We start from the raw sequence: 72,089 nt of genomic DNA on the forward strand, positions 1-72,089 counted from the left end.
ATAAGGTATAAACATAAACTTAAATCAAATTCTAAGGAATTAAAAGTAAAGTTAAATAGAAAGAACAGATTGAAATTTGGGTAAAATTGCTGAGGTCTAGTGCTGTTTTTAGCTTTAACCAAACATAAATAGGATTATTTTAATTTCATTTGTGTTCCTTTTAATTCCAACGATGATTTGCCAGATTTTGAAAATATTTTCTGCTTTAATGAAAAAGGAATTAATTTGCTACAACTATTTTTTTATTTTATTTTATGTCCATCGTTAAGCAGCAGACCCAATTTTGAGTTTACGACTACCAATGTCCAATTCTGTAGCCGTGTAATTTTTAACCCAATCCAGAAAAGAGGGGAATTCCTGCATCCAGACTTCAGAGAAATTTGCCTACATTTTTAACAAGCTAACCTGCTTTTGAGTTGCATGGAGAGGAAAACCGCGAAAGCCTCCCATGGTTAGCCTGACATCAAGGGGACTCTAATGATAATGATTGATAATGATCACTGATGATATTTTACGCCTACGTATAGTAGATGGAATTCATTCAGGGTGTGGAATTCCTTTTGAACAGTCGCCGCTGGAATTCAAACTAGGGTCATGGCATTGGGAGACGAGAGCTTTATCCCCTTAATGAACACACCCCTGTTACAGCTAACTGAATATTTGCTCAATTCATTTTTCGAAACATTTAAAATTAACCTATTAAGGGGAGTCTAGCTAAACTCCATATTTCTTGTTACCTTTTTGCAATGGAAACTAATCTAATTTAAAACGCTTTTTCAGAGCAGATAATAAAATACGATAAAAAACGATTTTTTTTCAAAATTTTAAGATGAATACTATAATTTTCTTTTATTGAAGTGTTTTGATACATTTTAAAATACTTGTGTCTATAAACAAAATAATAATTATAATAAAAATAAAAATAAATAATTTATGAATTTATTTTTTGCTTTAGTTTAAAAAATTTTTGAAAATTCATTTAATAAAAAAAAATTATAAAAATAATGATTATGTGTTTCGCTGCGAGAATTTTGATTAAATCTTTTTAAGATTCTAAAATAATTTGTTTACGAGCAATCAATCTTATTTACCACACTTCTTGTCAACCTAATCTATCAACTAGTGCTTGCTCAGCTGTTGCCACCCAATACATTTCAACCCAACAACATCATAAATCTTTTCTCTGGACAGAATTATTTTTTTCGTATGGCAACATTAAACTAAGAAACGAAATCGAACCACAACAGTCCTAAGTGTAAGTAATGAATCGTTAACACATCTGTGGTTGTTTTCTACATTAAAAATAAAAGGGATAATTTCTTACAATTAAAAGATTCGTTATTTTTTTTAAAAAAAATTAACTTTCATTGTTTTTCTCTTTAGCTCTTTTAACATAAAATCAAGATATTTTAATAATAATTTCGGACGATATTATTCACAGGTATCATATAATTGTATTTTTACAGCTCTTTTATATAACATTGTTCTGGTTTTAATTTCTTAAAGTTAAAATCTTGAATAAATAATATAAAGTTGACTTATTTATCTGACATTCTTAACCAATTTATTTAATCGACTTAAATAATATTTAAAATTATTCTCTGTTTTTGCCAAAAGAAAAAAAAAACCTAAATATTNTATATATATATAAACAACCACCCTGAATATTTTATGGTCTAATGAATAGATTTTCAAGTTCTAAGGCTCAATATTAATGACGCGATGATGTGACTCATGATGTGACTGATTAAGTAGTAAGTTACGAAAGTAGAGTTAAGTAAGTTACGAAATCGGAAACAAAAGCGCCCTTTCTGTGAATAAACATTTATTTTCTTCAACGGATTTAGATTTCTGACCCCCAATTAGCAGCAATCTGGGGATTATGGTTTCAATAGTGTTGTCAGGTAAGCAGTTCAAAATTGAGATTCCTAAATGTTAATTTTCTTTTTTTTCGTATTTCGCCGTATGTCGAGATTATTTCTTAGCGATTTGTAAAGATTTTGGGAACAATTACGAAATTAATTTATCCAATGATAATTCCACGCAAAAAATAACTTTCAATAAATATTTATTATTATTTTTTTAATTTCATTTAGTAGAAACAATTTTAAACTGTAAGGTATTCACTTTCTTACATAATTTTAAAGAATGCAATTATACATTGCATAATACAAAATTTTGGAGAAAATGACTGAATATTTCCTGAAAAATAGAATTTTAAAACGTCGTCCTTTTGAAATTTTGATTTCTCAAGAACTATTCGAAGTACACTAAAAGTAAAATTATTATTAAGAGTACCAAATTTTTGAATGCTCACCTGACTAAACTAAGACTTAATTTCCCAGAATACGGCCACCCCTTATATTTTAATGGTCAGAAATCCGAATTCGAAGAAAAAAAAGGTATGTTTATTCAGAGAAAGTACGTTTTTGCGTCTGATTTCATACTTTAAAATATCGTCTGTTCTAATTAATTAGCATAGAAATCACTTCCATAAACGATTGAGTTTGAGTTCTAGAATGTGAAGAACTGATCATTAGATCAAAAGTTATTCAATGTGACATTTTTTGCTCACTGCACGACATCTAATAAGCAAATTAACATATTGCATACTGCTCATCTCGTTTATTTATCTGCTCATTGTTGACTTATCATCGTTTATGCAAAATATACTTTTAGATTAGAATGACTTGTTTAGTCTTAAAATAATAAAAATATACATATCTGGCATTGTTCGCGTTTAGTATTTCCCTAGATCAGTAACGCAACAACTGGTACCTTAAATTTTTGCGATGTTCAACAAAGCGCATTAAACGTTCGTAAAATTCGCAAATTAGAAGGCTATTTCCTAAAATCATATCCAGAAATCGTGATCTTTCCAACTCGTAACAATCAAGAAAACTAACCGAGAGAGAAAAAAAATTCAAAATTAGAGTGAGATGCATTGCCTTATCCAGCGGAGTGGCCCAATATTGAACCATTGGATATTCATTTATTCCAATTGCTACCACATTTTTTATAATTGGCAAGAAACGTTAAAAATTGGATGCCATCAAAATTGCCGCACTGACAAAAAACAGTATCGTCAAAATTAGAAGAATGAGGTATATCTTAACATGTCTCTGCCTCTAAGGGAACTCCAAAAAGCTCGGTAATTTTTACCAAAGTGGATTGTCTATGTTTTTGGTAAAATTAACAATAAAATATTTTTCTTAATACTTGATAAATTTTGGAAAATGTAGTAAAATTTGGTAATTTTATCATGATACTTTAAAGCAGGGCATAAAAAGTATTTGGTTAAATTTACTTTTCAGTTTTGTATTTTCTGACTAAATGGTTGGTAATAAGATATATATTTTTAAAACCATAATTTTTAGTAAATTGTTACCAAAATGAACGAAAAAATTATTAATTTAATGGTTTAAATACCGTGCATTTTAGTTTAATAACACGAATTATGTTGTTGTTTATTTAATCAAAAATGTCAGTACTATATAGTACGGTAAATTAACCTGAATATGCTTTAGTGTGCGTGTTCTAGTTAAGAACCCAATGACTTCTTATTGATGAAGCATGTATTTTTGATTTGTATTTTCCACAGTAGATGGGAAAAAGTTGTTGATAACGAGAATGTTTACTGATTAAAAGGAAAATTTGTGAATGAACATTGGTGAAAAATAAAATCTTTCTAAAGATCCTAAGTTGAAAACAAAAACTTGATAAAAAATATATCTGCTTTTTACTCAAGAAATCGACGTTACTTTTTAGACCTCCTCATTTGAAACATATTGTACTAGTGGGCTGCGCCCCCTGCTCGCTAACGCTCGCCAACCCCCGAAAATTGCTACGCAATCTTATATGGTTTGCTTCGCAAACCAAGCTCGCTTCGCTCGCTACTAACTTAGGTACATTGCAAATGCACAAAATTCTAAGAATTCAAAACAATCATTCAAATCCATATAACAACTTTTTTTTAAAAAAAAATTACATCTTTTTAGTAAATACTAAGTCATTAAAATAAATTTGAATTCAAATAAATGACATGTAATTCGTTAAACCTATTAGAAATGTGCTATAGTATAAAATCTTAAGATAAAATTTCTAAAACTGATATCTCTTTAAAAAGGTTAAAATTTTGGCTATAATTAAGTCTATTAAAAATTGAAATAAGTGAATTGCAATGGAAAAACCTGCATAAACAAATAAATTCTAGTAAAACAAATAAATTCGTGATATAAATCAAAAATCGTCAAATAAATTCGTAATACATAAATTCGTGAAAAAAGCGCTTTCGACAAAATACTAAAATAGAGATCTATCGACAAAAACTACTCACTTCTGCCTAGCTCAATAGTATGAGATTGCCGCAACTGATGCTCTTTGGTTATTTCAGTTTCCGTTTTTAAAAGTGCTACATGTTGAGCCACCTCAGCTAGATTTGGCATGTGACATTATGAGCAGCAATCATTGGTCCATTCACCGTGTAAGAGAAGTAGTAACGTAAACGAAACAAAGCAAACCTTGCCACAGGCGGAAAAGAAATACAGCCAAAATTTGGGAGCCACGTAAGAGATTTATATATAATAGATAATGAATATTGTTATAGGACTAGATCGAAAAATATAAATAAAATTGAAGAAGTTTGTTTAATACAAGAAATAATTTGGGTTCGGTAGAGTAAAAATAATAATTTAAAATATGCTTAAATTTTTAATTTCATAACTAATAAAATGTATCATTTTTAATCGCACTTAATAAGAATGTGAAAGTTATAGTTAATTTTATAATCGAATTTTTGAAAACTACTTTTTCAATTTTTTATGAACTAAACCTAAAATAATAATATTCTAAAAAATCCATGTTAGACACGAAAGTTTTAATCAGATGAAAATAACTTTTGTGTTAAAATAAAATTTTCTTGCGTGTGAGAAAACACTGACAAAAATTAAGATAAAATACTTCCCTAAAATTGGACGAAATATAACATTTCTGTAGAAAAGTAAGTCCTAATCTCATTTCTTGGCCAAACTTTTTTCCTTTTCCCTGAACGTGGAGGAAAATTCAATTTAGTTATGCATCGATTGCGTCTGGAGACTTATACTTTAACTAGCCTAATAAAAGTCATTTCTTTACCAAAACTTATTTCACGGTTTTGTTCAGTTTTTTCTAATATTCTTCTTGGTCTTACAAAAGGCTATTTTTAAGTAGGCAACGCAATTTGAGACCATAATTTATTTAATGAAAGGAAAGATAATTGTTTTGTATGCAGAGTTGAAACATAATGGCATCTCACTTACTTTCAGATATTTCATACTGAAACTCTGCGAAGTAATAAGGAAGCAAAATCATTATATTCGAAACCTGTAGAAAATTTAAATTCATAAATTACACATTGTAATCACATTTTATTCCAAACATTGTGAACTCACAGTGTAGAAAGAATCATGCTCCCGATGATTAATGATGCTTTTTACACTGTGAGTCATGAAGTGTGACAATGTGCCATGACATGGCACGGTGGGGTATGAGTTGTGGTACACAAGGACTTAGTGAGAAAATAAAAAATTATATTAAAAAATAATATTTGGTTTCAAAAACTTGGTCAAAATCCGTAAATCCCTAATACACGAGTACTACACTCATGTCCATAAATTAAGGATAATGAAGTTCAGGCACAGAAAGAGACAGAAAGCCAAGCAAATTTGACTTATTTGTAAAGTCTATATATTAAACAAAAGGTAAGGAGCAAAAAAGATGCTATATATTTGACATAATTAATAAAAATTGCGATTTTTACTGCCTGGAACAAATTTCAAAAAAGAACCTATTTACAAAAAACAGTATAACATGGTTAGTATGATGGTTAATACGGAGTATGTCTCCCGGACGATGCAATACAGGCCGTACAACGCCTAGGCATGCTGAGTATCAAATTATCAATCTGATCTTGGGGAATATTACACCACTCATCAAGCAATGCCCTCCGAAAGTCCGGTAGACAGGTGGGAGGGGGTTGACGGGCTGCAATTCGTCGGCCAAGCATATCCCACACATGCTCTATTGGATTCAAGTCCGGTGAGTATGCTGGCCAATCCATACGGGTGATATCCTCCGATTGAAGGCATTCGTCTACAATGTTTGCACGGTGAGGACGGGCGTTGTCGTCCATAAACAGAAATTCAGCACCCATGGCGCCCCGAAACAAACGTACATGTTGTTCCAGAATGACATCCCTATAGATGTGGCCTGTCATCGTTACACTCTGAACATGCAGGTCAGTTCTGGAACCAAGAATAATTCCTCCCCAAACGAGCCATCCTGCACCACCGTAACGGTGTCGTTCAATGGTGTTGTCTTGGTGGTAACGGGTACCCGGCGCTCTCCATATGAAAGTCCGGCGAGAATCAGACTGCAAACTAAACCTGGACTCGTCGGAAAACATCACACATGACCACTGTTGCGGTGTCCACAATGCATGCTCTCTACTTCAGGCTAATCGCAAGCGACAGTGAGTTGCGGTAAGTGGAACACATCTGACAGGCCTACGAGCATATAGACCAATGTGCCCTAAGCGTCTGGACACGGTCTGCCTTGAAACTGTCGTACCGGTAGCTGAAGAGAGCTGACGAGACAGGTCTGATGCTGTGCTCCGTCTGTTTCTTTTGGCAGTAACTGCCAAATACCGGTCTTCATTCGGCGTTGTAACTCGGGGGTGACCTGTGCTGTAACGTCTACTCACATTACCATCATCTTGGAATTGTTGCCAAAGCCTGGAGATGACACTCTGGGTGATTCCAAGTTCCTCGGATACTTCCAGCTGGGTACGTCCAAATTCCAGTCGTCCGATGATTCTGCCACGTAAAAATCATCCAAATGCTTCCTTTGTGCCATAACTATGCGGTTAATGCACTGAAAGGCTTTTAAAGCGCTTGTGAGCAATTTTATTTTTTTACCACCATTCCTTATATACCCCTCTCTTACACTCTCGTCATTGTGACGTACTATCAGCGTCATCTAGTGATTTCTTATAATTTGAATTTCTCCTTAAGGATGTGTGTGAGAATTCTACAGGGGAAATTTTAATTTTAGAGTTTGATTTCCGTGTGATTCTGAATTATCCTTAATTTTTGGACATGAGTGTAGTTAGTAACACTGATTGACTCTAGTACATCAATACTGTTAGAAAGCATGGTCAGAAGAATGACCCCAATCGTTTGACATTCGATTATGAGCATGAATATATCGTTTAAGATTATCTAATACAGACGTAAAACCGATAGTTTTGTTATCAGCCTCACAAAATAATCTTAATGTAGTTCACTTATGGAGGAACTACATGATAAAACGGTAAGAGCTGAATCGCAGCTCAGGATTATTTGTTTTGATTTCTTATTTTGTACTAAATCTTGTCTAATTGAAACTTAAAAAAATTCATTAACAATAAAAAGCAAGTTCATATACTTATATTTATTATATTATGGATTTAATTCGTGAATTCAGCATGAATTTCTTTTTTCAAAATTGTACTCATAATTAATTAGAACATGAACAACAATATTGTTTACTTTCTTTTACAACTGTTACAGTGTAGAGGGGGCTTGTGTAGAGACGAAACTAGAGAAGATAACTTGAATAACTTTTTTATTTCTTATTTAAATTTCCTCTACGAGGCAACGTTGATTGGTTAGATTGATGTGCAGTGAAATATACGACTCAAATTAAGTAACTTTTGATCTAACGATTGGTTACTTCTCGTTCTAGGACTCAATCTTAATCTTTCGAGGGGTTGACAACAACTATACTAATTAATAAGTGCAGACGATATTTTGAATTATGAAATCACATATAAAAACGTACTTTCTCTGAATAAACATGCCTTTTCTTCGAACGATTAGTATAAAATACAAAACATGGCAAAATACAAAATTTTAGCGAAATCGGTCAAATAGATCCTGAGAAATCGAATTTTAAGTTTCTGACTATTGTAAAATTCAATTTCTCAGAATTTTGTATACACGTAATCCTTAAAATTCATTTCAAAAAATGCGCCTTCTTAAAAAATCTTTACGGTGTTTTTACTGTTGAGGAAATATATTTTGTTGAAACTAACAAAATCAATAATCTCAATGATTTCTTTCTTTTACATCAACAAATTATGCTTTAATAACAAATACTGTTTGAAATATAAAGTGAAAATTGTGTGTATACCATTATTTTTAAAGTAATAATCATTTGAAAACCCTCGTTAACTTCACACTCAAAACTAGAAATATATTTACTCACTATTTCGACGTTAATTGGGAAATACTTCCACAGTAATATAAAAGTCGAGCAATAAATACGTAATTGGCCATTACGAAAAATTACCATTGTGAATGTTAAGAGAAATATGCTAAATTGTTTCCAAATTATCGAGGCTTCTCATAAAGGAAAGTAATTATTCGTATTTATTACGTAGCCACATACTTCCATATTATTACGAGAAAATTTACTTCAGAAGGAAATAATTGTTACTTTAAACACACATCTTCAAATGTTAAATTACCGTAGTTTCCTGCATTTCTGTTATAATTAACTGTTATTTAGAACGGATCACGGTTTGTTGGTTGATAATGGCCTTTAACATAAACAACTAAATACATTTCTTAACTTCTAATTGCCGTTAGGCTAATAAATCTTTTAACAATGATCTTTAAAAAAATGGCTTCGTTTTGATTTTGTTCGATGGTTGTTTTGAGAGATTCATTGTGTGTCTTTTAAGCAGGGAATCCTTAAATTCCTTAAGGAAGAAAAATTTGTCTCGATACTAAATCAGAAGTTGATTTGTCTTCTGAGTTATGTTTAAAAATGTAATTATAAAATATAACATTTACTACCTTAAATCAGTCAGTGAGGCTTAACAAAAGCTTTTTTATATAGACTTTAATTGCTGTCAAAAGTTACCTTTGGGGATAATTAGGGGAAAACAATTAATGGAAATGAATGGAATATGCAGTGATCGTCAAAAAGTATTTAAGTCACTGACCGTAAATGTAAATTTATGCTCATGAATTTTTTTTTAGTTCGGCCTTGAAAGTGTTTGAGAGTTGGGCTACCTGTTTTTCGATTCAATGCTAACCGTGGAATGAGGCGGCATAGAGAAATGCTTCCATTTGCAGGAGTGTGAGAATATAAAGAAAATGTAAATATGCACCAAATGTTAAGAAAATGCAAAAAAAGATGTTCTTTGCCATAGGCTGAGTCAAAACCCGGAATGTTAGTGTCCGTAACTTCATGCAATAGCGACTTTGAGAAATGATGAACATCCGTGGTTAGAGTAAGGAAAGATTATGTAATAATAGTATAAATTAAGTTCCAGTCTACTGAAATCTACTTTTGCTTAAGTTAGTTGCAATTACTAGCTCCGATTTTTTTCTTTATGAATGAAGAGTGTTGATAGACGATAAATTAATGGCCGACTACACAAATTTTATGATAATCTCTTAGAGTGTGCCGTCAGGTGTCTAGTCTGGTCATGAGTCAGGCCTAAAATAGCTGCAACTTTGATAAAGCATGATGCGTGATTAATAAACAAATAAACAATTAAATATCTCTCATCATTATAATTCACTCATTATAAAATAAACGTAAGCTTTTTTTTCTTCAATAAATGTAAAATAAAGTTTAAGTGGAAAAAAAATAACAACAGCAGAGCCCTTTTCGATATAGCAACTAATATTTGTTTATTTTGAACATTAACTGGCACCAAATGCAATTCGTTCGGTGTAGCCCAATGGTTAGAAGATTGCATTTGAGGGGTTGGGGTTCGATCCTTGACTGCATTAAGACCCACCGAGAACATGCGATATACATGCTCTCAAATTTGGGGAATCGAAAGCCCTGAGGTCACTCACTGAACAGTACCATCTACCTGTGGGATTTTGAGCTAAGACGTACTTTCACCTTTATGGTGCTCTCCTGTCAAACGAAAGACGCATCTTCCTGTGTGAATTAGTAAAAGACAAATTGCTGGTGAGCTCGCCATGTCCAAGAGTCATTATAAATAACAACAACAAACAAATACAACTTTTGACAGATATTGAAATCCTACATGAAAAACTTTCATTTTATCTCCCGATGAATAGATTCTGCGACAAAACGGATAGATGAATAATCGTTATTGAGAGTAATTATTGATTTAAATATAAACTGATAATGAAAATACTAAATACATTTAAATTTAGGCTGACATTGGCTTAATAATATTATTATTAAAATATGATCGAAGAAACACAATAAATAAACATTATTCATGCATGAACAGTCATGTTTAAAGTATTTATACTCAAATCATATTTGTAGTACATATTTAGTATGTGTTACAAATGGAGAAATTATTTCGCTTTTGAAATACAAATAAATGTTTAAATATTATTTGAATGGATGTCGTATTGATTCCGATAAAGACAAATAAGGGAATGCAGAAAGAAAATCCCATCTTTCGCTATATAAAAGATGTAATAGGAAATATATAGACAAGACGTGACACAAATACAAGTCTCTTACAATGATATTTATATAAACACTCTGTTTTCATTTTTGTTGCCTTATTTTGTTGTTCTTCTTTTTCCATTTCTGTCTGATTTCCTCTGATTTGATTTGGGATACGAAACATACGGGTTGGTTTAGTGGTCCTACAATTGTATCAGTTAATAGGAAATAGATAGAAAATATAGTATTATATATACATTTTGATATTCTTTATCGAAATGTTACGGGACAGTTTTTCGAATGAAATTTAAGCTATGTTTACACAATATGTTTAGAAACTTTTATATTTCAAAGAGAAAAAAATTAACCGAGGAAATTTGAAATTTTTTTTTTTTGAAAAAATTGTAAACAAAAAAAATATTTTGGTTATAAAGAATATTTAGTGTATGATGTAAAGAAAAATTTCTATTCAAATTGAAAGATAAATGCTCTGTAATTTTTGGTAATCCAGAGGCTTTAATTTTGTGTTTTTAAACATCTTGGTACGAATAACTTTTATAGTACCATATTTTATAATTATTATCTTTTATCTTTATATTATATTTTATTTTTTATATTATCTTCTATCATGGCAAAGTACAAAATTTGCGCAAAATCGAACTAATAGTTCCTGAGATATCAAATTTTAAAATTACGACTTTTTCAAAATTCAATTTCTCACAAACTATGCGACCTACTTCACACAAAATTTGTATTTCGCTGTTTAAAATTTCATTCCTTAAAATGATGAAGCAAATTTTATACTTTACTGTTCAAAAGTGTTGGAATAACAAATTTTATAATTGAGCGTAAAAAATTTCAACTTGCTTTAAAGGGCCTTGAAATATGGCAAATACACAAAAGGTAAAATTAACATTAAGGGATCCGAAATTAGGACCACTCTCCTGACCGAACCAAACTATTAGGATTTTTATTCCTAGATTGCGACTACCCCCTATATTTTATAGAAGAGAAATCTGAATCCGTTAAAAAAAGTATATTCATTCATAGAAAGTACTTTTCTGTGTCTGATTTCGTAACTTAAAACATCGTCTACCCTTATTAGTTAGCATATTTGAGGTATGAGGTATTCTTGAACCTTTAAGATTATGATCTAAAACGTGAAGATCCCATTCTTAGATCAGAAGTTATTCAGGTTGATTCATGTTTTTTTAAATTTTGCGCTTTGTATATACTCGCGAAAATTACGCTTTGTTTTTATACGAGTAAATTACTTTAACATTGGTTTTATTATTATTATTATTATTTTGTATTGAATTGCGAGTGTTAAGTCGAGCACGCTGCTAAGAACAATTATTCTATTTATTCTATGATTATATCGATTCAAATATGGTACTATTATGATGGTTGTTCTAGAGAATTATCATAGTCAAATTTACTACAATCAGATATTACATTTAATTTTTCATGTTAATGGCATTGATAAAATTTTGATTCTGAATCAATCTGTTAAATAGTTAGTCTAACATTCTCTTAAAGGACATGGATAATATCTCCTTAAGGACCCATAATATTAATTAATCACTATGAAACAGGAATTCTTGTTTTTTCCTATGTAACGAGCGTTAATAATTAATTTGATTAATTCAACAAATAATTAAACTATTAAAAACGGCTAATTACACAAATTATAAATTTACAAAAAGATTTCATTCAAACTAGATCATTAAAATTCTGGAAGGGTTATTTGTAAAAATCAAATGAAAAATAAACAAACGAGTGCAGCAGTGATTTCTTTTTTCTCCACTTTTTTCATTTATTTTGTTATCGAAATGCTTTTATTATTATGTGTTATTCAAGCATGCTTTCCTTTTACTTCATTATTGCCAAATCAAGATTGTGATGTTCTGATTTCGAAACACTTTATTATTATCTTTTAGGAGCAAACGCTCAAAAGAATGCAAACCAATGAAGCGAACGAAAACGTTTTACTTGCCGTGAATGCAGATCAATAATGCATTAGGAAGTACATTCAATGTTTGTCTTTGCATTTACTTAAAGATTTATAAGGTTGTTCAGTTCTTTGATTTCTTGTAAACTGAAGAAGAGTGTGTTGAATTTTATTGGTAAAGCAAAAATTTGCATTGGAGAATAATAGTTTAAATACGGGTTAAAGTCTTAAAAGCTTTTTTTCGGATGATGTGTTTTCTAAATTTGTAACAAAAGATGTTTTAATTTAATTTAATCTAAATGTTATCTATTTGAATATACACATGTAAGCGAATATTGTAGGCATTTTAAATTAGCTGTTGGTTTAAAAATTTTATGTTTAAGTGATAATTAATTTTGAGTTTCTTAAATATGTATATATTTGTTTAATATATAAAATATGTATGAATTGGTACGAGATTCATGACCATTAGATCTCAACTTAAATTTGGGTCACGTGACCCATGATGGGGGTCACTCAAAAATATCGGAGACAAGAATTTTCTGATGAAAAATATGCGTTTCAAAATTTTGGAATTGTGTCACCAAATAAAAGAAATCCATTGTTAGTTCGGCAGAACACTCTGCTTATAACCTGTTTCCTTTTCAAAAAAGTAGGATGTTTTTGAGGTTGAAAGATGTAAAAAATACCCCTGAGGTAGAAAATGAGGTTATGTTTTGCACCAAAATAACCTCATTAATTAACTTCACTTACAGCTCCTAAAATCATCCTCATATATAACTCATCAATAACATCTCCGATGGATTCCATCACATGTTAATATTGGTGGCAACGAGATAGCAGATAGATTGGCCAAAGAGGGCAGTGAGAAAGATATGTCCACTGGGTCGTCACTTACTTATCAGGAACTTTATTCCAATGGACAAAAATCAATCTGGCAAAATCCACCTACGCACCAATGGTACACCGCAACTTCTCCTGGCACCCTTCTGGGAATCAATTGCGATCGAAACTACCAGACTGCTTCTCGACTGGTCACCTAAAATGTCTAGCATTCGAGTGTGGCACAAAAATTTACCTGATTTGTAAAAAATGCTGTGTCCATCCAGCCTTACCGAAACATATACTTGACTGTGTCGGACTATCCAGGGCTGATTTAACTTCCGATTCCCTTCTTGCCATCGACTTTCTGGCTGTCAACAACTTTTTGAAGTTAATCTGACTAATGTCAGATCTATGAGGATAAGCAACAGTAACAATACTTTTAGTTAAGTTTGAGTGAAATTATTCACACCTCAAACATACTTATTTCTTAGAAGTGCAGTAGAAAAGGCTTGTACACCTCAAAAATAACCTCTCTAAGCTGGTTGCTTTAAAGTTGATTTCCATCAGCCCTAAAAAAACCACTAATGTGAATAAAACAACTTTATATACCTTGCGAAATTTATGTCTTAAGGTTGTTTTTGAAATTAACTTCAAATTAACATTAAGTTAACCTAGACACCTCAAAACAACCTCAAAAGCACCTTAAATGTTTGTAAGGTTTTTTCGTGCCATTATTTTTCATAACTTTCGACGTGGATTGTCAAGACAAGAGTGCTTCGATGAACTTAATTCTTTATTCAGCGANACCATATAAACTAAGTACGTACTTAGATAATAAGCTTTTATTCTTTCAATTAAATTTTCCTCAATAAACATAATTTAATTGTATTTTATCAAATGATTAGAAATCAAAGTAGTGAACCAATAAAATGCCATTAAATATCAAACATCCCACAAAGGGTATCTGAAATTTTTTTAATTCATATTTAATTTTTATACATCTGCTAATAGGAAAGAAAAGTAATGCGCAAAAAGAACAAGTAAGGTTCAAGCTAACAAAATATGACAAATTTTACCATGTTTCTGGCTCTCTTACTAATGAGAGTTGGTGATGATTTTGGTAAAATTAATAATAAAATATAGTTTTATAATGAGTGATAAATTTTAGTCAATGTGGTAAAATTTAGTAATTTTATCATAATACCTTATAGCATGACACGGAAATGGATTATTAGCTGAACTTATATTTCAGCTTTGAATTTTCTATTCTAAATGTGTAGTAATAAAGAGCTACAAATTTTAAAAACCAGAATTGCCAGTAACCTCCTGTAATATGAACTGGAAAATTATGAGATGAATGGTTTAAATACCCTATATTTCGGTTTCATTAACCTGAATTATGATTATTTTTCATCAGGAATTGCCGTACAGTATAGTGATTAAGACAGATGTTTTTTTCTCCATGCAGAAAGGCGTATTATAACTTTATTACGATAATATTATTAACAATTACTGATAACATAAATGAGAAATTCAATTTTTATATAATTTAACAATGTTGCAGAAAATATAAACACATTCGAGAAATTAATTCTTTTAAAACTATTATTTAATTAAAAGAAAGTTAAGGACAAATATTCATTAACATTTTAATAAATCATGGTTTAATTAAAATTACATAAAAAAGCGATCGTTAAATTTTTTCAAAGTAAAAATATAGCTCATTTTATGCAAAAAAAATTAATCCGAGCTTTAAAGGTATGCAAGCAAAATTAAAACTAAACCTAAGATAGTATATTTAGATCCAGTTTAATTTAAATATAGAATAATATCACTATTCAGAATCATTAAAATCCATTTTGTCTAGAGATTTTTTTTAAACTATAGAAAATTTTAAGAAAATGTATTAATTTAAAAAAGCATTTATTTATTTTTTAAAGTAATTATATTAGTCAAAATTTTATAAAGATCACTTTAATCATGATACTGGTAGAACACAAAAACATGAAATATTTCAAATCAATGCATGCATATTTTGTGTATCCAGAGCATGTATTTGGGCTCCAAAATTTTACTTCTTAGAACATAAAAAGTCAGAAATATTTCGCTGAAAATACAATTTCCATAGTTACGACTGACAACAAGCGAACATAAACAGTTTTGTTATGTATGAATTTTGTAAAAAATCAAAAGATTTCGTTACAAGCATTCATGCAATAAGCACCGGAGAAATCTTATGAATACAGAGGAGATGCTTTTCTTATATTTTCTAAGAAAATATAAAAGAGAAAGAACCATGGAGAAGGGGAAATATTTCATCTGAAAAGAGAAATTTTTATTCATAGCCTCGATTTCTTTTCTTCTCAGAATTATACCTGAAAAATGATATTTAGCTATTTCTGCTCTTTTATGTCTGCACAATGAAAACTATATACAGTTCCTGGCCAAATTATTAGACGAACTAAAAGATTCTATGTAAAATCCTAATTTTTTGGTGATACTATACAGCTTTATTGTTTCTACGTAACTGAAACCGGTTTACACTTGTTTGCGTTCGTGTATCATTTAGTTAAATGAGACGATATATAATAAAAATTCTACGATTGAATAAATTAGACGATATATTATACAAATACAGAATATTTATTACATCAGGTATTATATTAGTATCTAATAATAATTAGACGAAATAATTAGACGCACTGTAGTGTTTTAATAATTGCATGTTTGGCACTAGTTTATATGCCATACTTTTATAGTTAAGCACACATGTAATGGGTTTTTATTCGGGAGATTTTTTATATACTTCCTACTTGTATTTATTTTTAACGTACTGCAATACAATGTTTACCAATTGATACACTAACGTAAACAAGTGCAAACAGGTTTCAGTCTCGTAAAAACACTAAGGCTGTATAGTATCACCTGATAATTAAGAATTTACATAGAATCTTATTGTGCGTCTAATAGTTTGGCCAGGGACTGTAAATACGAGAAGGTATTTGAAAGTTTTACAGCGGCCTAGGCCAATAGGCCCATACGCCAAATACAATGGAATACATTAAAAAAAGGTCAACATACCCTTATATATAAAATACAAAAAATATACCTAGAAAAATCGGGATGGCAACAGTCCATTTACATAAATTGACATAGTAATAAAATGTTTAAAAATATAAGGTCAACAGACCCTTATAGCCTTAAAAAATTGTCCTATTTTACATAGCATTTTGCCTTTGGCAAGGATAGTGACAGTTAGAGGAAAGTATAAAATAATGCATACCCTGAGCACCAGTATAACTGGGGTAAAAGTAACAAAGAGACATTGCTCGACAGGGTTCAACAAATGCGACAACTATCAAGCAAAGGTGACACCAGAGTGATTAAACATTGAAAAAGTTGACGAGCTGGAGACAAAAGTACAACAAGAAAACGCACAGTAGTACAATGTGAAAAAACACCACCAATGTTTAAAATTTGGAATAAAAATCATTCAACTTATCATTATCCAAAAGGGCAAGGGTAAAACCATTAGTTAGGCCAGCTGACATAATATGTTAAAACCAATTTTAAAAAATGGTAAAGCATTTAAAATCTGCAACAGGATAAAAGTAAACACGCTCCGAAGGCAAAAACGCCCAGGTGTGCCGAAGAACAGNGTACAACAAAAAAACTTACAGTAGTGCAATGTAAAAAAACACCACCAATGTTTAAAATTTGGAATTAAAATCATTCAACTTATCATTAGCCAAAAAGGCAAGGGTAAAACCATTAGTCAGGCCAGCTGACATAATATGTAAAACCAATTTTAAAAAATGGTAAAGCATTTAAAATCTGCAACAGGATAAAAGTAAACACGCTCCGAAAGCAAAAACACCCAGGTGTGCCGAAGAACAGTATAAAATCTGAGATACATGACTAAAAAGACATTACAATAAAACAGGAGTAAAAAAAAAAGCAAAAATACAGTTTAAAACAAACGAAACCTGTAAACATCACAAAGCAGACTAAAAACAAGACAGTTATAATAAGATGGTAAAGTAGTAAAATGGAAAAAGAGTAAAATGGTAAAGTTGGTAAAAATGGGCAAGTGGTCCAGATAAAAGGGAGTTTGGCAAGGCGACAATCAATAACAAGATTAAAAGACATTAAAAGTTGTTATTATTATTTTGGACCAACACCTTCAATACGAGAACAATACGAGAATTTTGGAACAATATGAGAAGGTATGAAAACTTCAGGAATTTCAAGAAACTATTTTTAAAATAGCTTCAAGGGAGGAAAAATATTCTGGTAGAATTACCACACTGTATAGTAAAGACATTTCTGGTTGATAAATAAAAGTCATAATTTTGGTAATACGCAAATAATACACCGTATATATACCATTCATTTGGTACTTTTTCCGCTTATATGGTAATGGATAACCGAAAAGTATAATTTCCAGAATTATGGTTATTTCTCCACACACTTAGTGAAAAATACAAAATTGAAAAATAAATGGAACGAACAAATGGTTTTTATGCCACGCTCTAACGTACCATGATTAAATTTTGCAAATTTTACCACATTTATATATTTTTATCACATATAATAAATAGAACCACATTTTATTGTCAATTTTGCCAGAATTCTCATCAAAGCTCAACGGTAAGAATTAGATTTTTTTTGATATTCTGATAAAGCCAGAAACATGGTAAATTTTGTTATGTTCTGGCAGCTTTGACCATATTTTTTTCTTAATGATGAGAAAAATTTTTAAATCAACTTGGTGCTATAGGGATTTAGCTGTTTTCATCAAGGAGACACTGACGCTAAGAATCAATATAATAAAATCAATTTCAGTAGAATAGAATTATGAGAAGTGTCTGCTGAATATTTTGAAGAAAAGAAATAGCTGTTTTGAAGTTATAAGTAAAATAACACTTTTTTATTGTAGACAATGAGACTGAGTTTTCATTTTTTCTCAAATGTTTATCTTAAGACAATGTTCATACGTTTTTTATGGAGTTAAGCGGCATTGTTTACCATATAAACTAAGTACGTACTTAGATAATAAGCTTTTATTCTTTCAATTAAATTTTCCTCAATAAACATAATTTAATTGTATTTTATCAAATGATTAGAAATCAAAGTAGTGAACCAATAAAATGCCATTAAATATCAAACATCCCACAAAGGGTATCTGAAATTTTTTTAATTCATATTTAATTTTTATTCATCTGCTAATAGGAAAGAAAAGTAATGCGCAAAAAGCTTTTCGAAGTTGAAAGATCATCGAAAAACTCTTTTAAAAGAAAAAAAATTAAATAGGTACGGGATATTGATTAATGAATATTTTCAAATTGAAGTTCTTATAATTCATTAACATAAAATCAGATTTAGAAACGGTTTGTGGAATATTAATAATTAACTCTTGATTTATTTAAAATCTTAGTAACAGAAAATTAAACATTAATATGATCGTTTTTTTATTCTAGTTCAGTGTCCCCTTAGTATATATTACATTAAGAATGAGTATATTAGTTGAGAAATTTAAGAAACAACAGAGTTTTGGAAATATTGATACATTTTTATATAAATTTATGTCGAATATTCGTTTTTAGTTTCAAAATCAAGTCTTTGGTTTCAAAACCAGTTTCTCTCGTTGTGGCATAGATTCTTCTAGGTTTCTCAGCTTTTAACACAATTTCTTTATCACTATGAGCAATTTTAGATTTCCCACTATTTGCTTAATTTTTTTTCACACATTATTTTTATGTTCTACTAGTTGCTCTTTATTCTTTCTGTCGGAAAAGGTCCTACAGCCCCAAGACAATTACAAATACCATTGCCATCACCATTGTAATTACAATTTCCATTTTTATTACATTAGTTTATGGCAACACGTTTGAAAAACATTACTACAAGCAAGCACGTGATTTCAGATAGCTTTTAAAATACTAATTCTTTGATATCTTTCTAACATACCGACGCTGAAAGTGCTGAAGTGACGTTAAGAAACAAAAGATAAAAATATATTCATGCAGTATCCTGGAAAAAGCAAGCAAATCAAACCGGAAGTCTTGTATAACAGGAGAACGCCATAGCACTTCATGTTTGTATATTTTAGAGTCCCTGAAATAGAGTTGCCTTGATTATTTAAATAAGCCCCTGATTTCGAGTTCTGCTGGAAATCTAAATATTCAAAAGTTTTTTTTTAACTGCTTGCATAATTCACAGCTGCACAACCACCCCCTTAAAAATTTATGTATCCTAACAAATTTTTCAAACTCTCAGGCTAATGCTGAAACTACGTAACTAGCCAATTTGTCTGCATCACAATGGTGGGCAGTTCAGCTTTCACAGTAGATGAGCCTTAGTATAAATCAATGCATTCCCATCACCTAAAGGAAGTTTGCAAAAATGGCATATTCTGCTAACCATCTGCTAATGATATAGAGAAAAACAATCAGGAATAAGGTGAATATTAAAGAACGTGAAATAAACAGTCTCGGAATCTTGTTTTTTTATTATTGTTTAGAGCTGAGAGCTTGCACGAATCAGTGATATCATTTTTTTAAATGTCTGTAAAATTACTGGAAACTTTCATGTTGAACCAAGGTGAAACTTTTCTTTGGGTAGACTTTATTTGAGGGTGCCCCTTGATTCTCGCCAAGTTGTTGATCGCCAAGCTGGGCGATGTTGTAACCCAATCGTCATTCTGATTGGTTTAGATTTTAGAGTTATCTTTAAATGTTCAACAGTAAAAGTAATTTCAGAGGTCCGTTAGTTCTGCGTTGGATACCGGCTGGTAAGGTTACTTTTGCTTCTGGTCAATAAGATCGAAGGTATGTGGGCATTTATAAAAAAGGACTTTAGAAAAAAATGTCACCGCTAGTCCGGTATTACAGACGCCATTTTCGATACGTATTTGGCCGAATTTATGTGGCAATGGATGTACACAGATTCTATTCATGATAAATTTAAACATTATCTAACTNGGTCAATAAGATCGAAGGTATGTGGGCATTTATAAAAAAGGACTTTAGAAAAAAATTTCACCGCTAGTCCGGTATTACAGACGCCATTTTCGATTCGTATTTGGCCGAATTTATGTGGCAATGGATGTACACAGATTCTATTCATGATAAATTTAAACATTATCTAACTGTTATTAGAGAATTCTGTGCACCTAAATCTGAGAATATTCAAGCTAAATGAAGAAGTGAGTTGTTTATGCCCTTTTCTTTCTACGTCTACTCAATTTATTTTTGCTTCGATTCAAAATGCTTTTTGTTGGGTTTATTAATTAGCTTAGATTGGGTTCATTGCAAGTTTTGGCCGATGTTTTGTTGAAATTTTCCAATGTTTTACTGAATTATCATTATGTTTCAGCTGCCATTCTTGTTACCACGGTGTTCCGCGCAAACAGCAATGGCGCCATACATAAGTCGCCAATTTCGCCAAGGGGCACCCTCAAGCAGAGTTGGCCAAAAATGTAATCGATTACATTTTTTGATTACAGTAATCAATTACTTGTAACCATGATTACAATTTTCAAAAAGTTTGATTACATCTGCAATCATGATTACAATATTGATTACAGTAATCAATTACTTGTAATCGTGATTACAAGTTTCAAAAAATTTTGATTACAGCTGTAATCATGATTACAATTTTGATTACAGTAATCAATTACTTGTAATCATGATTCCAAGTAATTGCGATTACAAGTAATCACAACAAAAACGATTACAAGTAATTATGATTACAAGTAATCAAAAAATATGATTACATGTAATTTGATTACATGTAATTTGATTACATGTAATTATGATTACATGTAATCGAAATACACGATTACAAGACTATTGTATTCTTATAAATTATTATAATTCACAGTAGATGGTAGAATGTATTTTATAATGATACATTTTGCACGTATTAACATGTACTGCATTTTGTACGTATTTGTATACGTGCAAATGAATGTAACTAAAATGTATGTACATATGATTTAATCTAGTTCATATGTTCAGACATTTTAGTTTCACATTCATGTACATACCCTTATATTGTAGGTATAAAATATATGTACGTATGTATATAGATAATAATTGCGTATGTATGTGCAAACAATGTAGACATGTACATTTATACACAATGAATATATGCATTTTATGCAAATATTTGTGTATGTAAAATGTATATCAATGTTCAGGTACGCATGTATATACAAGTACCTGTGTTTGTACGAACATACATACATTGTCTGTACAATGTATGACCCTTGCATGCATGTGCAATTTATTTATGAACAGTATAATAAATGTATGCATGTACAATATAGGTATATCTGTAGGATGTACAATATAGGTATATCTCTGGATGTACAATATATGTATGTATACATGTACATGATATGCATGTCCAGTGTATTTATGTACATATACGTAATATGTTCATGCTCAATGTATGTATCCAAATATGCATAATACATTTGTGTACGATTGTACGTACATTGGGCGTATTTATATTTTGCATATATTCATAAATAATACAATTTTTATAATGGTTTTTAGAAAGCCTAAAATTGCCCTTTTCAGTAGCTTTTTACAATTATAGATGTATCTAGATTACACAGACAATCTTGGATATGTAAAATGGTAAGCTTTCGTGGATGTATATAGTTTGTAGAGGAACCATACGATGCGCAAGTATGAGGAATTTTCTAAATTCTTTTCCTAACTAACAGTATTATTTTTCAAAAATATATGTCATGTATTTTACTTTTTCATTAAGAATTTTCCAGCAGTAATAATGGGTAAGAAACCTTACGCTTGGTGTGATTTTGAATGCCGACTATTCAAAATCACCCAAAGAATTCCAAATAGCTAATACAAAATGGCTAAGAAGCAATAATCCACCGAATATTTCCTAATCAACAATTACAGGTTGCGAACTCTATCACCCTTCCAAACATCGCAGTATCCCCAAATCTATCGAGTAAAGTATATTATCATTAAGCTCAACAAGAAATTAGGTGAAAGTGAATGCATTGAAAATACTAAGTTCAAAGATAAGTTGAGTAAGTTCAAGGATAAGTTATCGAACTAATCAGCTCAAAATAATGTAAACCAAGAGTAAGAGGATTTTTTAATTAAGTTAAATTTGCGAATATTTTCAAGGTTTTTCAAAGCTCCTTCGCAAGGGAAAATAGAAAAGTCACAGTTTAATTGCTTCACACTTGAAGCAAAGCTATAATTTTCGACCATAAATGCAATCTTTCTGTAAAGAAATATCTGTGCCTTAAAACGGAAAACTAGCCAAAATATTTTAAAGTTATTAAATTTCTCTTTTCAAAATCGACAATTTGGGGACATTTTTCTAATTACATAAAAATTATCGAAATTCATTATTCATATTTTTTGAAAACATTTTATGAACCCAGATAATGAAAAAAGCTCATAAAGATTTTTAAAAAAAATTACAAACGTTTTTCATTTTCTTAAAACTATTGATTTTCGCCGTATTGGCATTTTTGGACATTTTCAGGCAAAACATCGTGAGCGCTGGCTGAAGATAAGCTAAACTTAACTGTCATGAGTAACTGTTGCTAACTCACCTGAGTTATGAAAATAGCTTACTATTCACAAAAAGCATTATTTCATACGACTATAGATCTTAGATCAGCCTTAGATACAGCAGATCAGCCTTAAATAGTTCCTTTGAAATGAGAATAAGCAGAAGCTCCTCAATCTCAACATCTGTTTTAGACTATTCGAAGTGTTTAATCTAAAAAACCGACTAAGAAAGTATAGTGAATTCATTCAACATTCTGAGCAGAATAAATTATAAAAAAATTTAATCCTCTAGTTCAAAATGATGCTGCATTTCATGTAACTCTTAATAATATTTTTAATTCAAATAATCAAAATATTTTATAAGATTTAACGATCTTAATAATGTGATTTGCAAATATTTCTCCTAAATTATGGAATTTAAATTATTTCAAGTTAACAAATTACTGTATCATACAGAGTTAAATTTCACTTAATTAGAATAAAGTACGTTTTTCAATGAGATAAATTTTATGTTATTTGTTTTTGAAACGTGTTTGATTGTCTATGAATATGTAATGTATATTTACTATCTTATAAATTGCATTCAAAATGCCATATAGATGCTTAGAGAATAAATTTATTCTAAGAAGCTGCATATTTATTTATATCAATTATATCGTAATTAATAATTCAATTAGCATCATGTTACCTAGTTACTACATTTACATACATAATATAATTATTCCTCTTTTACTTCTCTAAGCAATACATTTGTCAACCTTTATGATACTAGTTTTAATACTTTAGCACATAAATTATTATGATATTAAAATTTATACAGCTTGGCAATGCCTTAAACATCTTCTAAATGAGCAAAAATTCTCCTCAGATATTGAATATTAATTTAAAATTTGAACTAAGTCTTCAAAGGAAAATAAATTCCCTTTTACTATCATTTTATTCGATATACTGTGAAAACAAATCTTTCGTATTCATTAATATTTTATTAAATAGGGTCTTTTGAAAGAGGGAAATTAGTTAATATTACCCTTTTCTAATAAATGCCAACATTAAATTAGTAACTCTTGTAAGCATTTTATTAAAATTTTAATGATTCAAATAAATGACTTATAGCATTATACTTGGCAAGTTGGTAAATTATTGTTGTAAGTAGTCTTATACCAAAAGTTTTTCTCTAACCGCTTTCCACTTTTCATTATTCCGCGATAATGAAAAAAAATAAAAAGTTTATTCCAACATATACTTTAAAAATAGCTATTCTTAAAACAAGATTCGCGATCGCAACGCTCGAGTACGCCGTCTAGCGGGAGCCTGTAAATATCAGACATTAATTTATCACGTTTTCATTCAGTTCCATCGAAATCATTGACAGAATCAGACGCCATTTTTAGCAGCAAAANTTATTCCAACATATCTATATATATATTTCTCTTACACGGCACCAAAAAAAAGCCTCATTACAACTCCCCGAATGGCAACGTTAGACAAGCGACCAATGATTGCTACTAAAAATGTCACATGGCAAAACTAGACGAGGTGGCTCAACATATAGCGCTTTTAAAAACGGAAACAATAACCAGAGTGAGCATTATCAGGCTGTTCAATTCAGCTGCGGCAATCTCATACTATTAAGCTAGGCAGAAGTGAGTAATAGATCACTATTTCAGTATTTTGTCGAAAGCGCTTTTCTGAAGTACTTTGTACAACACCTCACAACACTTCTCCTTTTCACAACACTTAAATATTTACTTTAATTTCTTCATTTATAGAGAAAACAGTCGGCAAAGAATTTTGTAAGGTTAAAAAACATTTCGCTAAAAAAAGAACGAATTCTAAAAGAAATAAAAATAAACAACTTAGAAAATAAAAATACTGTTGCCAGCCATAGAATTTTTTGAAAGTTAACTTAGCAACATAAATCAAAATGACATAGAAGCACAACTAGATCAAAATTATGATACCTGAGCGCTTGACGTAACAAATCCTTCAATTCTATAAGTGTTGTATCGCCAAATGCCCAAATTAATAATTGCAATTTCAAATTAATATTGAAATGTACAGGTTCAGAATTTTCTACAGTGAAAAGTTTTCGGAACTTCAGTATTCAAAAAAGTATACAAAAGCTAGACGTTAAAAACGTATCCAATGAGCGAGTATAGCGAGCATTGGATTGCGAAGCAATCCGAAATGAACTGCGAAAGCAGTTCCGGGGGTTGGCGAGCGCCAGCGAGTAGGGGGCGAAGCTTCCTAGTACTTTAAAAATAGCTATTCTTAAAACAAGATTATGATCTTATCACACATTTCTTAACCAATGCGTAATTGTAATGTATATTTCGATTACTTATGCTAACCTTAAAGTCTTAATTTATTACATTATAAACCAACATTACAAAGAAAAAACAAAAAATGTGCCAAAATGTCTTTTGTATATCACTCATATAAAATTCTATGAAGGATGGTTTTAATCAAATATACCCTGTTTAGCCCCAGCATAGAATTTGTTCTATTATATAGATGTATACATTATAAAGACCATTAGAAAATAAAATTTACCATAAAAATATTAATTCATATTTCATCCACTAGAGGACGTTTTCCTGAAGCCATTCAACACTGTTCTAACAACAATTTCCACCATGTGTCCAATTTTTGTCTATGTGAACATGATTTTTTACTTTAAGGCAAAATTGGAATGAACATTAAGCATGTTATATAATTTAAGTTTTTCAAATTGCTCTTTGTTCGTTATGAGTGCCACATTTTCACCTAACAGTTCAAATTTGAACTTTTTTTGTTACTTTTTCTTACTTCATGTAGTCTGTATAATAACACTTTTGTATAATGCCAATGAGACATATGTTTCACTGGCATTTGTCAACCAGGCCGAACTGTTTGTTGGTCTAAACATAATAATTATATTTATAAAAAAACATGAATATAAAAAGTTTCTGAGTAAATATTTATTTCATTTTGGTTATGGATTTATTCATTTTAAAAAATAAAAATTTTAGATAATGTTGTTAACGTTCTCGTTACCCTTCTGCCAACTTAGTGATAAATACTTTAATGCATAATTTATAAATTGAATGGATTGTGTTGAATAAAATTGTGTACGTTTTAGTATTTTCGAATCTAATTTGAAACCGACGTTTGAGGCCAAAACATATATCACTAAAAATACAAAAACTGCTAGTTTATAATATTATCGTATAGTATTTGGAAAGATTTATGTACAATAAATCAATACGATTTTCAAGTGTTGCGGTTTCAAATAAAACTTTAGAGAACACATTTATATAAATCCATTCGCTAATAAAAAGAAAGGCGAAACTATATCCAAATAATAATGTTCACCCTGATAAAAGTATTCGAGTTCCTTAAGTGGCATGTACTCTAGAGAATTTCACTCGGCAAAGAACCTATATAGCCAATATGTTTGGAAAAATGAATCAATTATGTCCTTCCTTAGAATTTATTCGAAAATTCAATAACTAACTAAGAGGAGGAATTCTTTCAATAAATTGGCCGTTTCCGCTTTTGTAATTGTTTCGCAAAGTTCTGATTGGAAAGATTATGTTTTAGTAAAATAGTTCTTCCTAAACTACTTTTGTAATTTTACTTAAAATTATTTTTTAATTTTTTGAATATGCGTCTAGATAAACTACATATTGTGAGTGGAAAATTGATTGTTATTCTGGTATATAATTTTTCTGTATAAACTTATATCATTACATGATAATCAGAAAGTCCGTGTAAAGAAATATAATTTTTTAAGGAGGTTTATTGCTAAAGGGAAATTTTCGGAAGTTTGATTATGAAATTTTCTTGTTTCGTTACAAAATTGAGATCTTAAACTTTTAAAAAATTTTCCATCTTCATAATTTTTGAAACTTTAAAAATGCGTTTCATTTTAACAATTATCAGTTCAACATACACTTATGTTCAGCACACACTTATGTTCACCACAAACTTATGTTTACCACACACTCATGTTTACCACACACTTCTGTTCACCACACATTTATTATCATAAAATTATTAGGCATCCGCTTGTTGTATTAATGATCTGTTGATAAACGTGTGAATTCTTAATCCTTACCACATGGTTTAGCTACCAGCTTTCTAAAAAAAGTAAGATGGATTTTCCTTTTCTGTGGACCTAGTTTCCAGGTTTTAAACTATGGTTTAAAACTATATATAATTTTCTTAGATGTAGTATTTTGAATGCCATCAGTTATTTGACTCTTTCCGTTGAATATAGTAAAATAACAATTAAATAAATTGTTAGTTAACCATATTCTAACAGAAATTTCTAACAGTAAAGCAAAATACAGATACCCCTCCATTTAAAGTTCCTTCCCTTTTTATGAAATTAATTTTTAACTTTCGGTCATATCTAAGACATCTGGAACTATGCTCATTAAAATATTCGAATACAGTAATCAATGAAGCTCATAATTTGAAACTCAAGAAAATGTTCAAAATTATAATTGGGCTATCAATTTTTGTTAAAGGAATAAAATATTTATTGTGTTCCATAAATTATTTTCTGCAAAAATAAGTTATTTCGAAACTTCTAAAGGATAAAAAACATAATTATAATTAGTAAAAATGAAGGCAGAAACAAAACTTTATCATAAGAGCTATGTATAAAACTTAGGGGTCGCCAAATTGCATTTTAATTGCATAAAATATTTCTAAAAGTGTATTACGTCAAAAAATATTATAAATAGAAAAAAAAAGATCAATTATTTTTATTTTTTAATGCAGATTAGGGTAAAATATAAGTATTTTTTAATAAACTAGAAAGATTCTGTACAATTAAAAAAAACCCACCTAGTTATTAGATATTTTCAAGAAGTTTCAGTCATCAAAAAATGGTACAAAAAATGAAGATGTGAGATTTAGGTATTAGGTATCGGAAGAAAAACAGAAAATAAAGAGAAATGAGCTTTTTTTAATGGAAGAGAATCTTAGATAACGAAAGAAAAAACTTATTTTTATCTGACACGTTAAAAAAGGAAAGAAATCTGGAAAGATGTGAGCGGTAATTTTATTAATGTTGCTGAGTAAGCTGATTCCATAATAAAGACTCTGACACCCTTTCTGAAAATTACCTTTTCAATTTAATTTATCACGTTCGTATAAATCTTGTTTAATCTGAAAAATGTGATCTATTCTTCTTCAATTTAACGCTTACAGATTGTTTTTTAATTTTTACTATTAATTAAGCCTATGACATTTTTTTATTAAACCAAAAGATAGATTTTAAAGTCTTCTGTAATTTTCTCTTCAATCTAATTTAAATTTTAAAAAAACGAGAATGATGGTCACTATGTCTTAGTATCTTTACAAGGACAGTGTTTGGATAAATGTTCAACTTGTGTGTGTGGTTAATTGCAGTATACTATAGTACGGCTGAGCTTAATAAGTCGTTGAACTTAAAATTTTGTCAAGGCTTAAGTAAATTAGCGAAATATTGTGTCGCAAAGGTTACACTGTAAAAAATTCCGGTTCAAATTACGGGAAAAGCACTGGTGAATCAATCCGTACAATCTATTTTTCTGTAAAATCTACTTTTCCAGAAATATGTTGTTGAGTAAAGTGATTCAGTGGTTTTACGATAATTATTGCCTTAAAAATTACGCGAATATCAGATTTACTTGTTCCGTAACATGTTCCGGTAAAAATGGATACTGTTGTAAAAAGTTCTGGCACCCTGAGTGCTGGTAATTTTATCGTGATTTAATTGGGGATTTTTGGTAATGAAGAAATTTAAAAATGTATAGCTTTTGGATGGAATTAAACCAAATTTAAATATTTTTCGGAACAACGAATCTGACATTCCGTAATTTTTACACTACAACTTTTACTGTAAAATCACTGTCTCGCTGTAATTAAATAAACATTTCAGTAAAATAACTGTCTCACTTTAAATTAATATTACTTTAAAACTAGATTTTAATGGTAAAAATAGATTTTACAGTAAAATCGATTTTTTCTGATACTGCACTCAGGGTTGCCAGTACTTTTTTTTACAGTGTGCATTTTTTTGCAATAATTTCTTACAATGTATAAAGTAAAAAATAACATATCAAATGAGGCAGTGCAGACTTTTCTTAAAGTTACATTTTAATAAATTTGTGAAAAAAATCTACTCATAAAAATTTGTGATTTTGAAACTGTCATTAAATCAGCTTGTTTCAGCTTTTTCCCGATTTTGAGATTTTCTAAATAATGCCATTTTCATTTTAATAAGCAATAAATTCGCTTAATAATATTTAGTGTTAATTTTCCTTTATTAATACACGCAGAGCACTGATTAAAAGAATCAACTACTCCATTTTTCAAAGTAAGAGTTTTTTTATTTATTTTTAGAATTCATATTTAAATGGCAAGATAGATTCAAAGAAAATTATGAAGAGTTCATTAATGGATCCGAATTTCTCCTAAACAAACTCCACCATATAATGTTTACGTATAGTAATAGAAAGAAGCTTGATGCATCTAAGTATCATATTTTCGATTTTTTTCATTAGAACTTGCACAAAAAAAAGTATCTTCAAACTTCTATAGAGGATTTACAATGGGGAACACTTTATAAATGTTTTCCGAGATCCTGACTGAATTATTGAGATGCAGCCGCCATTATCCCAAAAAGAGATCCCTAACTGAGCTGGGGGCGTTTCTTTTTAATTTTTAGGTTAACAAAACCTTACTGAAAAGTAACAAAAAAATCATAAAAAAGATGAAAGGTCCAGAAAATAATAAGTTGTCACTAAACGCAGAATATAAATTTGAACCCAACATATGGCTGAAAATCTGAAAATAGTTTTAAAATTTTAGCGTAAGTTTCTGTTCTAAGTGTTTTTTTTTCTTTTTGAGTAAATTCTGCTGTTGTTGTTACTTATTCCACTTTGCCCAGAACAAGGCTAGACCAAGTCCAGAAGATCGTTCACTCATATACTACCATCGCCGGACCATCCAAGATAAAATTCTTCTCTAGCCCCATACAGGACAGCAAATGATCAGGTTGAAGAAGAAGTGTGCAGCTTCTGTTGGTTCTAGAACCGTGGATGCCCGAAGAAAGAGACTGACTTTGTCCGTTGCATTTATGCTTTAGCTGGGTATAGTGGAATGGCCTTCACGCCTTGGGTGACCCTACCAGGAGTATAAAACTCCGGAAATTCTAGTAAAGGACTAAATTCCAGTTTATATGCTAGAAGTGGTTTGGGCACATTCCTTTTCCTTTTAAAAAATATTTTATAACTGAATCAAGTATCTACCTATGAAATAGTCTGAATGAATTGTACTTATAGGGGGTCTTATTATTTTCCAATGGTACTTTACTAACTAAACATTTTAAGATGCAGTAGGTAGCTAATTTTTTTTTTACTTTTTGCTTTTTACTCTAATTTACTTGCATGATAAATTTCGTCCATCATAAATTATTTTTAAAAAAATGATTTTTGAGCAGATTTGATCTCAAAAATTGTCACACCATATCTATGGCATTTTATACCACCTATGCAATATTTGTTTCGTACCATAAATATATTTTTATATTTAAATGTTGCAAATCAAAACACATTATTTATTTAATTTGCATTGAATGTCATTAATATGCTATATTTTTGTCAAATTAATAATTGTTAATTAAGAAAAATTTGACTGATTTAATTACTATCCCGAAATGTCATTCATGCAATGAATTATGATACATTAATTTCCGTTGCTTAAACTAAACTATTTTTTCAATATCTTATTTTCACAAAACATTTGGTTCGGAATATTATAAATAATTTTAACTATTGTCTATTCTAATACTGAGATCAAACTTTCACTTTATTTTTCATTGGATGACTGATGTTTATGAGGATTAATTGTTAATTTAGTTCCATTATGTAATGTTATCAATATTCTTATTTTTTTTCCACAATTTTATTCCTTTCACGTCCTTGCTTGACAATACTTTGATATTGTCGTTATATTATTCTGATTCTAACAAAAACTTAATTTCCCCCTGAAAAATGTCTGTGTCACTTTAACAAATCTTTTATATAAGGAATTCTTCCCTTACCCCAGTTTAAAATTAAATATAATTTGACGGTGAACATCCTTGTAAACGATTTAGCACCTGCAGATTTAGCTGTGACCTTCGGGTAACTCCTTCTTTTGTCGATAAATTACTTAGTCGATAAAAGCTTATATGCATATCATCACTCTTTGATAGGTTGAGGAATCGGTCAAGAAAGCGGTCAGCTTACTCCTGCATGGCTGTTCAAACGCCTTCGACCATTTGGGAATCAGAAATAGACATTTTTGGTAGTCCAGGCTTTGTATCTTTTGGAAGACGCCATGCAACAATCGATGGTGGTTGCAATCGTTGCGTGAAACTAGGTAGAAAATTGGTTCTAACTTAAGAAATTTGGTGTTGAGCTGACACTTTGGGATAAACAATATATTAGCCGTCTCATCTACGTGAGGGGAAGTTACTTGAGTTAAAGATTAATATTTAAAATTTGAAATACCATTTATGAACTTCCAAACACTTATTATAAACTTGAAAAACATGAGACATTAAGTCATAATAAATTTTTTATGCTAATTTGGAATTTCATAAGTAAATACATTACACCTCAATACATGATACAATTAAAGTAACAGTATCAATATTTACTGCAATAGTTACTTTTAACATAAAGCATACATTTTTTCAAAGACTTTTGTATTTTTTCAAATGTCTGCCGAAAGATAATTTTAGTGTCAACAATCTTTAAAAGCAGGTGAAAAAAAAACCTGCCGGAGGCGGACAGCGTCTTAAATGTAACTTTAAAGAAAACGGTGACTTTTTCTCAAAAGTGCTTTTAAACTCGCGCTTTTTACGATGTTTCTAAAAGTTACATCAAAATAGCTTTTAAAATAAATCTTAATGTAAGTCTATAAAAAGAGTGGTAGCAGCATTTCGGAAATATGATTCGAGATGGAGTTGCTTCTTTTTCTTCAAAGAAATGGAAGTGCAAAGAAATTGACAACTGTATTGTATAATAATGCATTGTGGACTTTTTATGTCTAGATTCGATATTATTTGAAAGTACATTCGAGATAAATTTTCAATAATATAGGAGTATAAAAAAATTGTTTCTGATAAATTGTATTTTACTGTTTAAAAATGTGATATTTTTTACAGTATTCTAACATTCCAGGAAGCCATTTCTTTCCAATAAAAAGCAAAGTAAATTAAGAAGATATTCAATTTCCGTTTTTCCAAAATGAGTTTGATTAGAAATAAACTATTTCTTGTGTTTGTAATTGCATATAATAATAAAATGGGAGGAATAAAAGCTATGATATATATATATAACAAGTAATTTGTAATTACATGCTGTATTACAAATGTTACTGCAATGGCCTCACGTAATCATATAAAGTAGTTTTTACACTCTGTATATTATATTGGATTCCTAGCAATAGTTGATCCTGTACGAAGAAACAAATTCTGGTAAAATTACCGTACAAATTGGCAATGACATTTTTGATGAAAAGAAGCATAATTCTGGTTTTAAAAAAATATGTACATCATTTAAGTCATTAATTTGGTAATTTTTCGGTTCATAAGGTAACGGTTTACTCAAAATTCTATTATTCAAAATTATAGTTCCTGTTACCACACATTTAGTAAAAAATACAAATCTGAAACTTTTTAACCGTATTAATGGTTTTTATGTCATGATCTAAGATATAACGGTAAAATACAAATTGTACGACGATATTTACTGAATTATAGAGCATATTATAAAACTTACTTTGTTGTTTATTTTACTAAAAATCATTATCAAAACACTTTGTTAAAGATTACTCAGATTTTTGATGTCCCCATAGAGCCAGCATCATTTTAAATTTTACCATATTCTGGAAGATTTGACCATACTTTTCTTCTGAGTGTGAATACGTTATCACAAGTATTCACATTCAACTATAGCATGTAATCATTAATCATGTGATCAATGTTTACAAGTAGTTTTATCATCTAGGATCAAGAGTAAATATATCATCCATGATTCCAAGTAATTATATCATTACGTGCTGCAGGTATTCAGTAGACACGATGAAAAATGAATTAATTACTAATTATTGTCTATTCATTGTTCATCGTTATATTTACTGTTTATTAGTTTATACTATACCATTTGGAGGATTTTGACAATTTTTTAATGTAAAATTTATCATGATTAAAACAATTTACTTCGATATAATTTTAATTTCAAAACAACATATGCATTACAAATAGCTCAAATAAAATAACAAATACGCAATTTTGGTTAGTACTGTGAGTAGTTAAATAGTTAAAATCTATTATTTTTGAACCATTTTTGGAATTACTGTTATATCATCTAGTTTTCACAAGTAAAATGTGTTGATTTTGTTTAATCAGTTTTCTTATCTTTTTTGGAATAGTAAATTAAAGAATTTATTTAAAAAATACATTAAATTTTTATTTAAATATTATAGTTTATCATATCGTAATTTTGCATTTCTTTGAATAGTTTCAAATGAAGTCATGTAGGAATTACAAGCAAATGCTATATTATAAGCAAATATGCAGCAAATAAATTTACAAAAACAGTGTTTCAAGAAAAAACGAAAAATATTTTTGGTGCTTGAATACACTTACAATTATTTAGTTTAAGGTATCTGACTAGTGCAAAAACATGATTTTGGACAAATTTTTGAAATTGAGTTTATTAGAAATTTAGACTTCCTGTAATCGTAGTAGCTTTCTAAAAATACTTCACCTTTATTTGCACTCCAATTATTTACAGTTATATCAGCTTTTTTCAAGGTGAAAACAGTGGATAGACTAGTGATTTTAAGTTTTTAAATGCTTTTAAATCAAAATCAGGTTTTTTTACAATTTGCACCTTAAAGACGATATCTCATAATGTTTTTAAAATAATTTTTCATGAGTGTTTATGTTTATAGCACGGACTTAGAGGAAAAAATTTATCTTGTTATACATGTTTCTTCGCAAAGATACGGGTGAAAATATTTAAAATGTGCTTTTTTAAATACATTGATCCCAGACTCAGTAGCAAATGCACTTGTTTTCAAGATAATATTTCAAAACATAGTTGAAAGTCTTCTACAAACAATCTTCAAAGAGTTTTTTGTTTCGGGTGATAGAATTTTTTTACAGTATTTAGAGTATAAGCAAAAAAAAATTATTATTTTTACCTAAAAATGGCCATTTAAAAAACTTAAAACTAATGATCTTTTTTTTGCTAGTTTCATAAACTATTATATGCTTACACATAATAAGACAAATTTTTTAAAATTTTATATTAATACTAAAAGTGTCGAAACTAGTCGGACAGCTTAAATATATTTCAATTTTAAATAATTAATGAATGAAATGCTACTAAACGAACAAAATAGTATTTTATTTAATGCATTATCCAGTTTTAATTTTTTTCTTCTTATTTTAAATAAATATTTATTGGTGGATGAAACTATGGAAAATTATAGAGTATTTCAGACGAAATCTTGTTTTAATTTTATTTTTCTAAAAAAAATAGAGTAAGAGAAAAGTGTTTTATCTTTTCTCAAGCCTCATTATTTTGAAAAGCTTTTGTGGAATTTAAGATAAATAACAGGCAGAGAATAAAATAGAACTGCCGTAAACGTAAATAGTTATTTTAGTTTAAAGGCAGCTATTCCATACATGTTAGATGTGTTTTAAAAAATAAAAAATAAATAATAGGACAAATGGAGAGAAAACTCCTATTTATCTAAAGCGTCATATAATTTTGGAAAGCTTTTGTCAGCGCTCAGTTAGATAATTAATTGGTAGAGGATAAACTTAAAATTTTGAAAGCACAATTGACAGCTAATTTTTTTTTGGTAGAATAATACATACGTAAGATTTGAATGGCTTGATTTTAACTTAACCAATGCGTTATATTAAATGTATACGGAATGAATAATCAAAAATTTATGAAACTAAATCAATTTATGAAATCTGAAAGCAATGAAATGCCGAGAAAAATTTTAAAACAAACTTTTTACTTACGAATAAACTAAAGAACTTAAATATCTTTTCCCAAATGGAAGCTGGAGCTATTTACTATTCTTCTTATATAATGAGAAATATACATCAACTTGTTTCCCCGAAGAATAATTTTATTTCATTAAAAACTTTAGCTTACTTCCAAATGACAAAAAGAAATTCTTAAAACGTGGAAGAGTAAAATAGAATTTTCCCGAAAAGCTCAAACAGCATTTGTAAGCATAAATAATGCATGGAAATAACACCAAAGTTGATTGTAAATATGGTTTTCTATTATTTATTTACCTTCGAGTGCATTTTTTATTTTCTGAGAAATGTTATCACAAATGATGTATTTTCTGATGTAAGTTTATAAGACAAGTAAGCTGGTTTAAATAAATAATATTTTTCTCCAAGTCTATTTATTTATTCTTTCTCACTTATCTGGAGAATTTTTGGCGTACTTTTCTTACATTTTCAATACAATCGTGATGTTTGTATACATATTTCATAGTGTTTAGAATAAAAATGAGAAATAACATAAAAATAATGATAAAAATAATAATTTGAAAATAATATAATTATTTTCAAAACACACTAAGACTTTTGGAGCAATCTAATTAGTTAAAAATTAAAAAAATTTGCTTATTTGATAGAAGTACAATTTATTATCGTTTGAAAACATTATATGATGCCCTTTTTGAATTGTAGAACTACTGCACTTATTTTAATTTATTTTAAGACTTTCATTGATTACACATCAAACAATTTTGGATTAAAGTATCGACACTTTGGTTTGCATCAAGCATAAAATCCATTCTTACTAGTAATTTTTACAGTAATATTAATTTAGTTAGAGTGATTCAGTGGTTTTATGGCTATTGAATCAGTAAAAAGTATGATATATCAGATTTTTTTTCTCCATAACGTCATTTTTTTTCATAACCGTCGTTGAACAGCAGATCCAATTTTTGAGTTTACGACTACTAATGTTCAACTCCGTAGCCTTGTAATTTTGAACCCAATCCAGAAGACAAGGGAACTCCTGGATCGAATATTGAGAAAAGTTTGCCTTCATGGAAGACTTTTTGATGAAGCAAGCCCGCATTTGCGTAACATGGAGAGGAAGACCACGAGAGCCTCCCAGGGTTAGTCTGAAGGCGAAGGGACCCATGATCCGTCTACCACTGAAGATATTTCACGTCAGCACTGCGGTCGGTGCAAGCCGGATACGGATTCGTATCGACCAAACAACGCTGGATTCGAACCCGGTTCACGTCATTGGAAGACGAACGCTCTATCCCCTGAGCCATCGCGGCTCCCATAACGTGTTTTGGTAAAGATGGATTTTAAGTTTTAAAAAAAAACCGGCATCCTGAGTGCCGGTACTTTTTTGTCTAAAATCACCTCTACCTATGGGGAGCGTAGTATACCTATCCCATCTAATTTTAAGTGTCCTTTGATTGATTGCAGAAGCAAATGAAAGAAGTATTTGACTTGTTTGAACAAGAAAAAGAATTTCTTATTTTAAACAAGTAGTTACCTTTTAAATAAAACCTTCACCTATTTATATTTTTTAACTTAGTTTTTTTAGTATTTATGTCATCCAACTCACTGATAATGAATCATTTTTAATTTAAAATTGACATAAACATAGCTATTTAGCATTAAATATGCTTTAAGTATCCTTTAGAAGAGCAATGGAACCAAGTTTGTCAGTTGATACAAATATGACAATTTGGTGATCAAATTTAATTTAATCAATTTAAAAATTGAGCATATAATATCGAATTCATTATCGATAAGAAATCATATCAAAAATATAGATCAGGAATATTGTGTTTAACAATAATTGAATACGATATAACTGTGAGCGTTGATAAATTGTTACTTTTCGGATAATTTAAAAAAAAATTAACTATTTGCTTCATTTTTTATTCTATTTATATTAAAAATTAATATTAAAAAAATTTAAAAACAGTTGGCAGAGGTCTACATATTTTGGCGATTATCCCCTTGTATTCAGCAAACCCAAAGGAACTGATAAATTTTATTTGGATAACAAAAATAATGCATTGCAAATTGGATTCGTGGAAAAAATATCACGTTGAATCGAACTTGTTGAAAAAAATATCGCCGTATGTTGTTAAATATTGACAATTTTGACAATATAACGCAATATTTAATTTAGTATTTATTGGTTATAGGGACCAATATTCGTGTTGGCAACAATTCGGAAAAGTAGTCACCAAGGTAAATTTCCCACTACCAATAAGTAATTAACATATTTACCAAGGATGTTAGCAACAGTTAATTTTTTTTTTATTTTCTTTTTATTTCCAATGAGCTGCACAATCGGTCTTTCAGGACCACCACAATGGGTGAGACACCGTTAGTCATGTAAATTTGGACGTCTAGTTTCTGCCACACTAGATGGCAGCACCGAGACTCTATTTGGATGCTAAAGTGCACTAGGAATTTAATTTTACTGGAAATGCCAAGAGCCTATAAGGCACTCTAGGGATCTTTTACATGCCGCATAATCATACGACATGGCCGCTGAGGATTTTCTGCATCCCGAAAATCCGGTGTCTGGGCTGTGAATCGAACCCTCAGACTTGAGCTCAGAAGGCCGACGGCAAACCAACTGCGCCACCCAGCCACATAGTTAATTATAAGTACAGAGATTTTTAGCATAAGCTTAAACGCAGCTAAAAGTCATTTTTTTCCAGCCAAAAAAGTATAACAAAATTCAAAAATTATAACCTTATAATTTTATTCTAGTTTTTATATAACTTTTTAGGGTAACTCAAATAAAATAAATCAATGTAAATATGATTACATTTTAATTAAATAATTCCATAGGAATAATAGTGTATTTAAATTAGTCAATATCATCTAAATTGTCTCTAAGTGAGTCAGAATGTCATATATTACCATTAAATAAGTCAAAGTTACTTTGAAAGATGAGTGTATTAGCGGAAGCAAGGATTGCGCTGTTTCCTTAACAAATAACTTTTTTATTCGCACTAACTGAATATGACATGCGATAAATACTCAATGACTTATTTGTCGGGTGAAATACCAGATAAAACTTCCAACATTTTAGGAAAATTGAATTTTCTCCATTTTTCTCTAAGTTATACCGTCGGACCTGAGACACTTCTTAGACAGTTGACAACTGTAGTAATTTCATAAACTTCATGTCAAGTAAACAAGCTATTCGCTTAATTCATAGCATGAGAGTTTTCTATGAACAAGTGTTAAGGAGTTTTAAGCAGTTAGGTTTCGCTTTTGCTTTGCATTGCTGAATCTTTTTCTTAAAAATGTGACAATCGAAACGTATCGAAGCGAACCTGTAGAACGAAAGGAATTTTTTCTTGAAAAATCGCTTCATTGTTTTTAATTCTTCTGTTTCTGTTAGCCTGAGAAGCTAACAATCTGCAGCAGTTTGTGGAAAAGTTGTGTCCACCATTAATTTAATAACTATAAATTTTTTTCATTCTAAAAACATTAAATATATTTTGTACAAAAAAATATTTTTTTAAATACATCGCATCTCACGTACCATCGAAGCAAATTTCTTTTTAAATACTTTTTTTTTTAAAATACTATTTCTTTTTAAATAGTAAAAAATAATGACAAGACATGAAAATTTTTAAAAATATTTTTCAGAGGTAATTAAAAATATATAATTTTTGATATCTAAATAAAATAAAAAATTGAAAATCCGGAAAACAAAACAAAGGAAAAATATAATCTCTTCATCAGCCCACACGATTATATCTGAAAAAAGGAGTGCTTTCAAATATTGTATTAATATAGCCAAAGCAAAATATATCAATACAATAGTGTGAGGAGCACTCAAAAAAAATGAAATGAAATTAGAACACATTAAGTATATATCATTCTCAACAGTTAGATTTGTAACCCATTAATCCTAACTTAACCAGTGGAACCCAAATTTTTTTAATGAAATTTTCTTGAACGAATTTTTATAATAAACATATCTAACCCAAACATCCGAAATTGTAAAATATTTTTTGCTTTGCCAAATATTACTCAAAAGCATCTTATTTGCAATGAGAAATTATAAATAAAAAAGTAAAAGAATAAACTTATACTACTTTTTTTACTAGTTTCTATCACATTCTAATATTTGTACTCAGTTGTTTTCGCATGAAATAATTATAATCATTTCAGTTTTTTTGCTTCACCTCTGTTATTAATAAGGCTTTCGAAAATACTTAAAGCATCTTCTGGGTCGATGAAAAAATATACAGAATACTCTTTATTCAGGAAGGCGATTAGTACTGGCATATTTTCCTTTTAGGAAAGATTAGTTTGCTTGCCGCAGAATATCTTATTTATTATGCACAAATCAATAAAAACAATAGTTTTTCTTCGAATAAATCTAATGTTAATAAAGCATACCATCTATACCTTTTTTGAACTTTCTTGCACTGGTAGTTATAAATATTCTCTTACATGACTTTATCATTCCGATATATTAATGAATTTTCAAAGTTAAAGAAAAGTGTTTACTTAGCAATGGCGTTGAAACTCAATTTTTGATTTAGAGTGCATGCAATAAGTTCATGTTGCAAGTGAAAATCGAAAATTTCGGAGATTTATAAAATGCACGTATTTAATGCAGTTGATTCTCTATACGTATTCTCATATTTTATTTCTATATATGCAATATAACCTGTAATGTCGAAATCAAAATATGTAAAATGCACACTGAGGAAAAAATAGGGTCAAAACTAACAAATTATGATAAAATTTACAGTGTTTCTGGCTTTATAAGAACACCAAAAATCTCGGTAGCTTTTACGGAAACGCTTTGGTAAATATTTTTTTTACATTAATTATAAAATATGATTTCATAATATGTGTTTGGAAAATGTGTTAAAATTTGGTATATTTCACATGATACTTTAGATCATGGATCATGGCATAAAACCCACTTCGTCGGTTAAATTTACTTTTCAGTTTTTTTTTCGGTTACATTTAACTTTCAATTACAGTTCAGTTTTAATTTTTTTTACTGCGTGGTAATTAAAACTTTAATTTTAAAAGCCAGAACTTACTGTAAACCGTTACAATATGAACAAAAAGATTACCAAATAAATTATTTGAATATAGTGTATTTTGGATTTGATTAACAGAGCTATATTTTTTTTCACAAAAAATGTCATTACCATACAATACAGTAATTTAATTAATGCTTTAATTTTTTTTCAACATTCATGAACATAGACTTTAAAGGGTTACCCTTTAAATATTAAAATAAAAGTTTTTTTAATATTTAATTACTAGGAATCAATATATATACATCTAAAAATTTTGTGTTCACAATAACACATGCTGAATACTTGATATACATGCTAATTTTCATTAAATATGTTTAATGCAACCTTTTTTACAAGCTATTTACTTGATGATTCATGAAATTATTGTTTAACCTTCTGCCAGTGTTCATAGACACTTAAGAAGTGATTTCAACCAATTTTAAATTTATTAGTTTTTATATATTAAGTTAAGATTATATTTAGTAAAAAAAACCTCACTTAGTGATCATTGTACAATCGTAAAAGATAATCATCTGTATGAAGCTTAGCTACACCATCACCATTAAACTAAAATTTTCTAAAGAGTCTAAAATCAAATACGGATCCCTCAAAATCTCGGGAACAGTAAAACATAATCATTTGAGAATATGCTTGAGGGAGGCCTGATCAGCCTTGCACCAATGACACACTAGAAAGAGTCCCCCTGTTTAATGTTCAGGGATTATTTGATGTGGCAATTCTAAATTCGTGAGAGAGCCGTTTGCCTTTTCCTCCAAATATTGAACTGATGACACAATCGATGTCTTTTCCCAAAGTACGAAGGATGAAGAGGTGGAACTCTCCAAAGTTCATATTGCCGTGCAGGATATCAGCCAGGACAGTCTTGGTCAGACCATTGGCAATTTCATTACCGATCAAACCAAAATTCGAGGGAACCCATTTAAAGAATGTAGAGAGGGCCTATCAGAAAGCCGAACCATAAGATCTAGAATATTCAGGCATGGCATGTTGTATAGAGGCATAACTGTCCAATAAAATCCAAATGTCCTTGAGGACAAGTTTAGTGGGCATGTCAATCTAGTGAAGTCCCTAACAAATTGCTACAAATTCTGACTTAGAGCCGAGATGACTCAGGGTTCGAATCCCAGCGATGGTTGGTCGATACGAATCCGCATCCGACTTGCACTGACCACAGTGCTGACGTGAAATATCCTCAGTGGTAGACAGATCATGGTTAAGAGTCAATTTGCCATTAGGTCAACTGTGGGAGGTTCTTGTGTTCTTCCACTCCATGTAAAGCAGATGCGGGTTAATTCCATCAAAAAGTCCCCACGAAGGCAAATTTCTCCCAATACTTGATCCAGAAGTTTCGTTGTCTTCTAGATTTGGTTCAAAATTACAAGGCTACGGAGTTGAACGTTAGTAGTCAGAAACCCAACAATTTGGCCGACTGTTCAACGGCGAGTTTTTTGCTAGCTGTGACGACGCTTGATATAGCTGCATTCCACTAAGAATGCGTCTTCTAAATGACTTGAAATTTGATAAATTTCCTACTGAAATAAAATAAATGTCAGATTTAAAAGCAAAGCAACCGTCAGAATTTCCGAACTCAAGATCAATTGTACTATTAGGTGTCTCAATATGCACGCCACATTAAATTAGGTAGTTATTTATTTAAGAAGCATATTTCAATCATCTTTATTTATTGATTGTTGTTTTAACGACTGAAAAAAATTTATTTTCAGAGTCATTTAAGTGCGAAAAATGCATTTAAATATTAAAGAAAAGCGACGGATACTATATTATATCATCTCTTTGTGACCATTGAATCTTATTCATTGGGTTAATTTCGTGCAAAATACTACTCATATAGGTAAATATATCATTAGTGTATTAATAAGAATATTGTGATATATAAATAATGACCGAAGTATAAATTTTCAACTAAATCATATGCAAAGATAATGCAATCTAAAAACAAAATAATAAAAATGGTTTTAGTTTATAAAGAAATACTTTATTAGAAGCATTCAAGTGCATTCTTTATAAGATTATTCTAAAATAAATACAAAAAAATGAGCGGACATTATTAGAAAAGGAATTTCTTTTTTATTAAAAGCTTTTCATTCCAGCCTTCGGGCGTTGCAAGTATTTATCCTTTTCTGTAAACTTATTTAAACAACTCACCACTTCTATTGTTTAATGAAATGTTTTTAATGCGTGGTTTCTTTAAGATCATTTATTAGCGTTCAGTGTTGAAATTTTCTCATAGGAATGTGATGGTTGCAAAGGCACTCAACAAGCAAAAGTACCACTAATTAGGGCACTTTTTGTCAAATAAAAGGTTGATAATAGTCAAAAGCCACTTTAATATCCGATGAATGAGTTGTAATTTAACAAACAGCTCCTTTATTTAATTTAAAATGCATTAATGCTTATAGTTCTTTCATTTTTCATTTCAAGATTAAAGGATGCATCAAACAAAATTTTAATGAATTACCCTAACAATGCAGTAAGAATAAAAGAGTATGTTGTAACATTCTACATAGGTTTATCTCTAGAAAATATCAATGTTAATAAAGAAAAAATAAAAAGTGGTTATTTAAAGTTATATTTTGTGAGATGCAGTCAAAAAAAAAATTTTTTTCGAAAAAGTTGCTATACTAAACATTGAATAAAAATAAATTACCTGAATGACTTGAAATTTGATAAATTTACAGCTGAAGATTAACAAAATACAAAATTTAAAAAAAATAATGAAAAAAATTTTAAGTGACATTTTTAAGATGTTCTATTTTTAGTACATTGGCATTCCGCAGGAGTGTTTTTTTCTAGCTGTGACGACGATTGACTGAGCTCCAATAAGAATGGATAATCTAAGTGACTTGAAATTTTATAAATTTACCGCTAAAGAATAGGAAAATACGAAAAGAAAAATTAATAATAAAACTTTTAAGTGCATTTTTAAGATGTTCTATTTTTAGAACATTGGCATTCTGTAGGTGCTTTTTTTGCCAGTTGTGGCTACGATTGATATAGCTGCGCTCCACAACTAGTCTTCTGACGGAATAGAATATAGAAGTCTTAGAAACTCATTCAGAAATCTAAGAAATAGGATATCTTTTTTGGAACTATATTAATAGCTTAAACTCTTTGTTAAAAACAGATTTATCATAAATTGATGAATATTCTTCTCACTTCTCACACGGAACAAAAAATTATGGTAAAATTACCGTACTGTGTGATATTGAAATTTTGGATAAGAAACCATAATTATGGTTGATAAAACCAAAATATATAGGATTTAAACCTTTCATTTGGTAGTTTTCCTTTCATATGGTTCACCGGAACTTCTGGCTTACAAAATTATCGTACATTTAGTAAAGAATACAAAACTGTAAAGTAAATGTAACTATGATAAAAACATTTTTATACCATGAGCATTATGAGATTTCTTTTCCGAATTTTGACACATTTTCCGAATTTTATTACACATTATGAAACCATTTTTATTGTTAATTTTACTATAATTAATACCATAACACTTCTACAAAAATTAACGGACCTTTTTCTGTTCCCGTAGCAAAGAAACAGTAATATTTTCAATATTCTAGTAGTTTCAACCATACTTTGTTCTTCACTGGGCAGGAATAGTTTTTAAAATAAGTTTAGAGAAAGATATCTTGCATTATTGTTTCAGGCTTTTTTAATTACTTCGGATCAATAAAATTAACTTTCTTGTAATCTCATGATGCTCCTTCCAATCATTAAAATTAACTTTCTTCATAATAGGGTTTTCGTCTTTTTTTCGCTTTTCATTTGTACTTGGTTCTCTGATTTCATTTCCGCTTCTGCTTGAACATAACTTTTAAAATCAGTATCCACAACACATACATAAAACGTACAGACATAAAACGAGATATTCCTAAGTATTAAAGTATTTTTATCCATGTTTTCCTTATCCATTAAATCCCCTGTTTCTTTAAGCTCTGTTTGACAAAGATCTTTAGGAAGAAATGAATTCTGTTTTCGTTGTTGTTACTTATGCAACTTGCCAATACATCAAGACTGATTCGGGAAATCATAACGAAAATAAGGCGGATGGTGCATTTCTTGTTTATCAGTGGTGCTATTTATGTCCAGAATATGACTTACTTCAGTCACACATAAGTCACTACCCATTTTACATGGAAGATCTATTCATACTTCATTCACTCATCGATCGTAATTTTGACCTGAACCAGAAAATAACCAATTTCCTATTCAGTATCCCCAGAGGCATTGATTTTTTTTCTGAAGACTTGGAAGATTTTATGACCCCTTCTGATTCAACGTGCACCAGTCACCATTTAATAAACTGGGGTTCTTCGACCAGCAAGATTCGAACTCACGATCTCCCCAACACGAGTCAAACGCTGTACTGTAATGTTATGACATTTCTGGTCAAAAAGAAAAATATATTTAATTCTGGTAATAAAATCAAAATGTACTGTTTTTAAGACATTAATTTGGTATTTTTCTGTTCATACAGAAATTGTTTACCAAAAATTCTGATTTTCAAAATTATACTTCCTGTTACCCCATATATGGGAAATAATACAAAGCGGAAAAAGTAAACTTAACCGAATAAATAGTTTTTATGTAATGCTGTAAGGTATCATGATAAAATTATCAAATTTTACTACATTTTTCACATATTATGAAATCATGTTTTTTTGTTAATTTTGCCATAAGCATTACTAAATGGCTTCGGTAAAAATTAATGAGCTTTTTGGTGTTCGCATAAAACACCGGATACACAATAAATTTTACCATATTCTGATAGACCATACTTTTTTTCCCTCAGCATTCCAGATATGAACCAAAAAGTGTTTCTAAAATTTCCATTGCTCCTTGGGTCATATATAGTGCATGCATAGACATAATGTAAAGAGCAATCAAATTTACTAAATGAGACAAAAAAAAGTGCACACTTTTTTAACTCATTCTGTATATCACTCATTCTGTATATCAGAAATAAAATAAATCACAGGAATCACGAATGAAAAGCTATCAATAGCAAGTACCTATTTAATACCATTGTGAGGAACACATTGAAAAACTTGTGTAATGTTAAATTTGAGCTCTGTCATTGTCAAATAACAAAAGAGAAAGTATAGATCCCCTGAAAGCCCTTACCTTTTCATAAAAGAATTTCTTTTTCAATAGTTGCAATTTCAACAAAAGAGAAAAATACTGAATATAAATGAACACTTATCCTGTATTTTCTAAGCATTAAATAGCCTCTGTCACTATCCCTCTCTTATCAGCAACCTACAAGTTCACGTCAAAAGAAGTTAAACTTAGACACGTTCACCCCCCTTTTTACTTTTTCAGCATCATTATTTTTCTTGAATAAGTGCCATAATAACAATTGAATGAAATGCTCACAACATAACTCAATGAATTACATAAGTCGAAATATCGAACTCTTGAAATATCAATCTTTCAGAAGTGGAAAATATGGTTGTTTTGAACTAATATTTCATTTTTAAAATTTGAATATGAAATCCCGAATATATATTGCCTAAATGAGAGTTATATTATCCTTTGAAAAGCTCGAATGTGTAGTTGTCGTCTTACAGAAATTAGTTTGTTTTTTTGTTATTAGTAAATTATATTTTGAGAGCGAAAAAAATGAACAAAAAATATACCAAATTTTAAAACTTCTTCCAAAAATCAAATAATTAAGGATACGTAATCAAATAATAATGGATAATCGATTAAACAATGGAAGACTCAAATCAAAAATAGCTTTATAAGTTGAATTTAAATATACGTAAGAAACATAATTTCAGACATTAATTGCTAGTTAAATTTATACTCATTATCCTTGCTCCATTTTTGAAACATTGATAAGTAAAAGGTTAATTAATAGACTGATTTTTATTAACTAGTATGCACAAAAGTTAACTGGAAATATAATAATTAGAACCTAAGGTATTTAAAACTGTGCTTTAAGTAGTTCTACGATATTTTAAGTACCTATGTAAAAAAATCCGGAACAAATCACGGTATTAAGTACCGGCACTTTGGGAACATCACCACCATCGGCATTTGGGAACATCAATATTTTACCACAACATCCATTTTTATTGTAAAATATTATACCGTAATGTTTACAGTACTATTTATTTAATTAGAGTAATTTGGTGTTTTCAGGGTTATTATTACTATAAAAAATTACAGTATAACAGATTTTTTGTTCTGTAACATACTCCGGTAAAAATAGATTTCGCGGTAAAAAACACAGGTACCATAAGTAAGGGTAATTTTTACTGGAATTGAATCCGGAATATTTTACAGTGTACACAAAATAACACATCAAATTATTTTTCAAAATACTTTCCTTTTGACTGACTCGAAAATTTGTGAAACACATTTATATTGTGAAATTAAATTTAAAAAAATGCCACTTTTGAAAATTTATAGAAAAACTTTGGATCGATTAATTTATTTTATCATTTAAAATGCAGTTATTTTAAACAACGCTTAAATTTGTATGCATCATAACTCATAATTATTTCTACTTAATTGAAAAGAAAAATAGTTTTTTTTAAATTACTAATTTTATTGCCTCATTTTTCATGCAATTATAATGAAACCACTGTTTTGACCAAATGACTGGGAGAATATTTTTAACATTGATATTTTGAGAACTATAAATACCCAAAATCTTAAAAAGAAACTCTTCAAAGCCACTCTTAGAAATATTATATTACGAAGAAGAAGAAATATGACATTAGTTAGAAATATCTCATTATTATTAAATATCATATTACACTTTCCCGGAACTCCCTTGTATTAATTATCTTTACAAACTAAAATAGTTCCAAACAAGCTCATGAATGCAAACCTAAATGGTCACGTGAACGCTGTTAATACCAAAAATTACTCATTAAAAGCGAAATTCGATTACTTAAATAGGAAATATCATTGAAATAATATAACTCAAATTAAATAGAACATGGCGGAATTAGATAGAACATTAAGTACCCGTAAATGTCTTGAAAGGAATTTTTAAAATAAATTTTGAAGTAAAAAGATTTCTTTCACTCAATTTGGCGAAGATTTCAAACAGTAATTACGAATCTGTTTCTGTGATTCTTTAGAAACAAATTGCTTGGCGTTAATGTAAAGAAGGCGGAAATTTTCAACAACTAATTACATTTACTCGATTAATGGTGAACGGTTTTGGAAAATAATACTATTAACGCAAGTTTAAATGGAATTCAGCATAAATTGAATCGATTTCTTTATTTGGAAGATAAATGGTTTTTCGGAATAAGTTTTAATTTTCGGATGCATCTAGTTACGCACCTGAGATATTTTCATTGCCTGGTAAAATGTAATTAATAAACCCTATCTTAAAAATGCATTTTATTAGAAAAAAAACATTTTAAATACATAATATATAAATTAATATTTCTTTTTATAATGCGAAATAAAGTATTACGCATTAATATAATATAGCTCTCACTGTATTTCTTTCCAACATTCAGATAAACATTTCAAACTTTCTCACTATTTCGTGATTTGTGGAACTTTACTACGGAATACTTGAATTTTTATTTTAAATTTGTTCAGCACTTTTTCTTTATTTTGATTAACCAATTAGAACATTAATAAATCAGAATTCAATTTCTTTTATATGATAAAAAACATTTCAATTGTGACGAAATTCTGTCCGTGTGTCTATTTTGTGGGTAAACAGCTGTGTTTACTGCTACTATATTCAATGACATGGTTGATCTTAATACAAATTTGAATACCCAAAATAAGAAATTTTGAACTTTCGATATCTGTTATTGCGGCAATTGAATAACAAATGGTGAGACTTACATATACTAAATCTAACGTAAAGATTAACTATTTATTAGAATCACATTATTATACATCTTGAAACTCGATTTTTCTTTTGTGTTTTTAGTCGGATTTTGATCTGATTTTTTTTAATTTTTAACTATACCAATGTTTAATATTACATCAGTCTTGTATTTTAAAATCAGAAAAAATTGGCTTTTTAACTGATTAAAAAAATTTAAAATAAGAAATAATGAATTATTATGCAAATATTAAAGCGTATAATTTAAGAGCGTTAAGTTTATGGTACATAAGAATTATTTATTTTTTATTGTATATTCAGTTGTATAAGTATAATTATAATTACATATTATGTATAAAATAACAGTATAATATAGCTGTGTATAAGTATAATTACATATTAATTACATTTGAAAGTAAAGAAAAATTATTTGTCTCTGTGAATGAAACATATTTTGCGAAGGGTAGTAAAATGAAAAAAAAAATTATTGAAATGATTACTAGTAAATTTAATTATTTTTTGCGAATTACTGCATGGACAAAACAATTCTGCCAAAACTACCGTAACGTATAGTAATGCATTACTTATCAACAGAAAAATTTGTATGTATCCATTGATACAAAGATAATTTATAATTAGAATTTTTGTTTATACAATTTAGTTTCAAGCAAAACTTTATTATCGAGTAACTAGTAAACGCTACTAGTTTTGTGAATTACTAGAAATTCAATTACGACTTGAAGCTCATTTAACTCGTAACAGTTACTTTACATTTTACAAACAAACTTCAAGAAACTCGACAAATTTCGAAACAAGTTTCAATTTCTCTGAGAGAGGCCATTTAGGGAAAACTCATAAACAGTTTGAATGGTAAGCATTGTGTAGTATAAAATTACAAGTGTCTGGGACACAACATTTAGAATTTTCTGTCAGTAGTTAATTGAATTCATAAATCTTACTCTAGGCAGTTAACGTTAATATTAAAATGTAAGTTATAGGGAAATTATATGTAAAAGAATTAGAATGAACAAAATAGTGCTACCGAATAAATATGATTAACACAATAATTGGATAGAAACAGGAATATATTCTAAAATAATGAATTTTTGTTTATTTAATATAATATTCTCCAAACATAACACATACTATTTTCAGGGTATCCGGTTTTAAAAACGAGAAAACTTTGAAAGTTAAAAAATTCAATAAAATAAGAAAAACATTTCTTTTAGTAAATTTACATGATAGTCCCTACAAGTGATCTCATTTGTAGTTCAAAAGAAAACTAATAGATTGCGCTACAGGACAGTTAACACAGTAATATTATTAATTTCTATACCTTTGCTTTTACTCAGATATTCTCTTTATTGATACTAAAAAATAAATTTAAAATTAATTTCTTATATGCGCTCTAAATTATTTGTTAGATACTAATTAGCTTAAGATACTAATTAGTTAATTGTGCATCAAAGTAAGATGCGTAGTTCCTAGCATATTTTGGCAGATTGGTATGTATTGATTTTATTTTTCACATGCTTGCACCCTGATAAAAAGAAATTAAAAGAAGCTTACAAATACGTTAGGGTTCATTTTTTTCTTAAAGAATTGAAATTTGAAACGAACTTCTGTTTCTAAATAACTGGGAATACTAAATAACATTAAATATTAAACTCTGGCGTTAATATTTTTCGTTTATTTTGCTAAAAGTTTTTATTTTAATATATCTCTTTGAGAAATTTTACAATTAGTATTTAAAAAAAATAAATACAAATTTCTAAAATTAAATTTTCCTTATTTTTTATTTCATTACTTTAAAAAAAAATATAAGGATTACAGATTTTTTTACAAATTGCTTGAAAACAATTGAAATAAAATACATAAAAAAATGCGTAACAAATAACTCAAGTATTTTGTTAATTTCTGTTTATTTTATTTATTATTGAAACTTATTTGTCTATCTGAAATGAATAACAGCTAATTTCCCTAAACAGTAATGAAGTTATATTTTGTGAGGTTATATTCGTCCTTAAATTTAAAGAAGTTATAATTTTCTCTCTTTGAATTATAACGCATAAAAATTGGAAAAAGTATGGGAAAAAATGCTATGGGGAAAAGCAACTTCAATTATTACTTGAAATTCAATTTGAGGTAAAAAAAAGGAAAAAAACGAAGCCAAGTCGTATCTCGAGATTAAATTAAACAAGCGAAACTTTGCATTATTTAAACGATATTTAACTGCACTATTTTTCAAAATAAAGCAAGCATATAATTATGTTAAGATTACTGTGCCCCGAGACCTATAAGTCGTATTTGTAATTGAAATATTTCACTCTGAGGTGACTACTTCCCTTCAGTTACTACTTACTACTTAAAAACCTTACATTCTGAAGCACTTCTAAATTTTCATAGTTTAAAATCACATTGGATTTTACTAAAAAGATAAAAATTTTCATATATATTACAAGATTTTCAAATTTTATTTTCTTGCTAAAAAGATAAAAACTTTCAATTATTTTACAAGATTTTCAAATTTTATTCTCTTGCTAAGAAGATAAAAGCTTTCATATATTTTATAAGGTTTTCAAATTTTTTTCTCTTGCTATGAATAGGCTTAAAAGCTTTCATGTATTTTTCAAGATTTTCAAATTTTATTTTTCTGCTAAAAAGATAAAAGCTTTCATATACTTTTCAAGATTTTCAAATTTTATTCCCTTGCTAAAAAGATAAAAACTTTCATATATTTTACAAGATTTTCAAATTTTATTCTCTTGCTAAAAATATAAAAACTTTCATATATTTTTCAAGATTTTTAAATTTTATTCTCTTGCTAAAAAGATAAAAGCTTTCATGTATTTTACAAGATTTTCAAATTTTATTATCTTGCTAAAAAGATAAAAACTTTCATATATTTTACAAGATTTTCAAATTTTATTATCTTGCTATAAATAGGTTTATCACTCTGTAAAGTCCCAAATATAATCAATCATACAATAAATGGTGACAAAATTATACAGAAAGCATCCACGTTTAAAGATCACCCCCTATTGAATATTTATGCAGTGAAATCTGTTTCTGAATACAGTTATTTATGCTCAATATTCAATTTAAACAACTGTTAATGCTATTGGCATCAGGTTGAATTTGTATAAATACTCGATTAAACAATTGAACATTTAAATGAGATTATTTGAATAGTGAGTGAAATTAGATCTTGTTATTGGAGCGGAATGGAAATTCCGAATTGAATATCATCATTAATCTTTTAAACTCATTTAAACTTCACTTTCATAAACATCAGATTGTCATAATATGTGAGACAAAATGCATAAGGAAGGTAATGAATGAGGAATTTAATGAATGAACTGGACTGTGAAACATTTCTTATTATGTGTATATTATTGGTGTCCAGCGAAAGTCTAACTGATTTTAAAACTAAATAAATTTGAAATAATTGGCACTAAAATAATAGTACAAGCTATAATAAGATAGATATTTAGCGTTGAATTCATTTCATGTAGAGTTTCAATGTAAAATCTAATAAATAAGCTAAGTTTTAATACTTCTTAAATTGGCATCCAGTTAAATTCAATCAGATTCTAAAACTGCGAAGCTCTGAAACATTTAGAGATAAAATAATGATAACGACGGTGCTCTGATCTGAAATTCTTAAACATTTCTCTCATAGTTTTCAATTGGAAACATTAAGATTGAGTTGTTTCAAAATACTTATTTTTATCTGTGTCTTATTTTTGTCCAAGGAAAATATATCTGATTTAAAAACTGTAAAATTATGATACAATTAGGGATAAAATAGATATAAACAGTCTATTGATATTAACCCTTTGACGCAGATGGTACTCCGGTGACCTTTTTATATATTTTTCTGACGCTGTAGTTGCAAGCAAAAATATATATTGGCACTTTTTAATTATAAAAAAACAGGCTAACGGTAAATAACAATTCTTTTAGATTATCGGAATTATATTTGCACTAAAATATAACATCCAAATAAAAGTAGTTTGATTTTTTTTTTCATTCATATTAAAATATTTATCAATAAATGATTTGTTATTTAAAGAAATTTCGATGACGATTAACTATTTCTATTGGACCTAAATAACTGAAATAAGTGCAAATTTGAAACATTATTGTTTGGAAATGCCTCGACACGATTTTACGCAAAACTTGACATGCAAACACTGTATTACAAAATATTTATACATGTAATTAGTGATTAGGACAGATGCGTGCAGTTTAGAAGCAAGACCATAATGCTAGAACATTTGTAAAATGTAACACATGCATTTCCACAGTAAGTAATGAAACACAAATTTAATAAACTGAATAATAATTGATTTATTTAAATTATAAGAAGTGATATGAAAGTAAAACTACCGATAAAAATATATTGCGCTCATAAGTATCTATGCTACGATGCCCTCAATCAATACTAACATTGTTAGACTTATTTTCGAATCGGGACTTAAAAAATATTGATAACAATGTTATTTTGATTAGTTTTTTAAACAGAGTTAAATAAAAAAAACTTGGAATAATAAAAAGTAAGAAAAACGAAAACAAACCATGCATTGTGTAACTATTATCGTAAAATTATTTGATCATAATTTAATTTCACAATGCAACTTTAAATGCAATCCAGAAAGCAAAGAAACTACCAAATCTAATGTCAGTTAACATACCAAAGCTATTCATATGCTGGATTCATATAGCTCCTGTAACTACCAAATCTTTTACCAGTTAAATTTATTTGCATCAACGACACTTTCGGTGAAACTTAAACACATAGAACTTTGAAGGCAAAGTATCGAAGGGGGAAAATCACGAAAATAGCAATATCCGCCAACTATCTATTACGAGTTCGAAACTGAGATCTTTTCAATTTACGACTGATATTAACCTGAGAGCAATATGCAAGTCTATGTTTTTGATAACTCATGGTCTTATTTTTATTATATTTTAGTGATTTTATGACGATTTTGCTTTAGTATTTGTAATTAAAAACATCTCGTTTTGTAGTGATTAACAGAAAATATCTTTTGTTTTATTTTAAAGCCCTTTCAAATAACAATTACTATTGGAGTAACTTCAAAATGCAAAGTATTTACATAATACATGAAATCTATAGAAAAGCATTTTTTTTATGCAACGCTTTATCAGAAACAAATTTTCCACAAGTTTATCCCAAAAAACATACACTTCTTTTTCTCAAAAAAATAAGTAAATAAAAATAAATTTGTTTACATTTTACTTGTTTACATCCTTCTAAACAATCATTAAAAATTTATTAATCCTAGAAATAAGGAAACTCTTTTTCGTTTTATTATGAAACATAAATGCGTCAGAATTTCAATAGAATGCATACCACTTCCCTGGTGAATTTTCTAGGGTTTCGAAAAGACAAATTTTATTAATTTATTTTGACTACCTTGAATGACTTTCGCAAATTGGTGTCTTTTTAATTGAATTTCAAGAAAGTACAAGCGAATTTCAAATTGACAAATATATCTTTCAATTGCTTTCTTTTAACACAAAATCAAAATTAAAAATTTTAACTCTGTCATTTGTATACATTTATTATTTGCGTACAACACATATTTGCATAAACTACATTAAACTCCCTTAACATTCTCACATTCTCTAAATTTTTTATCTTATAGTCAACATTAATATCAAAAGAATATATTTCAAGAATATTTCTATTTGAAAACGAATCTACGATTTTCAATGATAAGTTACGTCAGAATGACGTAACATACAGTGGATATGTTTTGGGGCGAATCTACCTTTTTTCCTGCACTTGATGTATCAATTTAATTAATGTACATGTCAAAAACAAGTTCTAACTGTGTATTCGTTCCCAAAATATGTTAGTATTATATGTGAATAGATAAAAATTATTTTATTCATATTCATAAAAAACCTCGAAAAAATTAAATTTTAATCTTGCTATCAAGGTATTTAGATATCAATTTCCTCTGTAATAGAATCTAAAGCAATATTTCATATTTTTTTATCATTTAGTCAGAGCCTGTTTCTTTTCTATGAAAAGTCCTTGTAAAGCTATTAAGTGAAAATTTGCCTTTTATGGTGTTTTTAGAGAAAACTACACATTTGTGTAAAGCTATTTCATCTAAAACCCTTCAATCTTATTTATTCGTATTAGTCTTCACTTTAAACTAAAATGATGGGAGTTAACTGCGTGATAAAAAATAAATTCCCAGAAATTGAGCTAAAGTGTGTCAAAATTGCTCAAAATTCTAATAATCGTCGAATTTGAACATCCCATGCATTTAAATTTAAACAGTACGTACTCATTTTTGAGCAAAATGCATATTTTTAATCGTGATATGGAGGGTGAAATGCGTATAGGTCTTTGGTTCGAATCCAGCCGGTGGGTAACGAACTTCTCTTTCACGCGTTTATCCATTCACCTCCGTTTGATGGAATGCATTTTTCTCTGAAATGTGTATTCAAATGTAATCTACCATGTATTCAAATTTGACAATGATTTATTTTGGAGCTATTTTAACACATCTTCGCTCAATTTTGTGGTACCCTTGTTTACAGTTCAGTTGCAGCAAGAAAATGTAAAATCCTGCTTCAAATGTAGAGTTATAAATTATAATATAAATATGTTGATTTTTATCAAAAATCAATATTGCTTTTTTTAGAGCCAATTTTTATAAACTCTTATAATTTTTTTTTACTCAGCAGGTAAGATAGCTCCAGAACTAAGTATCTAGTCAAACGGGCTTTCATACAAGACATTTTGAACATAGATTTGATTTCAAATCAAATTTCAGGTTTTTGGAAAGACTGGCATAAATTTGTGTTAAACTGAGAAGACTAAAGCATTTATCAATAACACTGGGAAATATTTTTCTTTTGTTGCATGTTAGTTTTTAAATGATCTTAGATTCTTTCATATCTCTGATTTCAAATATGCAATCGGTTTCTTCTACAGTTTATTTATTTATTGTTTTAATTACATTTAATTACATTAACATTTTCAGTCTATTTTTTGTCAGAATGTATAAGTTTAGAAACGTTATGTATAACAAGGGGTCGCATCAATGTTGCAGAAAACTTCAAGACGAGATAGGGCATATCATCAAGGATTAAAATTGCATAGGAACCCATGCCCGGAAATGTCATCATACGTGGCTAGAGGCGCTTCCCCTTTGTGAACAGTGCAGAAATCTACGAAACAGTTGAACCCCTAGAAGTTAGTCACAACCTTTATGCGGCGCCCTGTTATATATATCGTTTTTAAACTTGTACATTTTGACAAAAAATTGGCTAAAAATGTACTAAAAAATAACTTCTACTCGGAGAGGGAAACCGATTGCTGTTTGAAATCATGGATCTAAGATTCTCATAAAACGCTAAAAAAAAAATAAAAAAAAAAAAAAGCATGAACAGGTCATAATATGGATTCATCCCTAGCCGCGTATGACGACATTTCTAGGAATGTATTCCTACGCAATTTTAATCCTGATGATATCCCCTAACTCCCCTTGAACCTTTGTTGCATCATTTATGCAACCCTTTTTTATATATAACGTTTATAAACTTCTACATTTCGAAGAAAAACTGACAACAAATACCATTGAAACATGCGTAACTTTAGGAGCAAATCTAATTTCAGATTTTAAACTCCCATTTCCCGATTAGGCAATGTAAAGTATTTGTATAAATGCAACAAAAAAATTTTTCCCTAGTGTAATTCTAAACGTAATGAGATAACGCTTTTTATTTCTAAGTTAACAAAAATTTTGATCAGCCATATCAATAGTCAACACAATCTAATTAAAACTACTCTAAACAATTTGCTGACAATATGATGATTAAAATGTGTTAATACTATTGATAATATTTTAATAAGAATGGGGTCTCCCTTTTTTATCAAATTTAAATTTATAATCCAAATAAAATTTATTATTTCTTTAATATTAGATTTGTTTTCTTAAAAAGTTTTAGATATTTTTACTATCATTTTAGAATTGTGTTACAAGAAAGCAAATAATCCATCTTATTTTTTAAAGGATTAAATATTATTTTAAAAGGACCGTAATAGTTACTTTATAACAAAAGAATTCCATTGCATGTCCTTTTGAAAAGAAACGTACTTTCTATATTTTTTAAACGTAACACAAAAGAGTTAGATTTGCTGCAAGAAGAATTAAACAGATCTTCTTTTAAGTAGTGATAGTTAGAAATAACTTTTTTCCTTTGGATGGCATTTGAGAAATAGAAGAAAACTTCGTGTGATAAAATAAATTCTTTTGTAGTAGTATTAAACTTCTCAGATAAAAAATATCAAATATTTTACTTCGAAGAAAAACCACTTAAGTGGGTCAAAGTTATTTTTAGGAAGAAAAAAAATTTCTTTAACAAAACGTCTGATACAGAAAAATTAAACAGGTGCGAAATGATGTGTTAAATTTGTGTCAAAGTTGTTAATAGAGATTGAATATACTTCACGTAAAGTGAAACTATCAAACTTTCATACAACTACGGTAAATTAATAGCACAATTATAAATAAGAGATATAAACATTTAATGTTAAAAAATTTAATATAAAATTACGGACAGTAGCAATTGTATCAATGGAATCAAAAACATATTTTATTTTACAACCACCGTTGAGCACTCGACCCAATTTTGAGTTCACAACTACCAATGTTCAATTCCGTAGCCTTGTAATTCTAAGCCCAATCCAGAGGACAAGGGAGCTCTTGGATCAAGTATTGGGAGAAATTTCCCCTCATTGAGGACTTTTTGATGGAACTAACACGCATTTGCGTTGCGTGGAAAGGAAAACCACGTTAACCACCCTCAGTTATCCCAACGGCAAGGGCATTTCCAGTTATGTTCTGTCTATCACTGAGGATATTTTACATTAACATTGTGGTTAGGGCGAGCCAGGTACGGAATTTGTAACGACAAGCCATCACTGGGATTCAACCTCGGTTCACCTTATTGGGAGGCGAACGCTCTATCCCCAGAGCCATTGAACTCTATGTGAACGCTTATAATTTTTAAACTGCTAGTCCAATTGTTTTGGAATTCATTTCAACGAGAAAAATATGAATACAGAAAATCTGGTTCTTAGATAGTAATCTATAGTTAGTATGCGTCAAAAGTTGCACTTTTTATGCCTAAGACTTTTGAAACTTTTGAATCATAAGTTAAATTTATTTGTGGCTAATCTCATTCAGTTTGAAAATTATATATAAACAATATTTGACTTGTTTAGGCTGCAAGATAAGTCTTGTAAACAGGTGCAAAGACGAATTTTTAATTTTTGTACATAAAACAATTTCGTTCAAAAACAGAAGGAAGAGCCCTGGTGGCTCAGGGGATAGACTGCTTGCCTCCCAATGAGGTGATCCGGGTACGAATCCCAGCAATGACTGGTCGACATAAATTTCGCACCTGACTCGCACCGACTGCAGTGCTGACGTAAAATATTATCAGTGGTCAACGGATCATGGATTAGAGTCCCCTTGCCGTCAAACTAACGGTGCGAAGTTTTCGTGGTTTCCGTCTCCTTATAACGCAAATGCAGGTTAGTTCTTTCAAAAAGTAATCACGAAAGCAAATTTCTCGATTTTTCGAAAGCAAATACTTGACTGAGAAGCTTCCTTGTTTTCTGGATTAAGTTCAAAATTACAAAGGCTACAGAGTTGAACATTGGCAGTCGTAAAACCGAAATTGGATGAGATGTTCACCGACAGTCATGAAAAAGAGGCAAGCTCATAGAAGAGATTCAGATGTTAATCATAACAGCATAAAAATGGTTTCCGTTAAAAATATTTTGGTTAATATTTTTTTCGTAGAAAAATTAAAATTTCACTGAACCATGAATCGCTAGTCCGCAAAAGCTTTTTTGTCCTTTTTTATCCCTTTTAAATCATAATTAGATGCGTTGTTTTACAAAACAATTAGAAAATGTACGTCTTTTAATACTTCTGTTTTATAACCTCAAGCTTTCTTTTCAATAAAAAAAGTGTTTAAATAAGCAATAAAAAGCAAAAACGAATAAAAAAATCTTTTTCCTTATTGCCTCTAAGGTTTCCTTTTTTTTCATCTTTTTTTTACTTTATCTTTTTTTTCTCCTAACTTGGTGATAGCAAAAAAAATAATGTCTATATTTTTTTTATAATTTATGCTAGACATTAATAAAAGAATTTAGTTTTGTAATAAAGGTATGTAATATTAAAAAAAACTAAAAATTATTGAATTAAAAAGTACAAATAAAATTTATGTTTTATGCAGAAATTCGCTAAAGAAAAGAAATGATATTTAATAAAAATGAAATGAAATATTTATCAACTATTTATAACCAATGTTTTGGAGATTTTTTAATGTAATGGGTAAGATGCAGTGGGTAAAAAAATTATTGCACTTAAAATTCGAAATTCCTTTTAGACTTACATTTCGTTAGAATGAAATTAAGTACAAATAGTAGAAAAAATGAATGTCTAAATATGAATTTTGCGAGTAGACACAAAAGGGGAGCACAAGGATGGGCTGTAAAAAGTACGAAAGAAATACATAGGAAAAAGAGAAAAGGACATTTATTGAAGAATATATTTTATAAGTAGATTACTCAGTTCATAAATAAATAGAAAAAAAATTATAAATTTAAAAATTAATTTGCAACTGCCATCCTCCAATGTTTTTTTTTTCAATTTTATCTATTTTTTCATCATTATTCAAGAAGGATTTCTAAGTCATTCACCATCACATTAAGTATGCTTTTCAAAGCTCTTTTACCAAGGGAAATAAAAAAACGTTTATTTCACTAAAAGTCTAAAAAGTTTTACTTAAAGTTTGAGTGTCATAACTTGAAGTAAAATTTTGAATTCGTTCTATGGGCGCCATCTTGCCAAAAAAAAACTCAATAAATAAGTTATTCTTCATTTTTGCATTTTTTTATCCTAAACAATACAGAGATAAAATAACTTTCTACACTCAAAAAAACAACATGGTCAAAACTACCGGAATATAATAAAATTGACCGTGTTTCTAGCTCTATGGGAACATTTTGGTAAATATAACAATAAAGTATAGCTTTATAATATGCGATAAAAATTGGTAAATGTGGTAAAATTTGTTAATTTTGCCATGATATCTCACAACATGTCCTAGAAACAATTTATTCCGTTAACTTTACATTTCAGTTTAGTATTTTTTACTGAATGAGTGGTATAAGAAAAATCAAAATTTTGAAAACAAGAATTTACGATGAACCATTACCATGTGAACAAAAAAATTATTAGAATGGATTTTAATATCGATATTTTGATTTCATTAACCTGAATTATGTTTTTTTAACAGAATTGTTATAATCAAACAATACGGTATTCTTAGCAGAAATGTTTCCTCGTGCACACTTAAAATAATTCACTTTTCGTTCATACAATCGTTGTTATGAAACTTTATCTTTCCTTAATATTGATGTCCCAAGACTCTAAAAATGCACATTTTTTATAATACAAATGCGCTGTTTGGAGCAAAATTTAGCCTAAAATTTATAAATAAATTTTATGAACTTAAATAGTTAGGAAACTAACATACTATACTAACATACATACCATTGCTAAGAGGTGTTATTTTACAAGACAAAATAATTTTGAAATGTTAACCTCAGTATTACTAATTTGGTAAATAAGATTATTTTATAAAAAGTGTATTAGCAATATCAATGCCACGATAATAATAAAATGCCTCAGTATATAAAATATGTTCTAAGCAAAGTGTCTCACTTTAACAGATTCTTATATAAGTTTTTAATATTCATCCAAATGTCTTACTTCAAAACATGCTAAGAAAAATTTTAAAAAATTGTCTTATTTTAAAAATCAGGATATAAAAACTATAAACTATATCCAAAACTATAGGATATAAAATTTCAGGGTGGAGGGTAATATTTTAAGTTTCAGATTTATTGATACAGATGTTTAGCCAACCTGTTTATAAAAATGCAAAGCACTGCTCTAAAAATATCAAATAAGGTAGGAAGTTTCTTAGAATTGTCATTAGCACTATCGTGGTGACTTTGCCCAACTTTGCACAGAAATATTAAGCTTTGTTTTATGTTTTAGGAATGTGTTCATTTGCTTTCAAACAAAATAAAAATCTAAATTTAATTTGTTACCTTTTATAAACAATATCAAAACCCTTACATTTAAAAAAAACTTCTTAAATTTAACTTTATCAAGTACTACAGAAGTTTTTTAAAAAATCTTACTTTAATAAATACTAAAAGTAGTAGTACTAAAAATTCATAATTTTTACAAACACGAGGAGAAGATCCTAAAAAAATCTCTTACTGAAACAAATACCTAAAAAATCCAAAACAAATTAAATCAAACAATACGGACAAGTAATGTTTTAATTTCTCAGCTTAATTGCTGTAGATGTCCAGTCATTCTACTTATAAAATTGCTAAGTAATGGTCTAAAAATATCAAATAAGGTAGAAAGTCTTATAAGAATTCTCAGACCATTAGCTCTATCGTGTTCACTTTGCCCGACTTCACTGATTAGCAGAATTTAAGAATTGAAGAGTAAGTTCTTCGAAATGTTGAGACTTTACGATACTTAACTTCGCCCGAGGACTTATCTGGAAATAATTAACATAATTCTTTACATGGGTAGAAACTTTCTTTTATTATTTGAGGATTAGGAGTTCTTGCTTTTAAACAAATCCCCAATCCATAGACTAATTGGTGGTACTTTATAAAGAAACCACTCATAAAGAAAACCGTATTCTCATTTCTTTTATTTATTCGTAAGGATTTTTACTTGACTATTTTTAGATTCGATTATTAAGGTTCCAGATTGTTTCCCATATTGCTTTTCTTATTTTAGTTGTTGCCTTGTTAGTAATAATCGTGATATTTTAAGTCAATGTTTTGAAAGCTCGTTAATCTTCATATTGTTTTAAAGTTAGTCAAAGGTAAATCAATTCTAAGAACATTTTTAGCTGTTGATCAAAATTACTTTTCATATAATTGAAACATGTGAGGAAAAAGAAGGGGAAATAATTAACTATGTAAACGAAAGTGCTCGTTGGCAAGGGCATATATTTTAAAGGCAAATTTTTTTAGGAGTTCTCAGTATCCATTCGTTTAGTTTAGTAGTCTCACCATATGTCAGTTTTCTTGCTAAGAGCAAATTCTGTAAATTTATTTAAGACTATTTACAGAATTCGCTCAAGCAAGGAAACTGGCATATGGTGAAACAGCTAAACCAAACTTACTTAAGATTTTATTTAAGACTATTAAAGTTTTAACTAAAACCTTGATAGTCTTAAATAAAACTTTTGGAAAGGTCTAGGAATAAAGTTACGCATAGTTTTAGTCAAAGTATCCCAGTAGAAAGAATGAACAGAATTATCAAATGATTTCTTTGAGTTTCAGGTTTAAGCTTTTGCATGCTGAGTTATACTACTCGTAAGTCGCCATGCTTAGTTCATTCGAAAATTTAATGTAGGTTCCTTAAGAAAAATTAAAATTCGTAACATAAATTAAAATTCACCTAATTATGTTACGAATTTTAAAATTCACTATTCATTAAAATTCCCTTAAGTCACATTTAAATCCAAACAGTTACAGATACACTGTAAAAAAATTTCGGATCAAATTAGGGCATAAAATATTACCATTTTGGTTACATCATCCGTGATATCCAATTTACCATACAATCCATTTTTACAGTAAAATACTAAATCAATTTTTACAATAATATTTATTTAATTAGAGTGGTTCAGTAGCTTTACATTCATTATTACAGTAAAAATTATGGTGCATCAGATTTTTTCTACTTTAACATGTTCCTGTAAAAATCGATTTTACGGTAAAGACTACCATAAGAGCTCTGGTACATTTTATCGTAATTTGATCCGGAGTATTTTACATTGTACCAAATGATCTTCTCTGAATGTTATCTAATGGGTCTGAATTGACCAATTTCGTAGAACACAATATTGTTACCTCAAATAATATTGTTTGTGCAAAGACTTTCGAAAAGTTCTTCGAGAGAAAGTGATTAACAAAATAAATTTATCTTGGAATTTCTTATTATGTTCTTACAATTTATTACTTGCATTTAACTTCCATCCTTCATTAAATAAATTGAGGTTTAAAATTACATAGCATGATCTAGACTAGAAATAGCTTTTTATTAGACCAAGAGAAATATTAGCAAATAATGAATAAAACCTTAAAATAAGTTTTGGTAAAGAAATGTTATTGTTAGAGTAGTTAAAGTATACGTCTCCAGTCCTAATCGATGCAAAACTAAATTCAATTTTCCTCTACTCTCAAGAACATGGGGAAAAGTTTTGCTTAGAAATGTAATTAGGACTTCTATAGAAATATAATATTTCGTCCTATTTTCGGGAAGTATTTTATCTTAATTTTTATCATTTTTCTTACGCACAGGACAACCTTTTTTCAGCACTAAATTTATTTTCAGAAGCACATGCAGGTTAAATATGGTTCTTTATAATATTTTAATTATTTTTAGGTTTGGGTCTTTAAAAAATTGAACAAGTAGTCTTAAAAAATTCGTTTATAAAATAAACTATGACTCTTATATTCTTATCAAGTGCGATAAAAAAATAACATATTTTATTGTCTAGAATATTTAAGATTAGGAATATTTTAAAATATTATTTTTGCCAAATTGAGTGTTTTTGCTCAAAAGAGTGCTTACTAGAAACAATTTTCTTTGGCGTAATTTACATTCCTCGATCACCATCCCATCGATTAACTATAAACCTGAAATAATAATCAACTGCAAAAAGCAAAAATATCAGTTATCTTTTATGAATTATTTATTTAGTAATATCTCAGAATTTAATTTTTACTTTAAAAAATAATTTACTTTATAATTTTATTTATAATTTTACTTCACTTAATTTTTATTCTACGATCACAATCATAAAAGTGTGATGTCCATACATTTTATTTACAATAAAATACATTTATAATAAAATACATTTATAATATAATACATTTATAATAATAATATTTGAAAAAATGCATAACACATGCTATAATTTGTTTATTAGGTAATGTACATTGAAAGTTTTATTTGAAATTTTTATATTGCATTGAATATTTCTGAAACACAATACTAATTTCGAGGAATTTTTTTTTTCCTTTTAGAGATAATAGAACAATTGTGAAAATTGCTCATGTATACGAGCCTATAAATAGCAGTTTAATATGTCAGTTTATTATTATTAAAGATTTTATTGTGTTTAATGAATTAAAATCAAAACAATATAGTAGAGAAATAGCTTTAAATATACAATTACAACAACTGCACCTTTTTAAATTCAGAAAAAATTCATAAGATGACTGTGTCTTAAAAATGTTTTAAATTATGATTTCTGAAATTGTAACTCTTTTATTTTTAACGTAGATGTTTTTAACTGTTAACAATTCCTTATTTACACTAAATCTTATGGCGGTTTGATTTCTTTTCTGTGTTTAATGTTGCTCTGTGCTGCCGAACGAACGAAGCAGTTCATTCAAAGAAAAGATTTATGACGTTGTTGATTTGAAATGTATTGGGTGGCAACAGCTGAGCAAGCACTAGTTGAGAGATTAGGTTGACAAGAAGTGTGGTAAATATGATTGATTGCTTGTAAACAAATTATTTAAAAGTTTTAAAAAGATTTACACATGAGTTTTGAAAGATTAAAGAAGATTTCTCAAGTAACCCCATTAGCAGAGAAAAATTTAATCATATTTTTTTTTTAAAAAAAAGCTAAATTTATTATTGATTTTGATGTATATATAATAATAAAATAAAGCGTTTGTCTGTTTGCCAGTGTTCGTCTCTCTTCTTTAACTCCAGAACCGTTGGAACTAACGTCCTGAAACTGGAACAGTTTTTTAACAGGGTAATTTTTGCCCTGTATTCTTAAAGTTGTTCAAAAATTTTAATTAGATTGTTCTGGAGAGATGTTTGAAAAACAGGACTTATTCATTGGTCTAGAAGTTGCCATTAATATTACCAATATATATTTTGAATATACTAATATATAGAAGTTGCTATTAAACCAATATATATTTAAAATAGCATTAGTGATGCTTACTAACTTATTGGCCTCATTAAAAGAGGGAGATCATTGAATGATTTTTAATATTTAATTATTCTTTTTTCGTTGTGACTAATAAATTCAAAAATCAACATGGACGTAGACTACTTGAGCTAATTAGAATTTCTAAAGCTATCCACGTGTTAGTTTTTTTATATAGTTCAGCTTTTAAAATGTATTTCTATAGAGTTGTCAAATTAGTGCTCCTCTATCATTCAATCGATTTTCGTTTGCACTATTCTTATTGGGCAATTCAAATTCCTATCCATCAGAAACTTATTATTATTAGTTGCATTTGCAACTGACTGATCATTGAGGCATTTCCAGTTGACAGGAAGTTACGTTAGCTTAGATATCTTTATCTAAATAATGTAAAAACAACGGCGATTGAAATAAAAAATTTCAACGAAATGGCGTAATAGTACTAATCCATCTAAGGAAAGAGTAAGAGATCACCAAATTAATATTGACGGCAATGATCCTTAATTATTTTTAATAGGAATTAGTTTAACTAATAGGAACTAATTATTTACAACAAAAAAAACACAGTTTTTAAAAAAATGGTACTAATTCGCTTAGGAGGAACGTAAAAATCTGCCATTTCATTATCTGGTAATATGCACCACTGATATTATGAAAATTGGTGCAGTTTAAATGCGTCCTGAATATACTAATATAGGTATTATGTATTGCATAAGTATATTCTGTACCTATTAAAATTGAATAAATACTGTACAGTTTTAAAATGGAGATCTGTCGAAAGAGGTTTCTTATATTAAAAATGGGATAAATACCAGAGAAAATTTTGGTAAGCATTTCTCTTATTATACATATTCGTACATCTGGGACTACTATGTTTGGTAAGTATAATAACTCGATTTTGGTAAATATTGACAGTACGTTTTATCTTTAATTCTATATTATGAATCAGTGATGAATACGTGTTTTGTAGGATCTAATAACGTATAGCCACCAGATAGGATAATATATAGTAATAAAGAAATAAAAATGAAATAATTTTAGCTTTATAAACTGAGTTGGTATACGTCTTTCAGTTTTGTGCATGGTTTTGAAGTGTAGCTTAGTATTAATTTACTGATTATTTACTTTTTTTTTCAGCCCTTTACGTATTCAGCTAGTTTTTGTTTCAGCTAGAGCTCAGCTGGGTATTCAGCTAGTTTTTGTTTAAATAACGAAAAAGTATATTCGTTTATTTATTTTTCATCATTATTTAACCATTGTTTAATTGAAAGACAAAAGTGTTTTCAAATATTAAACAAAATGCTTTCATGAAAAAGCGTGTACATTGAAAAAGATTTATGGTAAAATTTACCAGAATGTAAAATGTTTTCTGTTTTTAGCTCGATGAGAATATTAAAAATATTAGTAAATTTATTAAAGCGCATTGGTAAAGACTTTGGTAAAATTAACAGTAAAATAAGGTTTTAAAATGTGCGATAAAAATTTGTAAATGTGGTATAAAATTGAAAATTTTACCATAATAACTTAAAGTATAGCATAGAAACCGAATATTCTGGAAATACGAACTAGAATTTCTAAAAGCAGAATTTCTGGTAAACCGTTTCCATTGAATGAAAAAATTACCAAATAAACGGTTTAAATACTGCTTTTTTATTAACTGGAAAATGTTTCTTTTTTACCAGAAATGTCATTACCATAAATGACAGTAAATTTACCAGATTTTTTTTCTCCGTGTATGTTTATTTAAAATATTTAAAAGATTCAAGTAGAAACATAATCGCTTTACCGTTGATAATTATTTTTTAGTTTCATAAAAAATACAAATTCATGATAAAAATCGAACTAAATGAAAATCAACTAGAACAAGAACGGGTTTTAAATAATCAAAAATCATGTAAATTAATGTCTTTTCTTACCTACATCACACCAAAAGCAAAAGTATTTCTTTCTCAAAGTTGGCAACATTTGAATCAAACGTATATACGTTGAATCTGAGTGTTGCTTTTTTTAAAAAGTATGTAAGAACATGATTTTATATAAAAAAAAAAAAAACACTCCTTTCAAATTCGAAACTTATATGCTCATAAAAGATAATTTATTTAACAATATGAAGTCAAATTACAAAATATTTTTCATTAATGTTCTAAATAAACTTAAGAATAAATATAAGTGATTGAACACGAAGAAAAAAAATTCTGATAAAACTGAATTGGTCAAAACGTTTCTGATTAAAAACATAAGCCTGGTAATAAAACCGAAACGAACGGTATTTAAACAGTTCATTTAGTAATTTTTCTCTTTATATGATAACGATTTAACTGAAAATTCTTGTTTTAAAAATTATTGCTTTTCTTTCGGCACATTTACTAAAAATATAAAACTGAAAAATATATTTAACTGAATAAATTTTCCTATGCCATGCTCTAATGTATCGCGATGAAATTACCAAATTTTAATGCGAAATCGAATTTTAATACGGGATTGAATTCACGATCACTTGGACATAGGCCTAAAAGCTCTATCAGCCAGGCTTAGTGTTTCAAACGCTTGCGTTTTCATTAAACACGTGATCTCATTTCAAGTGCTGATTCAAAAGGTCTATTTCATTAATTTCTAATGAGAAATACCCGAATTCTAATTAGCAGCTTTAACTCACTTTTCGATCTAACCCCGTTTATTGGTAATTAATTATTAAACCTCGTTTATTAAAGAACTTAAATTTTCATGTTGTTAATGAAGCAAAGTTTTAGAACTATTAAATACTTGTTATTATTTGTACTTCCTTTATATCAAATAAATGCTTTATACTCTAAATGTACCTGAATCACAGTAATACTTTGTTAATATTTTAATCGTGTTATAATAAAATCAGTTGTCATTAGTCCAGTTGTACGAACTATTTAATACTTGAATAAAGTTTCACTGAAATATTTGAACTCACCGAACTATATTGGGACATTATTGCCAGATTTAATTTTGATAGTCAGAAATCCAAATCCTTCGAGAAAAAGGTATGTTTGTTCTGAGAAAGGACGTTTTTATGCCCCATTTTGTAATATAAAACATCGTCTGCTCTAATTAACTAGCATATTTGAGGTTATCCCTCTAAACCATTAAGACCGAGTTCCAGCACGGTAAGATCTGATAAATCAAAATTTATTTAAAGCGTCAAGTTCTTTTTTTCTTTTCTTCTTTTTTGCACACAGTGCAACTAAATGCCGTTGTATCTGATAGGATATCTGGAATAATTTTCTATTTTGGTATATCTAGAGGGTTACTGTATATTGTATGTTTTTTAATGTATTCTTTGAAGTTTGTATTTCTTATCTTATTCATTTAAATCACTGCTCATAATAGATTTAGATATTTTACTAATTTGCGTTAAAACAATACTGAAATTAGAAATAAATCAGCTAGATACGTACTGATGAGAATTTTCTGGTTAAATAAGGCGAGCAGTTTATGTAACTGAGATAACGTCACTTATATTATTATTTTTCTAATACTTACTTAAAGTCTCCTAATTATAACATCTAGCTACACTGTTAGAAATTTCTCAGAAAAAATGTTTGAATAACAATTTATTTGATTGCTATTTTACCATACTCAAACAAAACAGTCAAAATAATATGGTATTCAAACTGTTAACTGTGACTGTTTGTTACCTGCTTTCACTAAATACGTTAAAAACAATCAGAATTTTATCGCACCAATTAGACTTATCTAATGAGGCCATTTAGTTCGTCACAGATGGGCACACATAATGGTTAATCGGTCAACATCAGAACGATAAAACGGGAGTTCCAGTACCAGCGTGGACTTCATAATATTATCATTCCCTTCATTATACGAAGAAACTCCAGTGCCCCGCAGTCTCCAATTTGTAACCCTAAGTTTTAGAATATAATACTCTCTTTCACGCAAAGATGGCAACATAATAAAGTTGCTGAACTATCTCCAATGTCCAGTTAGATCTTTATTTATGGTTTTGATACCATGCTAGTTGTAAGTGGTTAAAAATTGTATTAGTGTTTTGTATTTGAGGTTTTTTTAACCATACTATTTGTAAACGGTTTCTAAACTGTAAAAGTGAGAAATATTATTTACTTTAAACTTCAAGGTTAATTGGATGGATAGATTTCTGCTCGTTTTTTGTACCACATTTTTAGAATGACAATTCTAACAGTGCATGCGTTGCAGAAATTAGTTACATTAGGAAGTAAAAAAATGGAAAATTGCCAAATTTCAGGTTTATAAAGATTATTATTTTTAAGTATATCATTTATAGCAACGATTCCATTAACGTGATTAAACTAAGTTTAATCTCATTTTTGGTCCTAAAATCTGGTCCTATTTGGACAATTATTTCCAGATTGCGGATATTTGGCCCGGATGATCTCAATATGTATATTAATAGAAAATACGCTTCTGTATATAATTTTACAGCTGAATGATCCCCGTACTGTTTTAATTATGATTAGACTTTTTAAGGTATACCTTGCTAACTATTAATACTGTTTGCAAGGTGTGCCTTAAGAGTGCTGCAATGTTTGCAAGGAATACTCTTAAATTAAAATATGGTCCTATTTAGACCCTATTTTCTAAATTGTGACTATCTCTATATCTTAGCAACGCATGAAACACTATCCCCTAATGGTTTTATTACTAAATACACTTCTTTGTTTGTTACTGCAATCTAAAACACCATATTTTTTGACTTATTATCATATTTAAGGTTTACCTCTCAAACTATGCTTTAAAAATGGACAACGTTTTTAAAATTTCGGCTGTACCCCATTTTTAAAGGCTCAATATATATATTTAGAGTAATAGCGCTTCTGAGTCTGATTTTAGGACTTCAAGCACCGTTGTTTTAGATCAATTTTTTTGCATTTTTATGGCATACCTTACGAACTAATAAAATTTTATACAATTAAAAATGAAAAAATTAAATGAAAAATATTTCAGTTTGCTCCATTATCATTTTGCACTCAATGTTTCCTTAATTCGATATTATTGCAGTTGTAGTTAATTCTATATTAAATACTCTGATTTTATTATTCAATAGGAAATAATACTGCAAACTTTAAGAGGGAAGACTTTAAAACAAAATTTATAATTTTATATTTTGCCAATGATTAATTGAATTTATTACAGACAAATTATGGAATTAAATAGTTTTTAGTTTGATTTTAATACAATTCAGTGAAACTTTGAGTCTTGTTATAATAAATGTTTAAAATACAATTCATGAAATAAATTTTTTGAGTCCCAATAGAAAAAGAAATTTTTTTTAGTTGAAATAAAGATATATATTTTTTACTTTTTATTGTAACCTGAAAAACAGAACTGATTTCCTATGGGAAATCATTTTTGAGTAAACTTTCGTTTCTTCATCATTTTAATATACTTTCTTAAAATTTTCATTATTATATTTCCTGAGTGAATATGTGGATAAAATTTTAATTAATTCCCACGAACTTCCATTTAATAAAGTATCTACTTAATTCTAGTTTTTTAAAATTAATTTAATTTCTCCAATACTTATTATTTTATTTTGTATTTGCTTGAATGAATTTTGTAGTTTTTAATCAAAGGAATTCTGAATTTTGCCATTTTATTTTTCTGAGAAATATTTTTGTGCTATAAAAGGCTATTGAATTTGGGTTGATTTTAAATGCTTCACTTTTAAGTTTAAATTATATTTAAATAATTAATAATGAGTTTAAGATAAAGTAAATTTTTTATTTATGATGAAATAATTTAAGATGAAATAAAATTCTGTTGTATGTTAAAACATCTCTTACGAAACATTTTAATTAAAAATAAGTAATTTTAAACTTTATCATTTTCTATTTAAGTATTTTATATTTATGTTTCTTTGTGGTGATTTTTTAATTGAAAATAAATATTAATGGGTTGTTTTCTAACTGATGTTCTAAGATTTACAAATAATTTTTTATAAAGCTATGAAAACTTATGTCTCTAAATCGTGCAGTGTTTCGTATTTCAAATCATAAACTTTTCAGTAGTACTTTAGTTGCATATATTATGAAAGTAAACAAAGCATTGAATATAATATAGGACTTCTCTTCTTCAATAGTATGACAGCCAGGGGTGGGCTCTAGACTTCTTAAGAATCTCCAGTTCGGCCGTTCATTTGTTTGCAAAGGCTCATATGGGACTATTTCTTATGCTTTACAAATAATAATATAAATATTTGTGGAAAAAAAACAATTAATGTAGGCAGGGTTTGCTATACATTAATTTCAACAGGGTAACTTAAAGTTTTATGTTTATTTTTTTCATATAAATAATTGTATAGGTGGTTATCCAAAGCTCCGTAATGACCACCAATAAAAGTTTTAGAGTTTTTATCTAAAATAAATTAAAGAAATGTATGGTGGCAGATTATTTTTGAAACAGGAAAAAAAATTGCAACGAAAATCTTGCAAATCACTACAGAGGAATGCAGGGCTGAAAATAATAACAATTAAAAAAAGGCAGAGAAGAATTGAATAATATTATGACTAATTAGACAGTATTAGATAGTATTAGTAGTCAGTATTAGATAGCATTAATTTTCTTTATTTGCTTAAAGTTAAAAATTAAAAAAAAGTAAAAATGGTGTTTAACTTTCATAACTCATTATCTTCATATTTTACAAGTATTCATTAAAGATTTCTAAAGAATTTCGCAACAGGTTTTTTGCAACAAATTTAGGAATAAAAATTTTATCCCAATCAATAGCTCTAGAAAAATTCTACAAATTTGAAAAAGAAAATCGTTTTATTTATTTATTAAGATTTTTAGTTATGCAATGATACTACATAGATTGAAAACAATTTAAACGTGTTCAAAATAATTATTTTAAGAGAAGTTAAAATTAACTCCTTTTTTTTCCTTTCTCTCGTAAAAATGCTGTAAAATGCTTTACGAAAAGTTATGGATAATATGCTGTACTTACAGCTGCACGAAATTTTGCATTATTGTAAATGCAATCCAAATTTGTGCTCCTGTAAATTTAAATTTTCGGTTAGTGATTTACAGAGATTTGTTAACAAACGGAGAGTTAGTTATAGATTTTTCAATTGCTGGTTTCTCTGCAATAAAAGAAACCAGTTTATTGCATGCCATGGATCAGATCTAAAAATTACAGCCAATTTTAGTTCAATCGTGACACGGGTTAGTTTTAAAATTTCTCACCTTTTTTTTAGAAAAAAAATTGTCGTATAACTTTAAGAATTTTTCATTATTTCGTCAATATTAATATTTACATAATGCGAAGATCAATGGATTAAAAAAAGGAAAATTTTCATTGAGAAAAAAAAGATGGTCAAAATATGGTTAATCATAATATGGCTAATCGTATCCAAAATGCATGGCTTTTAAATTTGGTTGTATGGGAATATCAAAAAAGCTCGATATTTCCAAAGTGTTTTGGTAATAATTTTAAAAAATTTAACAACAAAATATGATTTAACAATATAGAAAAAATTGATAAATAGGGTAAAATTTGATAATTTTATCATAATTCCTTTTATAATGGTATGGGAACCATTTACTCAGTTAAATTGATTTTCAATTTTGTATTTTTTACTAAATGAGTGGAAATAAGAGCTGTAATTTTGAAAATCAGATTCTCCTTTAAATTGTTACCATGTGAACGAAACGCCTTACCAAAGGAATGGTTTAAATGTATACTTCGGTTTTTAATACTAGAATTATGAATTATTTTTTACCAGAAGTGTCATTACCATACAGTATGGTAATTTTACCAGAATTCTTTTCTCCGTAGATGTTACAAAAAATATCTTCTGCATATTTCATAAAGTTTTATTTATATGTTCCTTTTAATTTTTTTCTGATTATCTAATGATTTTTTTTCTGATTTATTTTTTAATCTAAATATTGTTGATGTTATTTTTCAATAATATTTTGCTATTAAATGAAATTAATAGCTTATGTTTATGTATTTTAATTACTACTCATTTGGTTTTTAAATAATTTTACTTTTATATATTTTTAAAGTTATTTTCAAACCGTCGGGCCCACATCGTTTACCGAACTAGTACCCAATACGAAAGAAAAAAAATTGCAGCGTTGCATAAGATTTTTTAACAGATCGTAGATAATTTTGTATCAATGATTTCAAATCTGCTATAGG

This window comes from Parasteatoda tepidariorum, chromosome 8, assembly GCF_043381705.1.
Source record: "Parasteatoda tepidariorum isolate YZ-2023 chromosome 8, CAS_Ptep_4.0, whole genome shotgun sequence".
NCBI classification, from domain to species: domain Eukaryota; kingdom Metazoa; phylum Arthropoda; class Arachnida; order Araneae; family Theridiidae; genus Parasteatoda; species Parasteatoda tepidariorum.